This window comes from Hippoglossus stenolepis, chromosome 5 (genome assembly GCF_022539355.2).
Source record: "Hippoglossus stenolepis isolate QCI-W04-F060 chromosome 5, HSTE1.2, whole genome shotgun sequence".
Classification (NCBI taxonomy): domain Eukaryota; kingdom Metazoa; phylum Chordata; class Actinopteri; order Pleuronectiformes; family Pleuronectidae; genus Hippoglossus; species Hippoglossus stenolepis.
In genome coordinates, this window is record NC_061487.1 from 22,968,532 (window position 1) to 23,040,620 (window position 72,089).

At 42.2% G+C, this 72,089-nt stretch overlaps 2 protein-coding genes across 3 annotated transcripts; one reads left to right on the plus strand and one right to left on the minus strand.

Annotated features, from left to right (window-relative positions):
• The first annotated feature begins 12,871 nt into the window (after nt 1-12,871).
• LOC118110045 (protein arginine N-methyltransferase 8-B) lies at nt 12,872-37,234 on the plus strand. Of its 2 annotated transcripts, none has more exons than XM_035157596.2 (10): nt 12,872-13,239; nt 17,078-17,323; nt 19,310-19,465; nt 24,829-24,892; nt 25,527-25,669; nt 26,597-26,684; nt 28,495-28,610; nt 31,741-31,891; nt 36,228-36,349; nt 37,079-37,234. In XM_035157596.2, exons 1-10 carry the CDS (start codon nt 13,060-13,062, stop codon nt 37,160-37,162), a joined length of 1,350 nt encoding a protein of 449 aa, XP_035013487.1. In that variant the 5' UTR covers nt 12,872-13,059; the 3' UTR covers nt 37,163-37,234. The 2 variants fall into 2 exon arrangements, with proteins under 2 accessions (XP_035013487.1, XP_035013488.1); XM_035157597.2 differs by having other exon boundaries at nt 17,081-17,323.
• A 2,230-nt stretch (nt 37,235-39,464) lies between these two features.
• Nucleotides 39,465-55,518, minus strand: cracr2aa (calcium release activated channel regulator 2Aa). Its single transcript, XM_035157593.2, has 18 exons — nt 55,405-55,518; nt 51,955-52,330; nt 49,190-49,301; nt 48,885-49,074; nt 47,042-47,188; nt 46,727-46,817; nt 46,496-46,591; nt 45,061-45,248; nt 44,499-44,570; nt 43,866-43,911; nt 43,621-43,709; nt 43,125-43,482; nt 42,788-42,920; nt 42,133-42,214; nt 41,814-41,928; nt 41,395-41,496; nt 41,001-41,077; nt 39,465-40,554 (listed from the first exon to the last, which is right to left on the minus strand). Exons 2-18 carry the CDS (start codon nt 52,150-52,152, stop codon nt 40,467-40,469), a joined length of 2,184 nt encoding a protein of 727 aa, XP_035013484.1. The 5' UTR covers nt 52,153-52,330; nt 55,405-55,518; the 3' UTR covers nt 39,465-40,466.
• Nucleotides 55,519-72,089: the final 16,571 nt, after the last annotated feature.

Consider the following 72,089-nt stretch of genomic DNA (forward strand, 5'->3'; position numbering starts at 1 on the left):
TCGTCCACGCCCTCTGAGGCCCGACATCTGTGCTTCTGATCCCGCTGATCTGAATGTCAAATCCATAATAAGGTTTTGCTGTCCATCATCCTCCGTCAGCCGCAGTTATCAAAGTCAGGAAGAAAGCCAGGTAGCTCTTATCTGGCTGAGCCACAGCTGGGCCCAGACAAACAGACAGCTCCCACCTTCACTTCCTCCACAGGCTGAGTCCCATCAATACACACATCAGGGCTCGTGTCATCCAACCCTGATTCATATCCTCCACGGCCAAAGCACGGATTCAGAGTTTCAGCCACATCATAAATTATTGCAACAAATAATAAAGATAAAAATGTATTAATACTATAAAACCCTTTTTAATGACTTTTAGAGGATACATTATGTAGAGTAGAAAGTGTGATAGATCTATTAACCTTCAGATGCACTTTAATAGCAAATACATAGTGTTTAGTTTTCCTTTGGACAGTTATGCAATGCAAGTAATTAGTATTGAGGGTCACAGGGTTCAGAGCTGGAGCCAATCGCATGCTGACATTGGCCGAGACAATAATACCCCCCCGAAAGTGAAGCCAAATCATCTTGATAACCACCTGGTAGTAGCGCTGATCCCCACCTCCTCCATGATAGTGGATGGGACATGGACCAAACTAAACTGTTTTTCAAAGATGGTTTCTGAAATGTTCTGTTCAAACCCAGAATCTCAAAGCGACCGGGCGAAACCAGGTTTTCAGAATATTTTAACCACCTTTAAATAAAAAAGGATATGCTAAATAAGTAGTTTATTCAGGTACGCAGATGGTGGTTAAACCCTCCTCGATGAAGAGGGTGCAACATGGTTTAAAAAGCTGCAGTAAAATCACAATGTGGGAACCATGTTGAAATGTGTTAGTTTAATGTTTCAGTTTCAGGAATGTCTCCACAGAGCTCTTCACAGATCTGATGTTTTCATCTCCCACTTATTTCAGTCTCTTCAGTGAACATTCAAGTCTCTTGACAAGCCTCATCTACGTTATGATTAATTCAATGAGTCTTTTTCCCTGTGGTCTTTCAACATCATTTTTCCTTTTCTTGATCCACCAACTTCTCCACCTCAGCCAAGCGTCAGAACTTTTTCGCAGGCTTTCAAGTTTCAAGTCATTTTTTAAATATCCACCCCCCCTCCCTGATCTACACCCTCACCTCCTCCATCCCGTCGTCACCTTGGACCTCTCCAGTTTGGCGCCCTGCTCCATAGACACTGGCGATAATTAATCAAGTCACACAGGAATGCAGTCGCCCACCGGTGGAAAGGTGGTTAACGGAGAAACAGTTTGTCTCCGCATTTTCAGGCCGTCCCAATCAATCTGTCACGCTCTGCAGACGTGAGAGAGTAATGAGTAGGAATCAGCGCTCCAGAATGAATGAGTTCTCTGCCGTTTTATTGGCAGAATGCCCTCCGGACGATGTCACCTGCAATGAGCCGTTTTATTGCGCCCCTTGCTCCTGCATACCAAGCAGGGCCAACTGGCTGTTAGAGCCTGATGGATGTCCACATGCATTGTTGGAAGTTTTACTCCCCAGTCAAAGGGTGATGACCACAATCTGAATTAAAGGATTTCGATTGTGACATGGCTCTTTCACACCAGCTAAAGAAACCGAATGTTAAAACTCCACAGTGTGGAATTAGCTTGGACAGTTGTGGCTTTTTCTGACGGAATGATAGGTGGTTGAAATGACCTCTGCCTTTCTACAGGTTGCTGCGTTTAATCTCAAAGGGAACATGTTCGGCCCAGGGAGACGCAACACCGAGTAAATCACCTGAGCCTAATGCTAAATGACTCCACTGGGAGCTACAACAAACATGGGCTGCAGCTCGGTCGAGCTCTGATGAACACATGAAATGAGTTTCATAACCTGGCTTTGGAGCCTGGGAAGGATTTATGCACAGTTGCACGCAGGTATCCATGCACCTACACACACACCACACACACACACACACACAAAATGTTGAGACTGTATTTAAAGATGGACGACGTGTCTCCATCTGGGGGAGGGGGCTCATACCTGTGCTCTACCAATCGCGAGTCAGTCTCAGCTGTCAATCATGATATTTTGTGCCTAAATTAAATACCTAAATCTGAATTTACCTAAAAAAAAAACACTTGGACAAACATCAGTGTGATTAGAACTATCTAAAATGATAGGGACATATTTGATGTGAATTTTGGCCTTGTAGTTTGGCCCGTGTCCCAGTCACTAACATGGAGGAGGCAGGATTTATGGTTTATCTTCATATACGGAAAGCTTCTGACGACACGTGGCCTTAAAATCACTGTCAAAAAAAATAAATTTTTTAATAATATGATTTACTATATTATAACGTGACAATAATTAACAGTTGAGGTCCTCCAGCGATTAATAGATTATTAGTTATTTAAGGGAAACAACAGTCTTATCTTTAAATCTGCACCATTGATTTTTAGGTTTGAACGTTTGGTATGCATACACATAACTGTTTAGTGTCTCATCTTTTGTAGTCATTTGATGATTAATATTCTGTGAACTGTCTGCCGGGCAGCGTGATCACAGCCACCACACTTCGGCTTCAGTAGAAGAGCTTAAAAGACACAGTGTACATCAATCTGGGCTTCTGTCTCCTTTTAATGAGATGGAGATTAGTGACGATAAGGAAATAACAAAACACCCAGCTGTGAGTGAGCCACACACACACACACACACACACACACACACACACACACACACACACACACACACACACACGGGACAGCTCTGATTGAAAAGTAGTGAGTGATAAGAGCTTCATTATAAAGACTCAAGAGCTTCATTATAAAGACAGCATGGAGAGGCTTTCTGTTCCATTTCTACCACATTTCAGATGGAAAAGAGATGAACAGTCGGCTCTTGTATCACCTGTGTCCTCCGCTCAAGGAGTTGGTGATTCTCATGGCTATACCCCACAGTCGAGTTTTTGTCTTTTATGAATTGCTGCTACAATGAAGTAGTTCGACATCCGTTTATCTCCTCAGCATTTGCATCACATCATGTTGGGGTCTCACCTGTAGGACTGACTCCCAGTTAGTAGAGCACAGGATGAGCAGCCCATAGAGACAGGTTATAGCTGAAAGATAAATGTAGTGTAATTCCACCTGTGAGTGTTGGAGCAGCAGCAGAGTAGTAGAGTAGTGCAGCTGGATAGAAGATCTGTGCTGCCATGTCAGGGGGGTGGAGTTCTTTGCTGGGAAAAAGCTGGATTGGTCGTTGACCTGAACATCTCAAAATATATTGATATATCGAAGAGTTTAAACTCTTCATTTGCTGGTTTCTACTTTTACGTGGGACGTCCAGGGACAGGGTGCAGAGAGTCAGGCTGAATTAGTCAAAGTCATCTTTATTATCAATTCTGCACAGGACATAGACGGGATTGAAATGAAAATTCTCTCTCACTGTCCCCATCCTCATCTCGACAAACTTTGAAGATGTTCTCCTCTCTCTCGCTGTCAACTGTCATTTCAGCGATTTGCTGTGACCCTGCTCCTCCCCAGTCACGTCTATGTGAGTCCATTCATCTCATTCATATCCTCAATGTTCTCTCCATCCCATCAACCACGGCCAGTCTCTCAACCATAGACTGAATATAAAGAGTTCTGGACCCAGGTGGGGTTTTCTAGTCACCGCCTCACCTCCTTGCAAGGGGAATAAGTCAAATGGACTCTCATTTACATCACATGACTTTCATTTGGTGCATTGGCAATACACTTAGTTAATTTGTAAATTCAAATCTATCCTGATTGTTTTAAAGTTAAACTCCAATATTCTGCTGCCTTGATTTGGGTACTTAAAAAAAACAGAGTTGGACAAAGTTACAGGAGTGAAATGTAAAAACCTGGGAGAGCCAGTGGTAGTTTGAGGAATCTGTCAAGAAGAAAGAATTCATATTTAATATCGTACTTTGTCACAGCAGGAGTGTCAGACTGAACGGAGGCCACAGGGCAGAACTGGCAGCTCCAAATAGAATTAGCTTGGAGACACCTCAGGATACAATTAAGAGAGGCTGAAAAAATTGTACCTGAGCAGGCTGCAAAAAAGTGAAGGCACTGTGTCATGATAAATTAAGCCACATGTTGAGGGTCCAGATGTTTGTACTTGATGTCACTTCTAAGATGCTACTTATATTAAAGGATAATGCTGAAAGCCTCCCACCTTGTGCTCTCCTCCACTATTCAGCATTCTCTGCTCATGACTCCTCGGAAAGTTGAGCTTGCACCCTTGCCATGGTCGTCCCACTGGGCAATGGATGTCTTTTCATTAACATTAATAAAGTTAACTGGCTAAAAATATCTGTGCGGGCATTAGAAAGGAGCCGGTCTGCCTGCTGCTGGGTTCTGTGGCCCATTTCCATGCAGTTGGAGCTGGGTCATTAAATATAGATCTTCTCCCTGGAGGATGTCACAACTGCAGGAACTTGAGGGAGAGGAGAAGACGGGGAGGGAGGAGGAACGAGTGCAAGAGAAACCACAACAAAGCATTTAACTTTTCAGCTCCCTGGGAAGATTTGATACCAACACTACACTGCAGTGCTCTTAATGATTTGCATTCACCATGACCTTCTCTCACAGGCACAGATTCTTAAAGAAGCCAGAGAAACTCAGTTGAGCTCTGTGTAGCTCGGAGCTCTGCCTACGTTTATAACAACAACACTGTTCCCAGCACACAGTGTTTTATGTTTAGATTCGGCTCTTGGTTTTTATCATCCTTCACTCAGTTGTGTCAAATATCCAGAGACTGTCATTAAATAGAACTTAAACAATACAAGACACTAAAGTATTTACCACTTTCTGTGTTGTATCACAAAATATCATCTCAGATCTGTATATTTTATCATCACAGACCACAAGAAGATGTTCTCACCTTAAGTCCTTGAAGTTGTTGGATGCTGGGCCGAAGCATGTGGGACATGCCCCCGATGCCTCATCACCCCATCGCTCAGCGTGACCTCAATTTCCCACAGAGTGGATCTGTGGGAAAGACTGAAGCAATGAGTGCTGCAGTTTTTGTCTCAGAGTGACTCAGCTTTTTAAACATCTATTTCTGGAGGAATTTGTCTTTGTTTTCTAGTTGGCGACTTTATTTAAAACAGTACAGTTTGACATTGTCATGCTATTTCGAACCATTTCAGATGTTTCTACTGGATCTCTTATGTCACTGCCACTTACCCGACCACCCAATGCTTTAGAACTCCCATTGTGAAAGTGGCACGACCCCATGAAAGTTAGTTGAAGAAGTTTAACGAGAGTTAGCACAATAAACTAAATTGAGCATTGAGTTATTCCATTCATCATCTTCCACTTATCCGTGCTCGGGTCACGGAGGTAGTCACCCAAGCAGGGGGGTATTTTAGACATCTCTCTCCCTGTAGCTAAGCTTTCCGGCTCTTCCTTTGGGATCCCGAAGTGTCCCCAGCCCAGATGGGATATGTAATCTCTCCAGTGACTTCTGGCTCTACCCCGGGGTCTCCTCCCGGTTGGGCGTGAAGGAGCAGTGATTGTATTTGCAGTCTTGTTCTGTTAGCAGAGCTTGTGCACATAGAAATGACTGAAGTGAATCAATTATCTTTTTTTATTTTTGATTGATTACATGTTTTGCTTACTCTGCACAATATCTTAATCTTAATTTTCAGGTTAATAACCTCCATTCAGTTCAAGCATCAACCGAATAATACTGTATTTCAGAAAACAGTATTCGTGCACAATATTCCTTCTAACTTTTGTCTCCTCCTGTAAGTCAGATGGATGTGACAGCAGCAGGTTTGATGGTTTTCTCTTCAGAGCCACATGGAACAGCGGAGGAGGAAAGAAACCTCACTGGAATCACTAAAGTATGTGTTTGTATGTGTATGAGCACGTGTGTGTGTGTGTGTGTGTGTGTGTGTGTGTGTGTGTGTGTGTGTGTGTGTGTGTGTGTGTGTGTGTGTGTGTGTGTGTGTGTGTGTGTGTGTGTGTGTCAGAGATATAGGGAATGAGGAGTAGAACTAGCATGCAAACGTGGGTTGTGCACGTACTTTCCTGTTTTGGCATTCGAATCAGTTCCTGCCACCTCACCTCATCAAAGTCAAAACACAAGCGACAGTCATTTGATTCCGCCGGCTGCATTTGATCCATTTTCCAATGCAGAGGCCGGTTCCCACAGAGCGCTGCGTGGAGCGGATGATAATGAGCTGGAAAAACAAGGTGTTGTCTTTGAAAAAAAACAACACTTCTAATGTGATCTGAAGTCGGTGAAACTACGGTGCATATCGTTTGTCAGCTTTTCTGTCTCAGGAATATAAAAAAGCATCAGCATGCAGCTCGTATGTGCAGTGGCTCCAGGAAGGATCAGTGAGCTCTGTGTGGAATGATGTGGTTTCATGCGGTTTCTCCTGTTGATTTGAGCTCTGTCTTGTTGCGTATGTCACATGTGAGTTGGAATAAATCACGAGGCTGCACTGTCATGACAAATATATGGTGCATGGCCCTGAGAGCGAGGTTCATGCCAACTTAAGAAAACACATGAACATGCATGTGTGTTTTGTCTATTTGTCTAATTGTGTTTTCATACCCTGTAGTGCGTGTGTATCCATACATGCCTGGATTATTTACAGCTTCCAACTTAGGGATTCTGGCTTCACACCGACAAAAACCCTTCTTTTAGGACAATGCAATGCAGGCAAATGGCTTCATCAACTGCCGCAAGGCACAAACATCACCATGACTCATTCCAGTGCCTGTGTAAACACACGTTTATCATCAGAAGCCAATCACTGCCGCTGCCACCAGTCCATGGCTGCTGGGTATCAAACAAACCACCTCAAATCAGCCTCATACAATCAAGCAGCATTTAACAACAACACACAGCAACAGCATAATAAGGTTCCCAGGCAACCTTTGAGCTGTCAATCAAGTCATCACACACTGCGTCGCAAATAGGCATGAATGACGGCTGCGAGCGTTCTTATTCACAGAGTTCTAATCAACACGGAACAAAATAAAGAGCCAAACAACACAGATATCGATGTAAGGAAAACAGCACCAGCCTTTAATTGTGGTCTGGACGAGCTTTTCTATCCTGTAATCCGATGAGAAATTATTCAGTTTTTGTTCTGACACTGAAATAACTGACAGCGAAGATTGCAGACGATCGCTCTGCCGGTCTTCAAGGGAACCATATTTTAATAAGAAGCTATCAGGTCTGCTGCTGCTCCCCGTCTTATCAGTGTTGTTTTTGTTGGGGAAGCGAGGGGGAATAAATAAGGCTGGAAACTGTCAGGGAGATTGATGAATTGTGGGAAGAAAGCTATCAGCAAGAGGGCCCATCTGTTTTGGGGCCTCGTGGTGGAAAAACAACACAGCAATGACGAGCAGTGAGGAGGTCCCACTGCTCACCTGCCTCACTTAGGCCAGTGAGCCACCTGGGAACCTGTCGGACTGTGAGTCCGCTCTGTGTGAGGCTCACTTTGACTGGACTAAGGGACATGTAGGTAGCGTATGATTGTTATTTGTGTTTGTGTGAGCAAAGTTGAGTTAAGTCCGTTTTCAAAGTCACTTCAAAGCCCCTAATTATCAGTTTGGACCCTCTGCCATCGGCCCGATACGTGTGGTGAGGAAAGTTAATGGTTTGATTAACAAGCAATTTAAGTTGGGCTGCTTTAATGCATTTAAAAAGAAGTTTACTCCACAGGTTTTGATGGTGATTATTACCTCAACAAAGGAGGCTGTGTTTTCATCTTTCATCAGTCATTATTTGTTAGCTAGCAGGATTACGCAAAAAATACTGGACAGATTAACAAGAAAGATCCAAGGATTTTAAGGTAACATTTAGATGTAATTTGGAAATGATGTTGAGCCACAGTATAGAGGAAAAGTTTTCAGGCCGTTTTTATTGTATTGAAATTAAAATTAAAATCACACTAACCATCTAAAATTACAGAAATCATCTTTGGGACAAGATTGACGTGTAATTTTACTTTTTATTTTGATACTTGTCCCATAGACTTACACGGAGGAGGAGGCTGTCTGCAGCATGCCAGAGGCTCCTCCACCATCCAGAGGGTGTTGAAGAATTATCTTAGCCTTGTATCAGACATACCTGACATTGTAGAGATAGTCATCAATGAACGGCAGTGAACTTTACAAAGGCAGAATAACATTTGCTGCTTTTCTTTTCTTTGCTCCACCATCAAAACCAGACCTCTCCGCCCGACGCTTCATAATGAAATCAAGTAGATCCTAAACTCAAGCCTCAGGTTTCCCATAAAGTCATACTTCCAGGAAATTACAGTTACAGCATAATTCAAACCAGCAGCGAACAATCAGACTCACGTTTCCCCTAAAGTAAACTGTAAGAAGCGGCAGCGGTTACAGAAGTTTGATTGCCGAGATTTTCATTATCTCGGAGGCGGGATAGATTGACCCAGAATTGAAATGAGGGAGATCATGAGCACTGCGTCCCCAAATTATCCCACAGATAAGACATCGCTGCACTCGTGTCAAATAGAGTGGATGATTAGAGGGATGATTTGTATGATTGCGGTTTGTAAGCGTTCACATCACAAAACTCAAGACGGGTGTATGATTAGAGAGCGACAGGTTACGTGGCTGTCGTGCCGCTTTGATGTTTCCAAACTGATATTTCTGAGTGTCTGAGTTCATTTACATTTAGTTGGAAACTGGTAAACACAAAAACTGAGATATGACATAAACACAGAATTACACCAGGATTTATTCATTCTTTATTCCTCTGTCTTGTTGATAAGCTCCCTCTTTTTCCCCTCTATCTCATTACTTTTTCCTATAATCATTACACAATATACTATTCAACCATGCACGGCTCTGTGTTTCAGTTATGATATTCTAAAGAAAACATTTTAAATCTACATATCTGCACCACAAAGCTGGAAGACTCAGTGTCTTTGTAAAAAAAAATCCTGCTTTTCTTGCACATTTTGTTCCCATGGGTGAAAACCACAGACCGTATATATAAAGATGGACGACATGACTGCGTCTTGAATGCGCCCTGGTTGCTGATTGCATTAAAGGTCAAAAATCCCACCTAGTGTATGGGACAGGGGCCAAAATAAATCAAAATACAAGCCAAACTAAATTTCCCAAAATATTTTTTCTGTAATATAAAGTAGCTCGCATCACTCTGGTGTTTGTTCAGGTTTTAATTTTGGTTTTGGTTAATGATGCTTTGATATCATCCGACATATCAAGGATATTATGGCTTCATTTCTGGATAGTGGGAGGGAATGTAGACAATAATCCTCTTTATATACAATCAATAATGAATTCCTCTGATCCAAGCTGAACTCTGCTTGCCTGTACATGTATTTGGAAGACACACAGGTTTTTTCTTTAAATTGAAATCCGAGAAGTTGGACTTTATTCAGGAAAGATGTGAAACCCTCCTTTAGACAATTTAACAGGCACCAACCAAGCCAGACTCTTAACTGCATTATGAAAGTTTCTGCAAAAGAAAGCCAGAGCCAGCAGCACTCTCCCTATCACAGCTCTGTGGTTACACTACACATGTAAACCTGCACAGAGCATCTGTTCCACATTGTATTAACACCGCAAATTATGTAAGAAAATTTGTGCTCGCTCCGTGCCAAGATAATGTTTAAAAAAAACAGTTGGAAAATCCCTTCGCTTAGCTGCACATGAACCCGCAATGAACTCTGGGAGAAGAAATGCTGAACAGCAATCAAACAGGATTGCAGGAGACAAGGTGGGTGGGTAAATAGAAAACAGTAAATCTGAACTTCCTGTCAGTTGAGTGAACAAGTAACAGCGGCGAGTACGAATGCCCTGATCTTTTTTACAGCTGCCGGGGCAGAATCATAAACTGTAAGCGTGTGTAATTAAACAACGTGTGACATTTGTTCCTCTGGCTTCGCATCGTACATGGAAGTTAATGAAGTCCAAGTCAGTCGCTGCTTCTGTTATATCCGCTGGTTTGTAAGAGTGTGACTACAATGCAGCAGGTTCAGCGGTGGCACAATCAGCTAATTAGGCTTCGCAACGCTGCAGTGCCCTCGCTAAGATAATGGCCAGCGCCTTCTGCACACACACACACACACACACACACACACACACACACACACACACACACACACACACACACACACACACACACACACACACACATACATAATTGGAGAGTCCAAACACATCACCTCTCTACATTACAGCAGGAAGCAATTATTGTAACTGCACAATGTATTACTACCATTGATCTGAGCATTTCTGTTCTACCAGAAATAAAAGTGGGTATTTGCTAGCAGCAGTCAGAGACGATGAAAGACCAGAGGATCAAAGCGATTTCGGTGCATCTCAGATTCCGATCGTCTGGAAGTGAGGAGATGACACAACACATTATAGGAGAGAAATCACAATGAGATCAAACAACATCTTAGTGGGAATCTGTTCGACTGCATCGACCGTCTGTGTGGTGAAATACTGATCATCAGACTCATCAGAATTTGGGGGCTTGTCAGGTGTGTTTTGGTCGTGCCGGCGCTGCAGGATTGGTCATAAAAACCGAGCCTCCTCCATGTTAGTGGATGGGACATGCACCATACGAAAAAAAATCCAAGTACAAGTTTAACAAATTTTACCCAAAGATGGGTTTTGTCCTTTTATGTAGCTCTAGTTTGATCCAGATGGCTTAATTTTTGTGCAGTGGGAGGAAGAGGAGATGGTTCATCAACTTTATATTCAGTCTATAGGGTCTTAAATATCTCAACAACTATACAGATGGTTTGCTATGAAGATTTCATAGTGATATTCAGGACCCCACTAGGATGCAAAAATCTAGCATCTTAGAGGCTATATAAAGATGGATGACATGACAGCTAGGAATCCGGGATATTTAACTTTTTCCTTCTTCTTGCTATTTTTTTGCACAGTGGGAGGAAGCAGAGAGGTGTTGTCCATCTTTAAATACAGTCCCAGTATACGGGATATATAACCAGTATACATGTTTCTAAGTGCGGCTTACATGTGATCGACCTGACGCTGTCCTGCATGCCTGTCATATTGGTTTTCCGCGGTTAACATGAAGTGAGTGTCCACATAACGAATGCATGCATATTTGAATGCACTATACGCATTATACACGTGTTTCTAAAATGTTTTATGCCTCAAGGTGTGGGCAACCAAAACAGCATCAGAGCAGGTTTCTCTCCTGGCGCCTGCCTTGGTGCCTGGCGCGTGCCTGCTCACCCTCTCTGTTGAATAATGTAACAAGTGGTGAGTGGTGTGGGTGGTGGAGGGATGGCCTCTCCTCAAAATAGACTCCAGTGCAAAAGCAGAAGACTTCAGGGACTAGATACAATCGCACATGTTTTAGTTATGAAACAGTCCCGACAGCGATGCCTCTCTGCTGCAATTTGCAAAAAATCAAAAGCACTGCAGCGTGAGCAGGATCGTGGGTGTCCTAATTATTAGAACAAGAGATCTCCAGAGTCCATCTTGGTTTAGTAAAAGGTCAAACTAAAGATTCAATGCAGAATAACGCAGTGGCAAGACTTTACAGTGGAGACTTTCATTACAGAGGAGAGAGGCATCAAGGAAGAATTGTGTTTACGTGCACGTGGACGGGAGACACAATTTGTCCTTGGAGTGAACAAAGCAGGTGAGCCACATAACTGCAGGCAGCCCTGGTATGAAACCAGAGCCACGTTATAATTTCTGAAATTCTGGTTATGGTTTGGGATAAAATGTGAATTGTCGTTAGATTAACTTGGGGGGTTGGGCATGAATTGGTCATGGTTGAGTTAAGGATTTAGTTTTGGTAAGGCTGTCCACAATGAATGGAAGCTGAATGTTTGTGTGTGTGTGTGTGTGTGTGTGTGTGTGTGTGTGTGTGTGTGTGTGTGTGTGTGTATGTGTGTGTGTGTGTATGTGTGTGTGTTCCAGGTATTACTCATGTTGTGGGGACCTAAGTCTGTTTTCAAAGTCACATGATGGGGACTTGTCTTCCTTATGGGGACAAAAAGCATAAATATAAAATTTTAGGGCAAAGACATGTTTTTTAAGGTTAGGTTAAGTTTGAGGTTTATGTTGGGTTTAGGATAAGGGTTTAACAAGGGCTTACTAGTCTCCAGGTAATCAATGTAAGTCAATATGATGTCCTCTAAAGTCATGGAGACATACTGTATATATTTCTGAGGACCATTTTTAGCATAGACCCAACAGACTGAGGACATTTTGACCAGTCCTCGGTTTTTCAAAGGGTTGTCTGAGGGTTAAGACATGGTTTTAGGGTTAGGATTAGGATTAGGTTAGACATTTAGTTGTGATGGTTAAGGTTAGAGTGAGGGGCTGGCAAAGCGTGTGTGTGTGTGTGTGTGTGTGTGTGTGTGTGTGTGTGTGTGTGTGTGTGTGTGTGTGTGCAGCAAAGTGAACTTTCTCGGGCGTTCAGCACTTTGTGGAGATGGAGGGTGAATAAACGCAGCACACAGCAGCAGTGGCTGTAATGAGCACGTGTGGGGGGACCTACTCGCTGCCGTGTGATAATAAGAGATTCCTGGACACGTTTTCCAGATTCATCAGTTTTCTGCACATGCACTCGGGGCACGGAGTCGTTTCCTCTGCGCGCGGCGGCGGCTGCGTTACTATTTTTAGAAACAACGTTGTGTCGGCGGAGGAATCAATCAAACTGGAGCCACAACCGTGTTTTCATGACACGCTGCTGCTTCTCCTGCTGCAGAGCTTCTGAGATTCCTATCTGCGCTCACCGGGTCATGGGAGAGGAGGCTGCGTTCAGATCCCTCTCTCTCTCTCTCTCTCTCTCTCTCTCTCTCTCTCTCTCTCTCTTTTCGTTTTCATCTCAACTCAGCTGATGCGTAATGATGCCTTTTCCCCTCCTGCTCTCCAGGAACCGGCGGACTGCAAACTTTTGCGCCATGGCACACGCTCCGCTCTCTAGGAACACTTGCTGCGATGCCTCTGGGACCTGGTGTAGTTTTGCGTCTTTCCACATTCTTAGGATTTCTAAAGAGAACTGCAGGCTGGGATGTGAATGAGAACTGTTGAGGAAGAGCCTGGGAAAAGGATCGAGGAGGCGCATTTTTTTGTTTCCTCTTTCACTTCTATCAAGTGTGTACACATTGTTCTCCCTCTCCTGGCTCTTATGGGAATTAGACACTCGTCCCGCTGCATGCTCCTCAGGAGAAAAATGGCGGAGTCTGAGAGCAGTGAGGTAAGTGTGAGAGACACCTTTATGGTTTAGGCTGAAATGCGAGCGGTCACTTAGCGTGGACTCCGATGCGTCCTGCACCAGCGCGTCCTGCAGCAAGCAGCCTGCAAGTTGCATCCCGGACACGATGCTGACAGGATGCTGGGTGTCAGTGAGACAGCAATCTCAGTAATAGTCTCTCTCTCTCTCTCTCTCTCTCTATCTATCTGCAAGGATGTGCACACCGCCTCTCCACCACCAACCCTGACACAACAGGCATTTTACGCATAACAGACGAGTGAGCGTTTCCAGCGAGAATCGAGTGCACTTGAGAATTTCCATGCATAGTCTTACTGGTGTCTCTTGTTTTAAACCGTGTAGCCCCCAAGGTTATGAAGCTGTGCAGGTGTTTTCAGTGTGATGAGGAGGATTATTCTCACTTTTATGTTTTACTATAGCAGACAGGACAGTGAGAGGAAGGAACCAAAAAGTACGTGTTCTTCCTCCAGCCAGTTCTATACGCATCCGTCGGATCTAACTGTATTCTCGTGAAGTTAAATGTAAAGAACCAGTTTTAAAAGGATGAGGAGGAATAGATGTTTTATCTGCTGCTGCTGCTGCTGCTCTGAGATCAGCGCTGCGCTGTCCAAGGTGCTGCAGCACGTTGCAGGCGAACCGGGGAAAGCGGGGAGTTGGTGCGCATGAGGAGAGCGAGTGTGAGGAAGTGGGTGAGCTGAGGAATGATGTATCACCGGCACAGGGGAGTGGTCTCTAGATCCCCACCTCTCTCAGCCCCCTCCAAGAATCTTAGATTGCAGATTCTTCCACTTGCACCCCCCCCCATCCACATCCTGACACATTGCAGTGGAGAATCCATCCACATCTACACCACGACCCCCCCTGTGTTATTGGGTCCATGTGCCACATTTGTATTCACAAAAGGGGTTGAATGCTGCAGGAGCGATGCACGTTTCTTCTTTTTTGGAATCCTTAAAAGATTCAAGCTCCCTGTGAAGTTGCCGACAGCTGCATGTAGCTTCATTATACATTATTCATCACAAAACGTTTCCTCAAAGCGAGGTTCATTCATGGGAGAAGCTCTTGTCGAGGCTCTCAGGATTTTATCAATATGCTTCTGTCTGAGGGCAAGAAGGCAGCTGGTCAATTACAATAAAAAGGCCTGAGGCAGGATGGATGGAGCTTTGCCCTTCTCTTCTCTACTGTCTTGGAAAATTTGGGTTATCAAAGGCAGCTGAGTGCTGTGATGGCAGAAAACCAAAGTGATCCTCCTTCCTAAAAGTTATAAGTTATTTTCCATGGTATGAAAAATTCAAGATGCTGATTTCCTTTTACTGTTTGAAAGTTAAAAGCTCTTAAACTTTTTTTTTAGGATCTGAAGTTCAACATCAAACTTTGTCCTGTTTTGACATCAAGTTTACAAACCAACCCAACTTCTGACCCCACCACTGACTTCAGGAGTCAAACAGGGGTCGACAGTCAAACAGGAACAAAGTGACTCTGTAACCTATGCATCAAGTGAATGTCCTTCTCAGATAACAGGTCTCACCCGGAGGTGCAGTGATGAGGATCAGAACCTCAGATGTGTTTATCTGCAGGGACGTGTGCCACCCTCTCTCTCCTGTGTCAGGGCGTCTCAGTTACACTCAGTGCAGCCGCTCTCATCTGTGAAGTCAGCTCTAATCTATCCCTTAACGTCGCCCTGCAGTGATTGTGTGTCTCTGCACTGCACCTTTTGATTCTTGAATTAAACCTGGCATCCTTAATCACCTCCTCTGCGGCCCTATCCTGCAATTATCGAGTCGTAGGATTGGCTTGTAGCCATTTATCTATCCAACGAGGATTTCTTTAGAAAGACGCCTAAATGTAATCTGCAGTCTTTGAACCTGGGAGCGTGCACATCCTATTTCTGACCTCACTGTTATTTGAGGGGAGTCGCTGCATGATTCAATGAAAAGCATCGATTACAGCACAGACTCAGACAAAGTGCATTTGATGACCCTAATGATTAACATGCTGTGATGATATCTCCATCCCAGTTAGTAGGTTAATGCTGTGGTGGCTGTGGTGCACTGTGCCTCTGCAGATCAGAAACACAGATTAAAGGATTAAGAGACATTCAATAGCAGGTCTTTGCTTTTAAATCAAAAGTCAAACATTCATTAAATGTGTGATCTTTTATTAATCCATCCCTGAGGTTGTTTGTACCAAGTATATACTTCAAATCTGTGAAAACTAGAGAAAGGCAGCACTTACAGTTTACGATTACTATGGTTGTCGAGTTTAAAAGCAGAGCAGTTTTTGCACAACTGTATTAATTATTGATTTATTCAATCATGAATTAATCATTCAGTTGTCTATCTTTTGATGTTACACGTGTACAGCATGTACAACTCTCAGGTTTGCACTCACAGTGGTGATTTAAAGTTCAACCATGTTCACCATTAAAGTGCATCCGAGGTTAACGTCTTTCCTTTGGCAGACATCTGGTCATCATCCAAGGAAATGGAAAACTTTGAATTGATGATGATGCTAAATGAAAAGTCAGGGGATCCCCAACAGGACGACAAAAATTAAGTAGATGAATGACTCTATCATATTTAATCGTATTCTCTCCAGAGTTGAGTTTCAGTGTCGTTGTGACAAATACAAAACCTGTATCTCAATTTAAAGGAATAAATAAAAGAGAGAAGGAAAGGAGGTGAAATAAGAGGCAATTAGCTCACACAAGGAAAATTAATGTCACTGACAGAAATCAGACTTTAAGTGCATTAGATCCATGTGTCACACTGTGCTGTCGCTGTAATTCACAGCAGTACGACTTCATCTATTTATGAGGTTGTCCATCTTATTGACTCTGTTGCGTGTCAGTCCTGCTGCATTATATTGAAGTGATCATTCAATACAGTCGTAGTTTATTTTAAAAGAGACTCACAGTAACTGAAATAGGAGATAAATCCGACTCACTACAGGAGATTATAGTTTCTATATCAGAGCTGATGATACGTCTGGTATATTAAGCTGTGAATGATACTGTAGCCAAATTAAAACATGCAGAGGAATGGTTTGAATTCTGTCAACAGCATGTTGCATTAAATCAACTGCACTTGTATAACACTTTTCTATTTTAATTGACCACTCAAATCTTTCAAACATTTATGGGAAAACCAGCAGGGACAGTGACAAACAGGCTGGAGGAGATCAACCTCCAACCTCAAGTCATCGGGCGACTCACTGCCGACAATAACATCAATCCTGCTTTACCATTATAACCTAAAACGTTTCTTCTTCCACGTGAAATATCAAATACACTGTTGTCATGAAAAATCCCTGTCAGCTGTCGAAAGCACATATTTCTGTCCACCGTGCCAAGTGTTAATCATGTATTTTTAGAAGCCCGAACATTGTAATGAGAATTAACAGCAGAACAGCTCCCCTCGCTCAGTACTGAGAGGCTGGGCGTCTGTTTCTCCACCCCCCCTCTCTCTCTGTCAGACTCCCACACCAACACACACTCCAATAGCCAGATCTTCCCAGCAGGCGTTAGAGGTGAGAATCAGGCCATTATGGATGTCCCCTCTGTGCAGAGCAGAGTCTTTCTGCCTGCTGACAGACTTCATGTCAGTGATCAGAGGACGATCCAGATTCATGGGCTCTGCTTCTGACAGCAGATGGAGATATTAAGGGGAGTGGATGATGAATCTGAGCCAATTACTGTCCTCCAATGCAAACCACAACATCTGATTTGCTGTCACATCCTTGTTTTGTTTCTTGCTTTAAAAAGGTGTTAACCTGCAGAAAGTTGGGTCAAGTGTTTCTTCATCTTTATCTCTCCCCTCTCCAGCAGCCGCAGACGCAGCCACAGCCAATCCGCATAATTCCATCCCAGTCGGCGCAGCCCGTCCCGTTGCCCAAACCTGTGCCTTCCATCCAGCACGGGACGAGGCCTCCGTTCCCGCCACACACGCCGCACGTCGCCAGCCTCCCGAGCTGCACGGGGCGGGGCAAGATGTCCAAGTTCCTCAGTCCCGAGGATATGACCTCACGAGACTACTACTTCGACTCCTACGCCCATTTCGGTATCCACGAGGTACTGTTCCATTACAGTGAGACTTACATACAAGTTCCTTCTTCTTCTCCTGATTTGATGATTAGAGGAATGTGAATCATGCGACAGTTTTTGAAGTTAAGCGATAAGAGATTTCAACAACAAAAAAATCCTGTTTGCACATTCTGTTTTTTCCACCACATCTTTTATAAAAGCTCCAGGACAAACATAAGCTCTTGCATCACATGGTTAATAGTCCACCCTATGGATTAAGCATCTTCCACTAATTGTATGAATTCCCAGAATCAAATAGAAACACACACAGATGTTTACAGCAGAGGTCTAACTATAACTGTCACAATCCTGACAACAGTTTTTTTCCTCATCGTATAATCCTGGGTTTAGAGCTGAGTCAACAGAAGTGAATGCATCTGGTAATTAGATTGTAAAACTGTGCTCGGGAATCCAAGATTCAAACCGAACCCGTAAACATTCCTTAAAGACCCAGTTGACATTTACATGGGCAGTAATGTTTGCTTTTGACGTTTCCATAAATGGCTTCGATAAAACCGTTAAACCTGCGACTTCCTGTTTCATAAACAGTGCGGCTTACGAGTCAGTCGAGTCGAGCTATTTCACTGTCACCATATCAAACAGAAGAAAATCTGCAGAGCTTCACATCTTGTCGAGGCAAAAAGGTCCATAAAAGTTGACTTTATTGGCAGATGATGGTTTACAAATCTTTTTTTTTACTCTTTTTAGACAATAGTTTAAAAGCTCCCTCCCTATATCTTCCTAAAGTACCTCATGAGGATTATGCATGATAATCTTACATCTTATCCTCCTGATCTCTACCTCCCTCATCAACCTCTAAAAATCTAAGGCATCATATCACAGACTGTGGTTGAGGCTTCAGTCGGCCAATGTCAACAAAGAACCTGAGATCTGATCCTTATTTGAGAGAAACGTCCGGCTGCATGGGAGGCTGCACTTAGGCCGGCTGCCATGTTTAGGAACTACTCAGACAGGACTGTGAACAGATTATCTTGACCACAAACCGACCCTCAAGAGGAAAAGGTACTTACAACCACATATTTTAAATGTTTCTATGATTATTTTTACACGCCACGTAAATATGTCTTTAGAAATGTATATAAATGTACATAAAATGTGGTACAGGACCACAAAGCTGCAGTGAAAAATATTCTAAACAAAGCATCGGCTTCCTTCTGGCCATCTTTAGAGAAAAGTCCTTCATCACGTCGTCAAAGTCCAACTATTGGATGAGTTAATCCTGGATATTATGACACATTAAAACATGATTTAATGTCGTAATTTACAATCACAAAAAACAAAAACACCTGAACCACAAAATGAACACTACGTCTAACAATAAATCATGAGGCCAAGGTCCCCCATTGGCTGCAGGACCCCGGACATGTGACCGCTTGGGCCATGAGTTAATCCATCATTCCTCGCGAATGATGAAACTTTTAAACTCCTCAAACTTAGTCCTTATCAAGAATGAGACACGATTTAAGACATAAAATTATCTGTCTCTCTTTATAGCCGCCACCATTCGAGATAATGTGTCTCTCCGGTTATCTCCTCCCTCAGAGTTCAGCTGCATTCTCAAGAGAGCAGACAAAGCATTAGCGTCTGTATAAAAAGAACGTTGTTCCCTGTTTGACCTGTGAGAACAGTTTCATTTTATATTTTGGGAATGTAGGCCAGGCTTATTTTTGTCATTTCTTAACAGTCTTCACACTCGTAGAGAGAGAGACAGAGAGCAGACAGGGCTTATTCAGAAACACAGACGGTGGATTTAACTGTAGAACCATTCGTCGGAGATAGAACAGTGATGATAGATTAGGTGAAGCTTGTGGGTTATTTGTCGCTGCTCCGCAAATCCACACATCTCAATGTCTAGCCAGTTATTTTAATTCAACAATCATCCCTCTCCCTGGGTGGGGGGGTTCTAGCTGTGTAGCCATTTTCCTGATATCATTCATCATATGTTTAAACCAGGAGATGCTGAAGGACGAGGTGAGGACGCTCACCTACAGGAACTCCATGTACCACAACAAGCACGTGTTCAAGGACAAAATTGTGCTGGATGTCGGAAGCGGGACCGGGATCCTGTCCATGTTCGCGGCCAAGGCCGGGGCGAAGCACGTGTATGGGGTAAGACATGTGTCCTTTCAGTGGAGCGTCATAATGCCCAACCATCAGGAGGGCCGATCGCCGCGGCGCCCAGTCTGACAAGCTGCACATGTACGACACGTGTATGGCTGGTACATACATTTGGATCGTTTTTGTCAGCTTCCCTGTAATCGTCCAGGAACATCCTGTCTGACAGGCAGGTGATAAAAGCGTGCGGCCTCTCAGGCAGCTTGACAGAATGAGCCGTGGCGATTTGAGCGCTGTTATCGTGTACTGGAGCAGAGGTAGTTGCTAGTCAGGGCATGTCTGAGAGTAGACGTGCTGGATGCACATCACTAGCTTGACTACGTGGAACTTATTTTTGCATTGGAGGCTCCAGACGGCGTATATTTGCTTCAGGGAAGGAATGATAAACTTGGAATTTCCAACTTGTTCCGAGTTAAACTGGTTGACCTTGTGTGACTTTGCCTCATGTTGTACGATTCTCCTGCTTCTTCTCTCCCCCCTTCTTTCTATCTCCCTGTTTTTCTACTTTAAAGTTAAATATCTCTTCACCTTTGAGTTACTGCTGTCCATCTGGAAGGTTTTAGCCTCATAAATGGGGCCAAGATTTCAGGGATTTACTTCACTTTTGACTTAGATCCTCTCAGTTTTAGCTACGCCCCAAAACCTCACACCTTTCTCATACCTGAGGCTTTAAAGCTCGGCCTGAAAGCCGGGTCTGGTGGAAGGTGGAAGAACTGGTTTCTGGGCCAAGAACAACATCATTCTATCACATAGACCTCATTAAAGTGATAACTTAAACCCTGGATCGACTGAGTGCCCGTAAAAGACTCTCTGGTGCGAAATTCCATATGTCAGGGCCACATACCCTGATACAATAAAATGAATTTTGTTTAGTTCACGTCCCATCTGATAACATGGAGAAGGCAGGGTTCATGGCCTATACTGCAGACAGCTCCCAGCAGGTAATCGAGAAACTTGTCATGTCGTCCATTCTGATATACTGTACAGTCTGTGCTGGGAAGCAAACGTGGTGATTTAATGTGTTGACTCAGGCTCAGATGTTTGTTTGCAGTGCACATTGACAGGAACTGATCCCACCTGGGACCACAGTAAATCATTTAATGTTTTTATTGGGTGGCACGGTGGTACAGTGGTTAGCGCTGCGGCCGCACACCAGGGAGGTTGTGGGTTAATCGGAAACAGCTGGCCGGGGCTTCTCCGCGTGTTCTGCATGTTCTCCCTGTTATTTTTGTGTGGAGGCTCCAGACAGTGTATATTTGCTTCAGGGAAGGAATAATGAACTTGGAATTTCCAAGAGACTCATTCTGAGCTTTACTGTTTGACCTTATGTGTTTGTGTATGTTTATGTGCATGTGTTGCCTCGTGTGTTTGTTTGCCTTCATGCCTTCTGCTGTCTCACTCAGTCCCCCCCCCACCCCCCTTTCTCTATCATACTTCTTTTTCTGCTTTGCTCCACATTTGTGGTACAACTGTCCAGCTGGTCGGGTTTTAGCCTCATAAAAGGGGCTAAAGATTACAGGGATTCAGTTCACTTTTGAATGAGATTCGCTCAGGTTTTTGCGTTTTTCTCCAGATGCTCCAGTCAGGTACATGTCCAGTGTGTAACTCTGGGATTGGCTCCAGCCCCAGCGTGACCCACAAATGAGGAGAAATATGGCGAATGAATGAACTCAATCATGAGTTGCGAGGGGTTTTGTAGTTGAGATGCTGCACTCTGCTTTACACAAAAGTGACAAAAGTGACAAAGTAAAGGAGATGTTGATGCATGAAGTTTATGTACCATGTTAAGGCCGCTGTGGTCAGAACACAACTCTTCTCTCTTGAAGAAAGTCACCAGCGTTTCTCAGTTTATCTGCTGTCAAGTGAAAGTTCACTAAAAATAGTTGGCATCCAAATGTTTTTCTAAGAATATGATGTAAAATACCAATAAACAAAACTCCTGATATTCCTAAATCCAAGGAGATCCCCGTGATGCTTTCTTTCACCTGCAGGTTTGTTGATAAGTTTAACAAAAGGTAGCTCACGTGAGGTTGTTGAACAATTCCAGCAATAAAAAAAACTTTAAAATAGGCTAAACTAATTATTTCCAACATGCTGTGTAACTCACGGGTTGTCCGCCCGGACAGAAAAATGCCACAACACCTGGGAGGAGTCAGAAGCTTGAGAGAAGATCTAGTCCACAAGGATGAGCACAGTCACAGCGACTCTTCCCGACACTAGTGGGGTAATAGGCAGCTTGCGTGTGTGTCTGTGTGTGTGTGTGAGTGTGTGAGTGTTGACTATGTAAACACGCCTTGAGGCTTCAGTTCTCCCACTGAGGCGTGACTTTGACGGACACATGGCTAATGGCTGTCTCTTCTCACAGCGCTTCAAGCAAGAGATGAAGTATTATTGCCAATTAGAGGGGCCGGCGTTGGCAGCACACAAACAGAATACCCACACATACATGTACACAAGTATTCCTGAAGGTGCACGTGCCTTCCTCACACCAGCTGCAACACTTGGGCATCGCTGTATGTTTGCACAGTTGATACTGACAGTTTTTTAATGGGCAGATGGATCAGCGCGGTGCCAGAAGGGCTGTGGGCGCCACCAGCAGCCTCCTGACGGGTCCTCGACTAATAGGGAGCAGCGCATAGGGGCTGCTGCAGGGAGGCAGAGTCCCAACGTCCTGTATCCAGGCTCAGTGAGACCTCAGCTAGAAACCAAACGCTAATTCCCAGCATCTATGTTGTATTGTGTTGCAATTTCCAAAAAGTGGACGTAGGTTTTTGATCAGCCCCCATCTCCAACTGACAGGGATGTAAAGAGACGTGATGGGCTCTATGTCCGAGTGAGTTGTTGGTTATCATGTAGAGAAAAATCAAACTCTACGTCACTGAAACACAAACGAATGGTGGATATTTCCCATGATCCCCGGTTTCCTGAACCAGAAGAGCTGCCACTCCTCTAAATACAACAAGCTCTGTTCAGGACTTTTGCTATTTTAAAGGTTTTCTGGCTGAATATTGGAGACGAATGCTGTTTTTTAACGACTCCTTTGTCGTCTAAACCAATCTAAAGTTTGTGTATTGTCAGTCAGTGGACCCTCAAACTATTTTCAAGCTGCAATTATAATGTAACACGGCTGCATAATTGAATTTGTGTTCCTCACAGTTGGTGTGCTGCCCGTTAAGCCCTAATCAGTTCCTTCCCCCAAAATAAAACACCTCATTCTTCCTAATGCTTTACAATATTGTGGCTCACCTCATTTTTTTCTCAAAACTGGCAAAGATCCAGCTGATTATTTTTTCTACTACGCCATCTTATTTGGTTTAAAGAAATAGAAGTAGTCACAAGAGCATCATCATTAAAACACAGGTTTTCTAACAAGGTGAAAGTCGAGAGTCACCTCGAGGAAGCAAGTTCGCCGAGAAAGTAGTTGAGACTTCATTTGTGCACCTGACAGTTGTTGTGGTGCCCATGTAGGCCTAATCAGTTCCTGCCTCCAAAATAAAAGACTGCCTAGACCTCATCAGTCCTCCACGAGAGTCCGAGGCTCAGCTTCAATTCATCACTTCTCCACAATGGTGCCGGCCTCGCTTTGTCTTTTTATTATCCGGAGCACCTCGAGTTCATTCAAGAGTCCTCTGTTTGATTGGGACCAGATGGATTTCTGCAGCGGTGAGAATACGTCTGCACACCTCTGACAAACAGAGTCTCCCACTGGGTACAACACAGCGTACACACTCGAGTGGAAATCTATACCCCCGGACTACCTGGTGCTGGGAAAAAAACCGTATTGACGAATGCCTCCTGCTGAATTGTGTCCCTGCTTTATTTGAAAACTGTTCACTAGAAATGTCCACAGTTTAATGATGAATGATGGAGCTTTATTAAATTATAACTCTCTTATAGCTGACGGCCCCATAAATCAGGCCTGAGATGTGGATTGGTGGGCAGGACGGGAATTATAAAATAAAAGGGAAAGAGCTCAGGATTGAGGACAGGAAACGAGTAAAGGAGAAAAAGGTGGAGATACTTCAGGGAGGAGACAAATAGGACAAGAGCAGGGATGTGAGAGCAATTTAAAAATGTCAAAAGAATAATGAAACGATGGCTGAGGGTTACATTAGGGATAAATGGCTGCTTGCTGTTGAGCAGCGACTAATCGTCACCTTAATTACTTACAGCGAGATGCTCTGACAGCACTTCAGCCTCTGTGATAACATAAAATCCATCCTTTCATATTCTTTTACCTTCCTCTATTTTCAGCTTGACTCCAGGACTCCTGTCACAATGCTTCATTAACCTCGGTGCAGGAAGTCAAATGATAAACTCACTTGCTCGTACTCGCCGCCTTCGGGCTCACACGTCACGAATGTGCCATAAGTGATAAAACCTACTTCTTGCAATCACACAGGAAAATCCCTCGATGATGAGCTTTCACAAACTAAAGTTTCCTTTAAACTGGCAAAGCTTTGTCATGTTTTTTAACCAGGTGAAGGCCTCGAGTGTTTCATTCAGACGCTCGCTAAACACATGTGACCTTGTTTTCTGCACCACAGATCACCTTATGGGTGGCTGCGGTGTTGGACAGACAGATTCTTGCTCGGAGCAATGATCCAAAAATAAAGCCGCAACTCTGAGGTTGGACCTTATTCAAAATCACACACAGATTCGGAGGGTATTGTGGATGCTGTTTTTGATGTTGTCTCTGTTTTTTTTTTATCTTTGCACTCTCTTGATGCACAACAAATTTCCCCTTGTGGGACAATAAAGAACCTAACCCAATCTAGACCCTTTAACTTACATTGGATGTTCTCCCTCTTGTCCTATGTTCTAAAATAAAATTAAATGCAACTTGTAAATTGACTGTGTTTAAAAAAGCAATTTTAAAACGACCACTCTAAACCTACAACGTCACATTCACATCGTAAAGCAGCTCTTTGTCTATCAGACACCATCAACACACTGTTAGTGCGGCAATCAAAAGCGATTCAGGGTTGAGTTTCTTTCCCAACGACACCTCAGCATGGGGACAGCTGGAGATCGACCCACTGATCTTCTACAGTGGATCACCCACTCTACCTCCTCAACCACAACATTAAGATTGAACATAAATAAAAATCTAATGAGAATATCATCAGCTTATGCAGCACACCACATTGAGATGAACCCTTTTATGTGGTGACGCCGTGAGCTGAATAAATTCAAATTGAAGACACCTTCTCTTTGAGTTCACCAGTGAGTTCTGCATCATAGGGAAACTGAGGACATGTGCATTGGATGTTCCGTTAAGTATATTCTTCCAGGAAGCATCACAGTCCTTCATGTACGCTCAGTTAATTCATTTTTTTTCCTTTCTATTCTGCCAGATTGAATGTTCCAGTATATCAGAGTACTCCGAGAGAATCATCAAGTCCAACCACCTCCACAGCGGTAAGAGCTGCTGCTCTTCCTTATCTCTCCGTTTTGACGACGCTGCACTTCAGTCTGCGAAGGGCTGCAAATAGGTTACAGCCGTGACCAACAGGTAGAGGAAGGAGGGAGCGCAGGCAGAGGAGATGCAGAAGAAGGAGAAGAAGAGGGGTTGACGACTGTTAAACCGAGAGGATGATCAAACTGCTCATTTGTATTCCCATGTATAAACACGCTTTCAGCTTGTGTTAAAACATGACTCCTCTGCAAACGTGAAATCAAGTTTCAGGCCGAGCCCCTGACTGTGCATCTTCCAAATAAGAGCACCATAAACCTTCCCTGTCAGTAAATGCCCCGGCTGTAAACCTATGAATATCAAGTGTGCACAAGTAATTGAAAGACGAGCTGACAATAGTTGGAGTAACAGGGTTCACGTGACATTGTATCAGCAGGGAAACTCTTCTGCAGCTCTTTGTCAAGGCCGAATAAACAAATATGAACTCAGCTCATCACAGGCACCTCCACCGATTCCAATACAATCAGCCAAGATGTGGTTGTGTAGACGTGTCTCGTTCATGTGTTCCTAAAATTTTAATTATAATATGTTTATGCCTGATCGGTCGGGATGGTTTTAAAATACATGCGTGTGTTTCAGTGATCACCATCTTCAAGGGCAAGGTGGAGGAGGTGGAGCTTCCCGTCGAGAAGGTCGACATCATCATATCCGAGTGGATGGGCTACTGCCTCTTCTACGAATCCATGCTCAACACCGTCATCTTTGCCAGGGACAAGTGGCTGGTAGGACGTATGGAGTCTGTGGGAAAGACACATAATGATATGAAAGATTAGTGGAACAAAACAGACCAGAAATGTAATTTTCAGTTAATAAAAGCCTCCAACAAAAGACCTAATACCAGCATCTACACTGAATGTATTGAAGTGAAGTAGAAATTTCTATCTAATAAAAAAAGTAATCATTGAAAGTTTCCAACCTTTTCAGCTGGTGAGCTCAGAAATAGTTTGTCTCTAGTTGAATATGAATAATTTCAGAGGGCAGACATTTTTTAATTATCCAACACAGAAATAAGTTTTTGGATTACTTTGCGTTGGAGTTGATTTTGGAGTTACATTACTGAACCTTGAAAAAAAGATTACTAGTTTTTTTATTTATTTATTTATTTATATGTTGACAGATTTGACACTGTCTCACTTAATGAAATAAGTCCTTCCGTAGGTTTACCCATGGACATCATAGATTGTACATGCAGATGGACAATAGGTCTCCAAGTCCAGGCTGAAAAATACCAGCATTCACCTTTAATAACCAATAACCCATCTCATGAAACTCAACATAATCTCACAAACCACAGCTTTAAAACAATTGTTCACTTCATTGCTAATTGCTAAACCCAATAATAAACCTGAACACGACATGCAGGTTGTATAACCTACCATTTAATTAATAAGTCTATAAAATAAGAAATACTTCTTTATGAATAACGACTTCTTATTTATGTTTGTTAATTATTGTTGTTGTAAAATAATGTTTGTGTTATAAATCAGAGCGTCTACTCGTTCCAGTCTGAGCGCAGCAGGAACAGCTCAATAATTGAAACCTGTTCTTGGCTGAGAAATGAAATGTCACCGACGCTGAAATCTACACCTTTTTTTTTATGTGTTCAGGATTAATTGCTGAGTCGTTTCTTCGCCTCATTTGTCAAACAGAAACCCGGTGGATTAATGTTTCCTGACCGAGCCTCGCTGTATGTGGTGGCCATCGAAGACAGGCAGTACAAGGACTTCAAAATACATTGTAAGTTCAGTGTGTGTGACTGTCGGTGGTGGGAAGTAACTAAGTACATTTATTCAAGTAGTGTGCTTTACTATTTTACTTTTTACTCCACTTCATTCATTCAGCAGCTTTAGTTAATAGTTCTGGCTGCCGACATCTTAAGAAAAAATAGCGTTTTGAATTTTAGACATCTGTGTTGTTCATCACCAAATAGTGATTTTGTCCTTCAAACTTCTCACATGGTTAAATTTCATTAAATGATCCAATATTTCACCAAAAATCGAATATGAGCCGAAACTCAGAAAACGATTTATTTTTGTGTTTCGCATTAATAATCTCACGACCCCTCAGATTTACCTGATGTAATATGACATATGTTAGTTGTCACTTTTTATTCTCAATTCTATCGTTCATTTGAATGTGGGGGAAAAGTTCCTATTTGATATAAAAATATGGAATAATAGTTGGAACAAACCAGTACTTTTACTTTAGTACTCCATTTTGCAGCCCTTACTGAACCTTTACTTATGAAGGCCGATTCATGCAGGACTTTTACTTGTAAATTAGTATTTTTCAGAGTCATCATCCATCATCTATCATATTTTACATTGATCTGAATACAGTGTTCCTTCCACCACAGTGCTGAGCGCTCCTATTACCTGGAGCTGTACTGTGAAACTGTCGTCCTGTACTGAGCTGTTCCTTGTTCTGTCCCTGCTGTACACCGTGCAGCTCTCAGGTGTCTATAACCAGGATTATGTCTCTACATTATAAATGAGTCATCCCTGTACAACATAATCTACACATCCACATTGCAGTCACACAGATGTGGGAGCACTCACACAGCACACAACCTCTCCGGCTCTGCAAATGACTTTTCCTCGGGCGTAAAAAACCAGGGGCGATAATTGAAATTGTTATAAGTCAACAATCTTTCCATCCGTGTTTCATCGCACTCCAAACCTGCCAGGAGGACTGTGGGTGATGGTTTTACTGCCGGACACGAAGCATAAGCACTGCACTAAAGCCGCTGCACGACCTAGATCACAACAGGCAAAGTGCACAATGGCCCATAGGCCTCCTACTCACGCTCCCCATGCAGCCGGGGAAATTATACAACCACAGTACACCAGATAATATCCGGGGAAAGTAATATTGCTCTATCTCACTGCAGCGCCAGCCTTCCCATCATACTCCAATTTAGTCTGCCATTATTCTGTATTTCAGGAGCATACACGAGGCCAGACTGGAGTGAGTGGAGTGCGGATATTGACCACAAGCTTCTCTCTCTCCAGGCAGACGGCCAAAAATGACCTTTAGACCGAGTGAGAAGCGGCCCCAGTGAAATACTCCAGTATTCTGAGAGCATTCTGTCATTAGTGCTGCTCTGCCTTATATAAGTTGGCAGCATGCAATGCAAATACAGTATTACAAAAAGCCCCCGGAGGTTTGTGACCTGTTCATTATCACCAGCTCTTCTGCTCGCTCAAGTAGTTCTCTCCTTTTGGGTCACGGCAGCTATTTCAAAGGAGCTGAATGAATAATGTATGAGTGGATTTACCCTAAGCAGCAAGGAAACCCGAGGTAAGAGCGTTCAACGAGCATCATGTTTTCAAATCAATATCTGAAATGAACATTGTTCCAAAACATCAGGAGGTCGAACTCAAGCTCTTTAAGAAAAACCACAACTAGTGTTGTTTTACATCTGCAGTTTGCACCTCATGTGACCAGGGAAACTCCATCAAACCATGGAAAGACTAAAGACTTCTCGTTTATTTGTGATATAAAAATATAATTTTTTAAAGTAATGAAATGCTGATGTACTTTACAGGGTGGGAGAACGTGTATGGCTTTGACATGACCTGTATCCGTAACGTGGCGATGAGGGAGCCGCTGGTGGACGTCGTGGACCAAAAACAGGTGGTGACCAACTCCTGCCTGGTCAAGGTCAGTAAAATACATATTCATATTCTAGCTGAAAAGTGTAAAGCCTGGCTGCATGTCAGCTGTAGACCGAGCACAGTGCAGATGAGGGTTTCCAATGTGTTCAGTATTTTGTCATAACCCTATAGAACTGTTGCTGTTTTCAGATATGAAAAGTTCAGAAACTTGGGTCTGCAACAGGAGACACAACAGGAACATTTACGGGACATTAAGACAAGAAGTGGTGCCTGTGTATGGATGAGACATGACGTATAAATACTGAGATCGTCTTTGCCTGCGTCTTCTACATGTGTGGCACCCATGTTTTTAATCCAGAGATATGTCCCTGCTGTTTTCCACATAGGCTCCCTCGTTTCTGGGGATTTTACCAGGGGGATGGCAGGAGACGTTCTGGAAAATATCCAGAGCAACTGACTTGGACATTTGCATTATCACATACAGCCCCAACTAAGTAAACACATATTTATAGGCACATGGTTCAGGCCTCTATCAGAGTAATCTCACAATCTCAATACAAATATAAAGCTGAACCTCACTTTTAACAGGCATTTCAACCTTTTAGTCAAACTGAGCTGAAGGAAAAATACTTTAACACTTAAGTTTAGAAGTCCTAAAGTTATATAAGTAATTTAGAGCTAGCTAGCTGACGCTAAGCAAGCTAGCTGAAACTAGCCTGCATCATGATGGACGAATGTAAAGTAACACAACAGCAGAGGAGCCACACAACACAGTGAAACACACAGAACTACTGTGGGAGCTCGAAACAGACCAGTGGTAAATCTCTGGTTTCCTGTTTCACACTCAGGTGGATCCATCCATGTTTCCTTCTTCTCTTCTTCTCTCAGTTTACTGGCAGATCACAACTTAACGTGCACACCGCCACCTCCTGTACAAAAGTGTGTTACATCATGTCAATTAACACATTTCCTGGAAATCAGCCCTGTAACAGTGTCTTTTAAAAAGATGATCCCGATGTCTCCTATTCCGTCTCCTTCTGTCCCACAAACCCCCGGTAGTCAACACATACATATTTTTCTTTTAAATTAAATTTCCTTGTCACTAAAACTGATTCTGAAGTAAAATTTCAGACTTTCAACATCAAGTTGACTCTAAACATTTCAACTTAATTCTCGAAATGCAAAATAAAAACAATCCTCTGACTTAGTCTAACTTTATTCCCGAATATGAATCTTCCTCTTCTCACTTTTACGCATGGACCCAGTTCTCTTCCATCATTTATTAACTGTCGATCATATCACGATCTTCATTGGGACATGTGGTGTTACGCTGAAGCTCAATTTAATACGACCCAATCTCAAACCTCATGAACTTCATAAGCACCATCGTCAGCTGTGGACAAAAACTATATGATTGATAACTAATAAGGATGATTTTATTGTGTAGTGAATCATCTTCAGTGATTGGTAACCATTGTGTGTGACGTGCTGCAGCTGGTAGAGTTCAACCTTGATGTGTGGCCCCGTCTGCTCCTCTCTCTGTGGATTAGACTGATCAGGTTGAGCTGTGCCATGCATGTCAATAGCCGCCTGTCTCCTCCTGCTGATTGTGCTCCTGGTCACGGTGACCTTCTTATCGCTGGCATTGATTCGACAGCTCGGACCCGTCTCACCTCTCTCCTGGAGGAACACCGCTCTGCGATCATACCTCGACTTCAGCCTCTTTTCTACCTTGGACGGTCCAACGTTTGTTTTCCTTTCATTATAACAATGCAGTGAGACAGCAGAGATATTATCGGACATGAGAGTTTAATGAAAATCTCTATGAAGCTGCTGGGGGATGCTGCTCCTCTTTGGAGAAAGAAGCCGTACATCAATGTTTACCCCGCTGACGAGCTTTATTGTCTTTAAATGGATTACTGACTGACCTCATTAAGGTTGTTGGGTGGAGGAGTGGTACACACAGGACCTCATGTTATTAAACTGCTGTGTGAAACCTCGGTAACAATACTCAGAGAGCGTCATTACCAGGTATCACCCTGCAGAAGATAAACACATTAAACATTAACAACCTGCATAATAATTCTCTGCAAAGATGTATCTTGCTTTCCAATGGTAAACATTTCAGTGCAACACTAATGCTGCCGTCTTTAACTTGGAAATATGGCTTTGAGAAGTGCACGACCACAGTAAACATCTAGTAAATGTGCCAGCGGAGGGAATCTGACATTAATATCTCAGTGTTTTTTTTTTTTATTGCCAGCAAACAGAAGGCTCATTCCTCCGCAGCGAACGTGGCATCTGGCAGCGAAGCCGATGAGCATCTATTAGCGTCGATGGTACATGAAACTAGATTATCACACCTCTGCCTACATGTTTACCCTGCGGCGGGGGTTTCAGGTGAGCCGCACTCCGCCTCTGTTACTCGGCTCATCAGTTACTGTTGGTACTCGCGACAGCAAATCGAGATGTGGGACAACATGTTCCTCGCTGAAAATGGCCAAGTCCTAGCGGGATGATGAGATATCAGATACCCTGTTAGACTGATTGGAACCAGGGGACATTCACAGATTGGGATTGATAGCACCGTTATGCATGAATTACACGAGGAATCCAGTAACGTGCGTGACTCAGGCCCCTTCTCCTCGTTATACTGGCCTCATTCTGGGCATTTAGTAGGATCTGGCCTCGTAGGGTTTGGTGGTGACACTATCTCCTGCAGGAAGAGGGCGAAATGTACTTCCTGAGGCTGTTTCTTTTCTTTGTGCATTAAACGTGACATTACATCTGGGTTTATTCCATTAGCAGGAGCTCTGTGGTAGCTTCATAACATTAAGATGAACTATATACCCGTGGCAAAAAAGCAAATAAGAATACTGTCAGAATACAAATTCTTTTAAAAATGGTTAAGGGGGAAAACTTTTGACTAACAACTTGCACTTTCAGGGTTGTGTTCGGTGGCCGAGAAACATATTGCAACGAAAATGTTTCCAGGGGACCCAAAAAAGTGATGGACCTGGCTGCAGTTCAATGCTTTGAGAAGTTCCATCACCACTGACGAGAAGCAGACTTCAACAAAGTGTTTTCTTAATTTGCAGTGCGTTGAGCTCTCTCGACCCCCGTACTTGTGTCTGTGTGGTCCAGATAAACGTGAGACGAGTTCTTGACTCTTTCAGGAGGTGGACATCTACACGGTGAAGCCGGAGGACCTCTCGTTCACCTCGGCGTTCTGCCTGCAGATCCAGAGGAACGACTACATCCACGCTCTGGTCACCTACTTCAACATCGAGTTCACCAAGTGTCACAAGAAGACTGGTTTCAGTACCGGTAAGAGGCCGCACGCTTTCCCCTACATTACACCTGCATCTCCAAAGCATTCAAGCTGCACTAACTAAATTCAAAACTTTATTCACCTGCATTCACTGAGATGCATTAGTAAAACATCAGCAATGAAACAGCACCCTCCAGTGGTCAGACTCTGTATCTTGACAAAGGCCATGACAGAGTTGTTTCTTTACCGAAGCTGTTTGTTTCTTTTGGTTCCACATTGGTATTTCCTGTTTGTTACAAGAACTTCATACGATTGCAAGGGAGGAATTATTACTTTATTCATTTAGTTTATAACTTTATTTATCAGGGGCCATTATCAACACAACCCAGTGAGCCAGAGTTTGGTATAAAGCTAATTTACATCTGCTGTCGCACGGTGGGAAAATATAAAAGCCCAAATAGTGCAACACAACAATATCATAATTAACAACAAATAACTGACAAAATTCAGGACTTCACATATAAAGTATTATACAAACTATAAATAGTGTGCATAATTCAACCAAGGCTGAAGAGGACTCTTAAATGTGCCAGGTTATTTTTTTTGGGATGAATTATTCCTTTGGGAGTTAAAGAGGAAAGTGATAGAATCCTGGATCCGGACCATGATCCAGATCTGCACCAAAGTTGAATGGGTTCTTTCCTGACTCAACCCGCTTCCTTCCACCAAGTTCCATCCTGTTTTTGTGAAATCTTGCTTACAAACTAACAAACAAACAAACGGATAGGGGTGAAAACATAACCTCCCTCTCGGAGATAAATATAAACGTCTCTGTTGGTAAACGGTTCCAAAGGTCAACGATCACATGATTTATCTTAAGTGTTTTGTTTTAAAAATACTGGTTTGCATTACCGTTGACATTTAATGTTGGAAATTAAACCCCCAGGGGTCGGAAATTCAGTCCCTCAGTATCATAACAACCTCACCAGTCACTTGTCGTATTAATATAGCTGTAAAGTAAAACCAGGCTCAAAGCATCACAGCGGCCCAACGTACAATAAATCTGACGTTCAGCGTGTTTCCTCCCGGAGCTGTGCAGCTTCTAAACTAATAAATAACCTGGTTATTTCTCCCAAACAGGAAATGTAATACGTCTGTTTTGTGGTTTGAGTGAATTGACTCTGTCATCTTTCCTCGTGATGAATTGAAATTCCTCTGATCGTACATACATACTCTTAATGTGGAGCTTATAGAGGCTTTAAAGACGTGGATCACATTGTGTTAGAAGCAGTTCAAATCAGACTAACTGATTAAAATGCTGCTGCAGTGGTGTGTGTGTGTGTGTGTGTGTGTGTGTGTGTGTGTGTGTGTGTGTGTGTGTGTGTGTGTGTGTGTGTGTGTGTGTGTGTGTGTGTGTGTGTGTGTGGCCTGGGTAAAAATCAGTGTGTGATTGACCTCTAGTGGTGCTGGAGTGAAGCACATCTCTTAACAAATACTGTATAATGACATTGATGATTGTACGTTAGCACTAATTAATCAATCAATCAATCAATCAAATTTTATTTGTATAGCCCATATTCACAAATCACAATTTGTCTCATAGGGCTTTGACATGGTGTGACATCCTCTGCCCTTAACCCTCAACAAGAGTAAGGAAAAACTACTTAAAAACCCTTTTAACAGGGAAAAAAGAACGTAGAAACCTCAGAGAGAGCCACATGTGAGGGATCCCTCTCCCAGGACGGACAGAAGTGCAATGGATGTCAAGTGTAAAGGAGAACATCAAGATAAAGGTTTTAGCAGCATTGATAAGGGTAAACATTTTGAAGTATAACTGAAGGTCAGTGAATTGGTGGATTAATGTCATTAATGGTCAAGTGTCTGAGGAGAAATACTATGTATCGAGCAGTCCTGCTGCAATCATAGTCTATGGTCAGCAGCCAGCAAGATCATGATCCACCATCAAGATCGGATGCCACTATAGTCCACAGTCATTGTTCACTGCCGCCATGAGGATCCATCATCAGCTGCCACCTCGGTCGTGGTCCACCACCAGTATCTGATGCCAACACGATAAAGGATCTGCCTTTGTTATCACGATCAGCCAGCACGATGCAGAATCCGCCATACTGGATCCACCATTACGACCTCTGATACGTGATCCACAGATCCTAATCCATGATGTGGCCACAGCCGCGGCCCTGGATCTGCGGACGATAAGGCAAAGGGACTCCGGGGAAGAAGTCAAGTCAGTAACATGTATTGATGGGATATGAATTACTTTGATGTGATAACGATTGAGAAGAGGAAGGAGAAGCTGGAAAGAAAAGCCCGTGTGTCATGTGTCCGACCTTCTAGACCTATAGCAGCATAACTAAGAGCAGGTCTAGGACAAGCCTGGACCAGCTCTAACTATAAGCTTTATCAAAAAGGAAGGTTTTAAGCCTACTCTTAAACGTACAGATGGTGTCTGCCTCCCGAACTGAAAGTGGGAGATGATTCCACAGGAGAGGAGCTTGATAGCTGAAAGCTCTGGCTCCTACTCTACTTTTAGAGACTTTAGGGACGACAAGTAAGCCTGAATTCTGGGAGCGCAGTGCTCTAGTGGGTTGATAAGGTACTAACAGCTCTTTAAGATATAATGGTGCCATATTGTTAAGGGCCTTGAAGGTGAGGAGGAGAATTTTAAATTCTATTCTAGATTTAACCGGAAGCCAGTGTAGCGAAGCTAATACTGGAGAAATGTGCTCTCTTTTCTTGGTTCTTGTCAGGACACGTGCTGCGGCATTTTGGACAAGCTGCAGAGTCTTTAACGACTTACTGCTGGAGCCTGATAATAAGGAATTAGCAGAGAGAAAATCAGACTGGCTCCTTATCCTCTATTAAATCGCTCCTAAAACAAATTAATAAACATGCTTTTACTGGAATTGTGGTCTGAATGTGCTCTTATTTTTTTAAGTAATCTTACGACCCTGATTTTTATACAATGAAATCTTTGTGTCCCTTATTTTATTAGATTATTTTCATTATCTTATATTGTTCTGTTTTATTTCTTTATTTCCTTTCTTCATTTTGCTTCTTATGATACATTATTGCTTGACATTGCTTTTATCAGTTTGTTCTGTAAAGCCCTATATTATTAATAATAACAACAACAATAAGAAGAAGAAGAATTTTTTTAACCTATTTTCTGCCCTCAATTCCCTTTTATAGATTTTTGTACGTGCGGTTTTTTGTCTGTCAAGAAAGTTTTCTATTGTCAGTCTTGAAAACAGCTTCTCATCTAAAACTTTAAGATACAGCTCTAACGCTCACTTTGTCCAAAGTGTGTGATTGATTCCCCGCACACAGTCTCGAAAAGATGTTTCCATCAGACGCACACGGACTCAGGTAGCAGTCAGAGTTTCATGCCGGTCGGTGGAGTTGGAATCTCATTTGCTGAATTAGCATAGGAAACGCAGCTCTACCTTTTTCTGTGTGAACTCCTTACTGAGCCGTGCCCACAGACCGAGAGCCAGCTCTGTGCACCAGTCATACTGATGGGCAGAGCCCCCTTTAATGTGTGGACCCACAAAGAGCTCGTCTCTGAAGGCAACGTTACCCGTCGGCCCCAGGACGGACGGCAGATATTCGATTTAAGCGCTGCTGACCTTTTGAATCTCAGCCAAGCGATCAGTGATGGTCCGGCCCCTGGGGAATACACTCACATTCGCTTTTTTGGGTTCTTGGGTTTCAGGTTGTACTTGTGTGTGTTTCCATCACTCACAGAACAACGCACACATAAAGTAGCACAAAAGACACAGAGTGAAATGGTAATGAAGGCAGAGCAGCAGTGCAGAGGTCAGGAATGCAGTTGTGCATTTTCTAGCTTTTACTTCAGTGTCTTCGTCTCTAGAGGAGAAACCTGCTCCTCATGACAAGGACACGGACTCAACTCCCTGCATCTGTTCCTCCTCTTCCTCTGTTTGTGTTTATGCTTTGTGTCACACAGAGAATTTAAATGTCATCAGATCCTTGGTAGCTGTGAAAATGATTAACTGGGTGTAAAAAATTGGCATCGTGGATAATTTACTGTTTCTTTTCCCCCTGACACAGTTTGTTCATAACAACTTCCTTATACACTTTCTTATAAAAAGGCCTAAATTGTACATAACAGCTTTCCTCATAGTTAATGAGTCATTTATTAATTATTCATTTTAAACCAATGACAAAAGCTACTTTTATGACGTCATTATTAATAATTTATTTTGTAATAATCTGTTATATCAGAAGTTACAGATTTCATTTGTGCATGGTTTTTAAGTCTTTACCAAGAAGTTATCACATACAATTTCTAAAACCGTGTGTGTGTGCGTGTGTGCGTGTGTGTGTGTGTGTGTGTGTGTGTTGCAGCTCCAGATGCATCTTACACCCACTGGAAGCAGACCGTGTTTTACCTGGAGGAGTATTTGACGGTGCGTAGAGGAGAGGAGATCGTGGGCAGCATCGCCATGAAGCCCAATGAGAAGAACATTGTGAGTATAACAACGCTCACACTGTGATAACCGTGTGTTGAACTCTAACACCGATAATGGCAGCGGCTAAGAAATGACTCATTTCCTGAGTTGTCTCCCCCTCCCCCCCACACAGGTGGTTTTCCCCTCAGTGTTGGACTGTGGTCAAACAGGAAGAAGCACCGCAGCCGCTCTCTGACAAACAGCAGCAGATTCTCATGTGTCCTCTCCTGCCCCCGAGGGAGAGGACATGTTGCTTTCTGCTGTTGTCTGACTCAAACAGTTTGTGTTTATGTAAAACCTCCTTCTGCCAGCAGGTGAAAATCCAAAACAGAATTGCACATCTTAATATACGTTTCGTCACTTATTGCCAGGAGGGTTTTAAGGTATTTTTTAAAGGCACCAGGCAAAAGGGACCTGGAGGACCCCACATCAAACTATAGCCCTCCCCCCCCCGCCCCAAGAAGCACATGAAACCAAAGCACATCATTATTAATTAACATAATTAAGGGTCAGGTAATAAAGTTTAAGTGCAACCCCCCCCACCATCCCAGGCACATCACACACACATTTAGACATTATACTTCAACCAAACCTCTAAAACCATGAAGCTTTTGGCTTCCATCGGGGTCCCCCTCTCAACTCAGGGCCCCCCCCTCCCAGCTGAGGGCCCCTCATTCTCCTTCGTTGCCCACCCTGCTCATTACTTGACACTTTCTCTTCTCTCCCTCTCTCTCTGTCGACCTGCAGCGCGACTTGGACTTCACCTTCGAGCTGGATTTTAAGGGGCAGCTGTGTGAAGCGGCCATTTCTCACGACTACAAGATGCGTTAACTTTGACACTGAGGGGGACGCCAGTGCCCCGTCGAGTTCCACCCCTTGATCACCAGAGGGAGACGGAGACACTCCCCCGACCGTAGACCAGGAAAGACCAGGCCGAGGAGCGGGCTAAGAGGGCCCCGCTGACATCACTATTGTCACTTGGATGAAGGCAGGAAGTCACTAACTGACGGTGAACAGCTCTGAATGTAACACTGACAAAAAAAAAGAGGTCAGGGATATTTTTTATTCTCGATGAATGTCAAAGATTAATCGATGTACGTGTGGTGTCAGATGGAGTGATGTACCTCTGTGTTCTCTTTTTTACGATTACTTGAACCTTACGGAGCGACGCGTGACGAATTACTGTACTGTTCACATTCTGTTACAAATAGAGAAACAATTTGAAGGCATAGTTCTTATGTCGTACTATGTACTGTAGGGAATGATTGTCAGATTATAGTTGTGTAAATTTAGCAATGTGGGGAAAACCTAGCAGCAATCGAACGCCAAAGCCAAGGACCAACCTGCGTACGTGCCGTGTATGTGAAAGGTGACGTGTTTGCATCGTCAGTGTACAAGTAGCTTTTCTGTGAGTGTGTAATAGGTGTCGACGCTCGAACTGGTGCACGGCTTGGACTCCAGACGTGCCCCCCCCGTGTCGTCAGTTTGAGCTGTGAGGTTGACAAGCCAATAACATACCTGCCCATCCCAACTGCCTGGACCAGGTGCCGGAGTGCTCCTAGTTCTTTTTCCCGCACTGATGCATTTAGCCGTTCTCTGTAGTTTCGTGAGTAAAGACTGACCACGCTCCTTTACGGGAGAATTTAAGGCCCGGGCATAAGAAATCAAATAAAAGATAAGGAGATTTTGACAATAAACACTGTCGCCTCGTATCAAGAATGTTCTTGGTTCGAATGGAGACTCTTGATTGGTCGTATTTTGTATCAATCTGTGCAGCGTGTACCCCACCTCTTTAGGCTCTAGCTTTTCCACGATCTTCAAAGATTAACGCTAAGGTGATGGATGGATTTAGATAAAGAAGATAGAATTTCGAGAATAAGATCCAAATGTTGAGGATAAAGTCAAACTAAGTCAGAGGAAGATCATTTTTTGCCACTTCTACTATAAAAATACTCTGGTTCATCTACTCTTAGTTGGAGAAGTAAGTGACAGAGAATAACAACTTCAGAATGTTTGGTTTAATCATTGACAAACTTGTATTTATCCATTACACCTTATTTCAGTTTACAGGAATACAACCACCGCCTACAACACAAAACTTTCTACTTACTACTGATCTTTATGTACTTAAATCTTTCAATTTCAAGTGAATTATTGATATTTTGACTTCAATCTCAAAGTGCAAAAACCTTCCTCTTCTCCTCTTCTTTCTTGAGCCTGACCCTAATACTCTCCCGCACTCTTTACTGGTTTGAGATAAGACATCACTCAAAACACAGACGGGAGCCGTTCATCCTTCAGTCTACATCTGGACATAATTGATACTAACTAGTCCAACCTGAAATACATTCATGAATCCCTTTGTACCAGGAAGCTGTTGAGAACAGATGTTTCTCATCTTTTCCTGCCGGTAACGAGCTCCGACCTTCAAAGAGCAGCGAGTGTAATAATGATGAAAACTGGAGACACACCGTTCCTGTGCCGGGTTCCATGGTGTGGAGTTTACAGACAGCACGAAGAAGAAGAAGAAGAAAGTCTTTCCACTTCACCTATGCTCTTACTGAACTAACGTCATCGCCAAGGTAACCACGGAGGGGATTTTATTCAAATCGAGACAGAGGCAAAAGATTATCACTTTAACGTTTACCTCAGATATAAAACACAATGGGTTTTTTTTCTTTCTTTTAAAAGTTTGAATCTTTCCCAGTCGGTAATTTGTGTGTTTCTATGATATCGTCGTGTTCAGAAACAGCCAAGAACCAGCCTCTGTCACCAAAGTGTAGTGTGAACACAAAGAGGGGGGGAAATACAGTCGATCAGTTCTAAACAAGCATGGAAGTGATGCTGTTAACAAATCACCTGAAAGTGCAGCGTCGAGCCGAGAGCTGCCAGGACGCCGCATAACAACAAGCAATACAGTGTTAACATGATATCGAGGTATTTATGCTTATTAATGAAACACAAACATTCAGATTCTCATATAATTAAATAAATCACACAGATTCTAATAAATTGGCATGTTGATTCCACGTGTATTTCCTCTATTGAATATGTTGTTTCACATATTGTCATGTCAAATAAAATACTGAATAAACAGCAATGTTCAAACTCAAGTCACTGTATCAAGAACAAATGATTTGTAAACAACATTTATTTATTTTTTTACATATAATATGGACACATTTGTTTATTTTTTGTTTTGTGCTATTTACATTTTTTGTATATACATGAAAGTGATACTGGCAGTAGTGGAGCACTATTAGTGAATATTTTAAAGAGTCAAACCCAAACCCTGTGCAGCTGTGACACACTGACAACGTCCCCTGATTCAACACTGAGGCAGATCATCCAGATACAGAATAAATATTTTGTGCAATCAAACTGTACAAATATGAACACATGTCAAATATAATGATATTATATATAACAGCAAAGAAAGAAATACTACATTTGATCCTGGGACTTCTCATTTAAACTTGGCAATAATCTGTCTTCGGTACATTACTTCTGTTCTGAGCTGTATGATAATTTCGTAATTTGTCAGAAACTGAGACACATTATCCTGAAGCATCACAAACATTAAGTAAGATAAGTCACATGTCTGTTTTCATGTCATGTTCTGCATGTGAACACAAAGTGACGAAGCAAAACAGCAAAAAATTTACACATAACACTGGATGATACAATATTACACACAGTCAAATGCCAGAATGCTCAGATAGAGGGACTTTCATAAATATGTGAGAGTTTCAGTCAGAGTGACGGATCATTTATGTTGAATTTTAAAAACTGATAAAGTGTGTGGAAAGAATTTGTTCAGTTATTTTTATATCAAACCCTCACAGGGAACATTTGACCATTTCTAACATTGGTATAATATTATAACTTTACTACATCGTCATGAAAAATACAAGTTATTTTTAACTAAATTACTTTGATAAATCATGTGTAGAAGAATATTGTACCAGTACAATAACATCTGTGACAGATAGTTTGGTGTTTCTGCTATGAGGCTGAGGAGCAGGTGAAAAACACTTGACATTAGACATAAAGCTTCCTCACTGACGTGTGTTAGTAAAGGGTAGTGCTGCTGTGTGTGTGTGTGTGTTTGTGTGTGTGTTTGTGTGTTTAACTGTTAGCAGCAGGATTTGCTCTTCGCTGATTGGCTGCCGAGCAGCTCCACCGTCTTCACCTTCTCTCTGTCTTCTTGCTCCTTCAGAATTCTGAGAAAAACAGGGAGATATAAACTTGTGGAGCAGCAACAGCAGGAAACACAATAATATCCTGTGAAAGCGGATGTGTGTTTTGTGGCTACTGCTGCATCAGGTCTGCATAAACCCTGCAGGGTTCTTATCTCCCACTTTAAAACAAATGCTAGTTGCAGCGCCCCCTGCTGATTTTTTGTCATGTTGTAAATATAGCAGAGCAATCATATCCAGTCTAAATGGAATCCACATAGTTATTTGAGGCAGAATCAGTGACAGTGGATAACTGAGAGTTTTGGCAATAATGTAGAATTAATGGCACTGATTCAGTTTTCTACAGCAAAAACATGAAGCTCATTGCAAAACATTGCCAGTGCCATGTATCACACACAGAGGGGAGGACGTGAACTTTGGATTTCTTAGTTTTTCTTGTTGTGTAAAGTCGTGCACAGCCACATGCTCACCTGGCTAAATGAACCATGGACTCCAACACATTGTGTCCTGAGCAGGCGCTGCACTCATAGAAAGCCATTTGGCAGTCCTGCAAAAATGATGATGATGATGAAGATGATGGTCATTACTACAGAAGAGTTCTGTGACTGACATGAAATGTTTGAGTAAATGTTTGAGTGGAGGCCTTTGAAAAAACAGAATCCTGTACTAATAGAACATCTGGGCTCACAAAGTACTTTCCAATCTCCATAGAAACTAATTAGCACAACAGAGACCAGAGGAATCAAGAACTATCAAGAGATTCAATTCTCCAGATTCATGTCAACATAAAATTGACATTATCACAAGTTAAATAAACAGCAATTCTGGACTCTGGTTTGTAATTGGTAGTAAACAGACACAGACCTTGGCCAGTCTTTCACCCAGACCTTTCTGAACTTGTCTCTCAATCTCCTTGTCTGTTTTGTTTCCCAGAAGCAGGATGGGAATGTCCTCCCCAGCTCCTTCCTATAAAGGGAAGAGGAAAGAACACAGACCAAAAGAAAATCCTCTTAAGAGAGTCCACTGTGGTTAAAGAGCCACTGAGGGTCCCCTGCTTCCCTCCTGCTCTCTGCTCCCATATGGAAAACCAATCAGAAGGGAACAGACAGTGATCTTTATATGATTTTATAATTTCTACATTATTATACTGTGAAAACATTCAACTCTTAACCACAACATTTCTTAGAAAGCTGATTTTCAGTCAAAAAACTAAAATAGTTTTTCTACTTGGGGTATGAAATGTTAAACATGTGTGTCCCACGGGTTAAATTTCATCAAGTGACCTTTACGCTCGTCAGCCACTGTCTGACAGCAGTGAAGCTCTGCTGTGCTGTGATGTCGTACATCACAACCACGCCGTCAGCCTTTCGAAAGAACTGTTTGGTGATGCTTCGAAACCTGCAGGAGGAGGAGGAAGAAGAAGAAGGTAGAAGAGGAAGTGGTGTTTGTTTTCGTTGTTACATCAACAATCCCTGAAAACCTCCTCTGTCCTGCAGGAGATATATTTTTTATTTGCTAACTGAGACGCACTAAAACTGTGTAATATTAAGGTTTGATGTTTTTAAGTTTTCCCAGAAACAAGGAAACTTGCCGAGTCCTCACCTCTCCTGTCCTGCTGTATCCCACATCTGCAGCGCCACCCGGCTGCTGTCCACTGCTATTGTCTTTACACTGTAGTCTATACCTGCACATACAGACAAGAAAAACTATTATTATACATACATATATTATATAAATACCAATGCCACACATGACTGTAGAAACATATACAACTATACAAAATGACTTGAATGAGGCAACTTGAATGATCAAATGTGAAAACTTTCATATTTGAATAAAACATGAATGGATGAGTGGAAGAAACTGAAAAAGTAAAAGTGGTAAAAGTTTTATTTTACTGCAATGAAAGCTGCAGGATCAAAACGCGAGGCTCTTTATTTTTTCATTAATTTTTCAAAAGTCCTTGAGAGAATCTCACTTCTTTTTATCAGCTTCTAAGGCTGCAATTTATTTGAAGTTAAGTAGTTAAATACTGTTTATACAATATATTCATATATACTATAAAAAGCATTGATGAGAAAAAATATTCATCTTGTTTTCTCAGGGTTAAAACCAGTGGGTACACAGTATCAAAGTGCTTCGTCGGCAAACACATGCAGAGTCAGAGGTTGACCACAGGACCCACAGGTTTTCATGCCTTCGCTCACAGGAACTAACAGATGACGTTCTCGGTCTGTTTGCACTGTGAGATACGCACCCACAGTGGCACAGTTTCCCGGGTTGAAGCAGTTGTCACAAAACCGCTGAAGGAGGGAGGTCTTTCCCACACTCGAGTTCCCCACCAGGACGATCTTGAAGAGGCGGTCCGGAGGCGAGAGGCCACCTTCCTCCTGAGGAGAGCGAGGCATGATGGGAACAGATAGTGGAAGGAGGCTACAGGAACTTTCTTGCACGTCTTACAACAGACTAACAATAAGCTCTCACTGAGAAATCAAGTCATGATCACAGAATAAAAACAATTACTGTATATAAAACATTATTCTACGTTAAGTGACACTTCCCTGCAGTTTCTCAATCACTGTCCACATTCTTACATTTACACTGGTCTCCTTGCCAACAGGCTGACCCCTTGGAGAAGTGGGAGTATCTCTTTCATCCATATTTCCCGGCTGCTGCTGCTGCTGCTGCTGGGCAGGAGACGCACATGGATCAATATCACTCATCACCAAGTCAATATTCTCCTCGTTGTCGAAAGCCTCCTCTCCTTCATTACACTCATGAAGAGGAGTTTGTGCTTGACAGTCATTCAGGAGCAAGTGTGGGAGGTGGTCCTCCTCAATGGAGATGATCCTCCGGAGGTGACCTCTCCTCTCCGCTGGGCAGGACGGCTGATAGGACCCATTGGTTAGATTCGGCCTCACAGAGCTGGACGTCAGCTCCTCCTCATCCCCACTGCTCATACAAAGTTAAATACAACCCACAGGAGTAAGAGAAACAAAGCAGATCGAACATGTCAAGTGATGATGTTCCATTTTAAACCGTCTAAACAAGAGAGTAATTCAATTATTAAATGATCCCTCGATGTTTTACCTATTGAAGACGTTTGTGTTCATTTGTTTGACAACACCGATTAGTGGCCTCTGCTTATAACCTGCTGGCGTGTTGTGATGCTTTGGATTCTGCAGAAATAGAACATGAAGTTTTGAATCATGCAGTTGAACCAGATTCAGGGTTCAGTCTCATCATGTTTAAAAGAGGGCAAAAAGAAGAGGAAATACAAAAAGAGGGTGAATATAAGAAAGAGAATGAATTATGCTTTAATAAACAACACATACCTGATAGCAAATGTCCCTTTCATCTCGTAAATGTTTGTTCATTTCCCTGGATTCAATAAAGAGAAAGAACCTTCAGTCTTACTGAACACGTTTCAGTGTTGTGTAACTGACCTAAGTCTTTAAACATTTGAATACCTGGCCTTGTTAGAGATGATGTTTACTGATGAATCATTCACAAGCTATAATGACTATGATACAAACAGCTCTGCACCAACATCTTTACGTGGCTGATCATGACAAGTCAGTGGAGCAGCCGCCTGAAGAACGAGCTGTTCCACAGGCAGGAAGTATTATAGAAATAGTTTTTAAGCAGAACATTTATGAGAAGGAGCTGAAAATGCTCGACGAGGCTTCTCTCTTAATAAAAATGTAAACTTAGTAACCGATCAGTTCTTATATGAAACCATTTTGTCTGACCTATAGTATAACAAATGTACAAGTTATATGTCAAAAAGGCAAATAGACAGATACAAAATAATATTACTCAAATCAACTCAGTTTTTTCACTAATCACTTTTTAAAATGATGGAGTGTGCTTGAAATTATTCACAGCATAAAGCATTTACACTAAAATACAGCTGTTATCTCTCTGGAGTCTGTACAGCTGTACAGCTCCTCTGTTTCCTCTCATACCTCAGCAGGTCCAGTTGTTTGAGGAGACTCGCTCTGTCTCTCTGCAGTCCCTCAGTCAGTCTGTAGATTTCCCTGTGTTCAAATACAAAGAATATTTTAACATAAAGGCTGTATAAATGAAAAAGAACTATATTTAAAATATGACCTGCACCAAATAATTAAAATATGACAGATCTCAAAAATCTGTTAATACGACACATACACACAAGCCCTTCTCATCTACTCTCTAAAGATCACAGCATTGGAGGCGTGAGATTTATAAACCTGAAAGGAATCAGAAGAATGAGGTAAATAATTTTGGGTTACAAAAAACTAAACTCAGTTACCATTATTTCTACGTCCGTCATGTTCCCAGAAGTTTTACAGCGCGATGACAAAAGAAACATCCAAATATGTGAATGTCGGTCAATACTATAATTACAGGCCACACATCATATTGACGTGTTTCGCCCCTAATTTGTTCCCAGCAACAACTTGTGGTTGCGTCCTGACCAGTAAACATGAAATAACTGAGATGCAGAATAACACGTGCGTTGTTAAGATCAGCTTCAGGACAACTCACATCTCCTTCTCCTCGTGGAGCCGTGTGGACTGCTCCTGCAGGAAACCCAGCTGCTCCTGGGCCAGGCTCAGCTCCTGGGTGGTGTGACCCAGCTCCCGCGCCAACTCGTCGTTTGTCTGCTTCAGCTTCACGTTCTCCACTTTGGTCACGTGTTGTTCGCTGTGGAGGTCTTTGCACTGACGCTCCAGCTGGAGTCACGACAAGGAACAAGAAAAGTGAGGAGATCTCAGCTAAGATTCCTAAATATTTCTATATAAACAGAGTTATTGCCTTTCTGATCAAACTCAGGCCACTAGGAAAAGACCAAGTTTGTTAAGTACACAAGTAAACAAAATATATGACATAGGTTGAGTCGTTTTTAGATATTTTAATGATGATTTGTCACATATTATACGGTATATTTAAAGTCCCTGTGTGTGGAAAGATAAAAGTGCTCCTCTGACCTCAAATGCATGACTGTTAAATGTGCAGCGACCTCTTCAGCCTTTAGTCAGAGGACGAACAAGCAAAATCAACATGATGTGAAGATACAATATCTGAGTGTTTCTCAACAAACTGCTGTTGTAACAATGAATTCCACTGAAGGGACAATGATGTTCCCCACAAACAGGAAACTCAGTTAACAGCTGACATGTTATTCAGTGGAGCTCAGGAAAAGTCCTCGTCGGTGTGACCAGAATTAATCCCAGTTCACTAATGAGCCTGGAAAGCCTGCAAGTCTGTGAATGGAGGTGTGAGCCAGAAACTATTAACGTCTCTCAGTACTTGTCAACACAGGCTGTGGTTACTGCAGAGGAAACTCACTGAGGAAGATTATACTGGATTTACACCAATGACATATAACCGAGTGTTAAATGTGAAAGCTGCTTTTATAGAAGTCTTTCACAGCAGATGGACAGAAATATTCAATTATCATGTATATTAAATTAGGAAGTTTTCACCTATAAAAGGAAGTTGGCTGCTGCAGTAAAAACAACCTTCAGTATCACAAAATACTTCCAATTATCATGATATTTTTGTTTTGGACTTATTAAAGTGCTTTAACATGTTAGAAATTGTATCTGTATCTTTATTTATCTTATATTTATCTGTGTAGCTATTGGTGTACATATTAATCACTGTGGTTGGGGTGATGACATATTGCTCGTTATGCAGACGGTAGAAGATGAGCAGATTTGTATCGTGAATATCTTTTTAGCATTGCTTCGATAGCTAGCATTGCATGTTAGCATGAAAGCAGAATAAGTTGCGAGTCCTGAGCATTTAACTGTGATGTACATGTAAGTCCAGCTTCTATATCGTCTTGTTTCTCGTGTGTTCAGCTGCTCTGACAGTTGAACTTCCTCACGTGAAACCTCGAGTAAAGTCTTTCTCATCCTCTGTGAAGACTGCAGTGCACTCTGGGGAGAATCACTTTTTGATGGATCTCACTCACCCCTCCCTGTTTCTGGAAGAGATGCTCCAACTCTTTCTCTTTACCGGACAGCTGCAGCTCCAGGTCTTGACTCAGAGACAGAAACCGCTCGTAGTCCTTCAGACCAAAGATAACAGAGGGGGGGGGGAGACATGAATTTAGCAAAAGGGTGAGAAGGAAGGAGATCGACCGTATTTGACAGAGTTAACACCATAGAGAAAGACTTGTTTGACGTTACTGATCGGTGTGTACCTGCAGCACGATCCTGTCTTTTTCATTTTTGATTTGCTGCTCCATTTCCTCGTACAGGCGTCTTATCTCATCGTCATGTGTTGCTGCTTTTCTGTGTGGATGAAATACATGTATGTAAACTAGCTGGCGGTTGAAAGCCAAAATAACAACAGCCCCCATTCAAGAGCAAATCACAATTACAGCTTCTTTAAATGATGTCGAACGAAGCCAATTAACACTTATTCCAGACAGAAAAATACAACCTATTAGATAAACCTCGATTTAAAACCTCCACATCTTCAGATAATCAAATCTACAAAGATGTCCTGGTCCGACCTTTCAAGAGCGCTCTCCATCTCCCTCTTGTCCTGGTTGGCGTCTTTTATCTGGGACGTCACTCTGGATAAGAAGTCCTCAAAATTGGATAAAAGATGTGGTTCATCCCGACGCAGCTGAGCCCACAGACCACGCACCTCAGCAGGACTGCACGGGACAGAAGGAAGGAGCAAATGTAATGAAGAGCAGCATGTTGATTTCTTAAAATAACATTTGAAGTCTTTTGCCACATGATTTCACGAGGAACTCATTATCCCTTTTGGAATTGGAATAGAAATTCAAGCAGAGCAACAAACATAGAAGCAGCTCAGCGACCAGATTATTGTGGTTTTTATGAGGACATTATGTTTTTTGCCTTCAGAAATCCATTCATTATTATTACAGCAAAATATCTGGCACTGGCACGCTATCGAGAAATGAAGTAAACTATTCCCGATACGAACGCTGCCATGCCGCAAATGCAAGTTTCGACCAATCGTGAGTCAAATCACTAAATAAAACCAAACTTATCAGAAACTTGAACGAACATCTGTGTGATAAGAAGTACCTAAAATGACAGAAACCATGATTGAGAAAAATGTACTTGACTTGTACTTTTTAGTTTGTTCCATGTCCCATCCACTAACATGGAGGAGTCAGGATTTATGACCTATACTGCGCTTAGCCACTAGGGGGCGATCGAGACACTAAGGTTCACTTTTGGGGAGCAGTCATCTTCAGTGGTGGGATGTAACAAAGTACATTTACTTTTATTTTCATGTACTTTACTTAAGTAGATTTATCTTTAGGTAGTTTCCACTTTTACTCCAATACATAAATCACTTCTTTCTCCACCTACATTTTTAGAAAGCATTGCGTTACATGTTCACAATGTTTTTTATATCTTTAAACTAATCAATAAGGCAAAAGTAATTTGTTCAATGATCCAATCAATGAAGAGCTTTATTAACTCTTTATTCTTTATTAATATGAGAGTCAGTTCTATTCTTGTATTGAACAAAACAAACAGTATTTATAATAGTTAATGATGTAGTTTAGACTGTTGCTCTGGACAAAAACTGTGCGATGCCAGGAACAAAATAATGATTTAATCATGTTGACACATTAAACAATGTGATGTGGCTGTGAACTATGATTAGTGAAGGAAAGTCAAACAAACAAAGTCTTGAAGTCGGGTCACAGTCACTCTCAGTCAACGCTGCACAATGTGATCTGATCTAAGATGTCATCTCATGCTCAGACCAGGTAGGCGGAAGCCAATAGGATGTTTAAATCTGGCATCCACCTCCACTGCTGTTTACTTTTATTGAGTTGTTTGTTAAAGGTGAGTCTAGTCATGTGTTTCATAAGATCCTGTCAGTGCATCTCTCCCACTGCCTCAACAGACCTCAACTCCACATACTGATGGCTTTTTAATGTATGAAATACCAATACAGAGATTTAGACACGTTTTTTATCAGCGATTTTTTTCTGGAGGTAATTCTACTTCAGATTTAAAATTAATTCAGTTTCAAATGGTGTGAAAAAGGTTATGGAGATCTAAGCACTTGGCTCCCAGTGGCAGCACAGGAGCTTTGTTTGAGAGTGGAAAACTTTCAACTCCTGTAGAGTTTGCACAGCTGATTACGGTCTCAGGCTGAGTCGCCTAAATATATAGTGTGGGCTCAAAGGAAATGTTGACAAAGTGTGCAAAGATATGACACACACACACACGCACGCACGCACGCACGCACTTGCACACGCCACGCACGCCAACGCCGCCCGCACGCCTACGCCGCCACACGCGCACGCATGCGCAGCGCACGCACGCACGCACGCACGCACACGCACACGCAGTACTCACTCTTCAAAAACACTGTTGGCTCCGAGGTTCTCCATTAGCATGCAGAAGTGTTTCTCCTCCTCATCGTCGTCTCCTCTCGTCAGGCTCTCCTCCCACTGCGTCTGGTACAGGACCTCTGGTGAACTCTTACCGGGGTTATGCTCCCCCATGTCTTCCTCTACAGAAACCCTCTGGCCAAATAAAAACTCGCCTGTAAAAGAAAAGAAAAAAAGAATAAAAGCCCAGGAGTACAATGAAAACACCAGACTAGCCTCGCAGTTGACCCCAGAGGGATTGTTAGGAGAAGAAACAGACTATAAACGTACTAAAGCCCGAGGAGAACTCGTCGTGGGTAAGGTATCCGTTGCCGTCGGAATCGAGGGTATCGAACACGTTCTCCAGCTCCTCTGCGCTGAGAGGGTGCTCGCCGTTCAGCCTCTGTTCAGCAAGACACAAAACACAGCTGCTGTTGGCAATGACTCAAGAACATTAACTGTACTGTAGCTATAACAACTGATACTTGACCCCGGAGAGGACAGTCATTTGTGCAACGTGGTCATGTGGTGTGGTGATGGTCTCCTATAGTTTCAAGCCTTCACAGTCTCAATGAGAGTAAATTAACTCTAATAACACAGGATGTGAGATTTATTCCAACACCCTAAAACGCTGGGTGTAACACAAACCCAGTCCGGGTAGTTTACAGAAATATGTGCTCGCATCAACTTAAACGATAAATAGGTTATAATAATGTTCATGTATTGTGTTAGTGACCTAAATGCTAAACCAGCAGCTAGGTTCCACAAAAACTATCCAACTCCCACTAAATAACCCAGAAAATGTGTTTGAGTACAGATGAAGTAACCCAACGTTCTTCTGTGTGAAATAAGCTTTTTCTAATTCTTATTTTGAACAGAAAATGTTAAATGCACAAACATTCAGACAGTTTAAAGTATTAGCACCTTCCTGGGATCACCCCAGTGTACATAGTCTTTAATTACTAACAGATCCACAGTAAGTTGGAAGTTGGTTTAGCGAGTGACAGCTGTTTCTTTAGTAAGCAGTTAATCCAATGTGTGACCCTCCCAAAGAAAAAAAAACCTTCTGACTCCGACAGTAATGGATGGACGATTTACAAGAAAAGCCAACAGTGCCACACCTCTGTAACCAGCTCGGTTTTTCACACTGTGTTGACACTGCTGCGAATGTTGACCGATGCCTCCCGTGCAACCCAGGGAAAGAATAGCATCAGTGCAAGACCTTCGGCTGGTTCTTGTAAAAATGTGTTATCAGGGCGGAACATATCCCTCATGTCAGCAAACAGCTGTAAAGCTCGTCCGTTAGTGGTCACAGTGTGAAACGAACTTTACGCTGTGAAAATCCCACCAAAATATTGTCACTGAAAATACTGTGTCGAAAAGAGTAAGCAGTGTGTAGCTCATCTGTGGAAGGTGTAAAATAAATAACTATCGAGTGCCTGTTTGCTTTGGAAATGTGTGCAGAGGAGGAGAGATGATTGAACAAGGTGAAGTGTCAAATCACTGAAGGTGGTGAACGAGGCCAGACTACAAAAAGAAAGGCCTGATGGTTTTAAAGGACCCGTCCAACCCAGCTAACTACCTTTTTAATGTTAGTGTTGTAAAAACCAGACTCCAGAATAAAACTCCTCCCAAAGCCGTCCACCTCCTGAACCCTTTAGCAGTGCAGGTTTAAATAAATGGAAAGCAGATGTCTTTTTTTAATGCACTTTATCTTGTAGGTACCTGCTGATTGTTGCCTGACAGACACTAATGTCTTATCTATACAGTTTATTAGCGCTGCACTAAAACGTCTGGAGGCATTACCATGAAAGTTGGTGCAGGTCGAAGAGGCTCTGTGGCATAGTGGACAGCGCATTGGACTTCTAGCATCAGCATTAAAGAAGTGGTTAAAAGTTTGTCGGTTTGAGTCCCACCCGACCCGACTGTCGAACATCAGTAAGCGTGAAAATTAAAGTTCAGAACAGGTCACAGAAGAACCTTCTTATGTTCTGGGGGTGCATCAAGGATTTTTTGCTTTCTTCAATATTGTTTTTTTGACATTTCGAGGAGAATGATTCCTGGATCTTGATAAAAAGAAAAAACAGGCATATTTAGAGAACTCTACCAGTGTGTACAATCTGTTGTGACTTGATTGAATTTAAGGGGGCTGTTGGCCTTAGTGGAGCTATGCTCTCTTCTGAGTCCTGTTCTAGGGTTAGTACCCTATCCCCTATCCCCTAACACTACAAATTTCAATCAACGTTGTTAATATGGTGATCAAGTATTAAACCTTTTAAATACAGTGTGTACTCTTCAGTACAAATGGCTGAACGGGCCGCTGTCCTGCTCGCCATCTAATTTCCAAATCCATTATCATAAACACCAGATCAAAGCCTCTCCTCTATGTATTTACGCTCCTGCAGCGAGAGCCCACAAGTGCTTCATCAAAGGATTATCCACGTCAGGGATGAATATCAGGAGCACAAGTGAATCTGCACAATGATGTGAGTGGAGGAGCGGCATGACAACGCTTACGCTTCCCTCTCCCTGTGTCTCAGTGTCTTTTATGCCGCTTTGAATAAAGGTACAAATGTCCTATTCATGTCTTGTTCAGAATCAGAATGAGCGTGTCTGCTCTTTATGCCCCTTCTGGACAAATTAGATCATATCTCTGTAAATTTGAAAAAATGTGGATAGAATCCTCTGCTACTACAGATGATAAAATCCACACTGATATTAACTAGAATAAAACTCTCCTCCCGACAAGTGCTCATAAATTCAATCAGGCTGCGTAAAATTTCACAAACTCAAATGTCAGTTCCCTTAATATACCAGATTTATTTTCACCAAGGTCCATGAATTATGTCCAACCAACAGAAAAAGGGGTAAAACATAACTTGACTAAGGAAATTAGGTGTCTCCAAAAGTTATTAAAGTTATTTATTGTGTATCTTTTAGTGTGTTTTTATGACTCTCCATTGGAGTATACCTTTATATGTACTTTATACAAACATAAAAACAAAAACTTCTCCTTTTTAAGACGACCTCTCTCATCCTTGTGTCAGCAGCCTCACCTGCATGTCGCGCCGGGTGATGAAGCCCTTGTTCTCGACGTCACACATCTGGAAAAACTCATGGGTCTTCTCCAGAAAGGTGTTTTGTCCCATGTCTTTACTCTCCCCGCTGCCTCCTTGCCTTTGCCTGCTTGCTGTCCTGGCTGCAGCGGTGGTCTTGGTGCTGGCGGTGGTACTGGGAACAGTAAAAGCCGCCATGGTGCTCGCGTTGATGCAAAAGCGTTTGTCGTGTCACTTCACATGAGTCAGGTGCAGACAGGGGTGCGGGGAGTGATCCCGGAGAAGTGGCGCTTCAGGCTGCTGTACATCAGAGGCTTTCAACAATGTCCCAGATCATCATCTCTTAGCAACCACCTCTGTAATTAGTCGATGAAACCTAGGAGATAGATGGGAGCAGACTCTTCAGTATAAAATAAGTGCAGCCTCTTGTCTGTTTAATGTATTCTCTGTACATATAGCTCAATGTCAAGGTTTACATTTACTGTCTGCTGTCTACTTATTAGAACTGCACATGGAGCTGGAACAGAAATGCAATTTTGTCCTGCTGTGCTTTCTGGTCTGGATGACTATTAAAGGTCCAGTGTGTAGAATTTAGTGACGTCTAGTGGTGAAGTTGCATGTTGCAGCTGAACACCCCACCTTCCCCTTCCAAACATGTGAGAGAACCTGTGGTAGCTTCAGTCGTCATAAAAACTCAAAAGGTGTTTAGTTTGTCCAGTCTGGGCTACTGTAAAAAACATGGCAGCCTCCGTAGAGAGGACCTGCTCCTGATGTAAATATAAAGTATTTAAATATAAAGGAACCATTTTAGGGTAAAGAAAACAACAATTCGGACAATTTAGATGAAACAAACTGGTGAAAACATCACTAGGATTATTTTATATTCAATTTCTGCCTTTCACCGTAATCTCACACACTGGACCTTTAAGTTCACCTTGACTTGGAAATTAATGTAGTGCATCAAAAACACGTTATTGTAAAAGTTAAAAAAGGATCCATAGAAATAAAATTAAAAAAATAAAGCACCAGAACATTAAGAATTCAAAAACACAAACACCTTAACAGAAAATAAGAAAATGTGATCATTAACTTCCAAAAGTAACGTTTTAAATATTGATGTATAAATATTAAACATGGTCTTGTTTATGCTGTTCACCTAAAACAGCCGCTGCTCTTCCCCTTCACTACACGTGACCGCCCCTTGCTGAGACTGATGTCATCTGACAAGTAAAAAGTTAAACTTAATTTGGAAAGAAAGTTGTGGTGAGACGAGGGTCCTCTCTGCTCGGAAATATTGACTGATGTCACTCACTGGGGGGGTTTCATGGGGGCTACAGTTGTCTTGTGCACTGGTTTGGAAGACTTGCCTTCCAGAAGCTGAGCTCAGTCGATTCATGAACAAGAGCATCTGACAGTGTTCATGTTTACCCACGCAAATGTAGATATGTGGGACAGGACGGGGGGACAAGTGACAATCGTGTACTATGCAGGTAAAAAGGCAGAGACCTAATACACACAGACTCAGACTATCAGCCCGTCCAATCCGTCTCAAAGTTGAATCTATATTTCTTTCTTGCTCTTAGAGCTCAGTGAAGTAATTCAGTTTTACTTCCTCCCATCCTATAAAGCTCTATCTCTATAATAAGGTAAACAATTACAATATGAATTCCTGTGTTTGTTTTAATGTGTTGTGTTTTATGTTTTTGCTTGTATTTATATATGAAACTCTTTTATTAAAATTACAATATTTCTATTTAAGAATTGGGATGTCAACATCACATATTTCCTTTAACAAAGCCATGCGACCTTTATGTGATATTGACTATTTATGAGTATGTCATGTTTGGACGTTTGAGCCTGAACATTGTGCAACGTCTTTCAAGCATGACAGACCTCACGAGGAAAAGTCTGCAACGGACAAAACTTAAGTAAAGGCGAGGAGGAAATAAAAGAAGGAACTATTATTATATTGACACAGAGTCATGTTTTTATCCTCAGACACACACAAGTCATATTATTGTCTCGTCTTGACAGATTCTTTCACTGGCCCAAAGCCACAGAAAGGTTTATGGCTCCTTTGATAAAACTTGGGTGTGAGACATGGTGCTCAGCGTCTTCAGATTAGAGCACAAAGATATCAGACAAGAAAAAACACTTGTTTAACAGAACAGTAGCTTCTATACAGATCTGTGCATCTATGGATACAACACTGTCTGTGCTTATAGATTCATTCCCACACTTGGTCTAACTTTACTAAACTGTGAGTCAAAGACAAAAATATATTTTCCATCGCTCTAAGGTCTGTGGTTAAATGCTGGATCTTTCTGTCTCACCTCATCTGTTTATCAGGGTTTAACCACAGACAACTACTGCAGCCACAGTTGTTACTGAGTACAAAGATAAATTCTGTTTAAAGCCATGTAGATTAATGGCAGACAGACAGTAAACGTATTGTTCTTAATGGTCACTTCATTCTAAGGGCAAAACACAAATGATGTACAATATGTTCAACAGATACGAGTTTACCACCTGAATACACAGCATCAGATGTGATGACACACCAGCTTTAAAAAGTTTGCTCTTGCCTAAAAAGGAGCAACAACAACAATTTCAACTTTCTATAGACATAATGTGCTTTATATTAAATATCTGTAAGAGACACCGGCTTGCTGTCTGTGCCGTCTGCAGTTAAACACAAGTACGGCAAAGCACCGAGGAACATCAAGCTGTAAAAACTCACTCATATCATATCGCACTCATCGTTTACAAACAAAACTCTAAAAGTATGACCAGATTAAAATTGGTTTCCATGATGACAAAGGACAGGTTTTGTGTCAATGCTGTTGCTCATCCTCGTGTCCTCTCATTGTCTAACTGATATTTAAAAACACAACACAATCTATACAAAAGCCTGATATGACACACATATCTGACACGAAACTGAAGGAGTCCCGGGCTGTCAAATTAAAATCTGCCCCATTTCCTGACGAGTGCTCACGGGCACGTTGTTCACATTTAACAACAACCCTCAGTGATCTGCAGTGACAGGAGGAGGAAGAGCTTCACACACCAAGTTACACCTGACACGTTACACCAGACATGTGAGTAACACAATGCAACATGTAAACAACATGTCAGGAAGGGAAACCATTAAGTAAACACTGGTCAGATAAGACTCCAGTTTGCCACGGCACGTGCAACAAGGTAGAAACTTCCACTTCCTCGACAATAGACGCACTTTCTTTTACTGTGAAACTTCCTGTGACAGATGAATTCTTGACGTTAGCAGCAGAGCACTTCCCCAAAACTCACATCGGGCCAACAGCAACAACAACAGCAGTAACACAAAGTAACACAAAGTAACACACAGTAACACACAGTAACACACAGTCAGGTGAAAGAGGCTGACAGAATGATGGCTGCAGGTGGAGAGTAAAGTTAGTGACGTACCAGAGAGTGAACAGAGAGGATTCATGGACTCTTCTTCTTCTTCTTCTTCGTCTTCTTCGTCTTCTGCTGCAGATTCTTCTTCTTCTTCTTCTTCTTCTTCACGTGAACTTTACATGTGTGAAGAGTCAGTGCGGGAGGGGCGGGGCTTCCAGCGAGTCATCGTCCGTAACCACAGCAACAGCAACAGCAACACGGAAGTGCCCCAAGTCAGGGTTCTAATATTTATCATTCATTTTCTTTTCTACTTTCTTTCCCGGTTTCTCTCTCTCATTCCTTCTCTCTTTCTTTATTTCTTTCTCTCTGTCTCTTTCCTTCTTTCTTTATTTCATTCTTTATTTCTCTCTTTCTTTATTTCATTCTTTCTTTCTCGTTTCATTGTCTGGTGATTTTGTGAAAGATTAAATAAGTTAATAAAGGAATGGATTTAAATTAAATTCAGTTAACGGAGTGGTGAAGTCATGTGACACCCCCCAAAAAAATTACAAAATCAAACTATAACAACTATATTTTGTATTATTACAACGCAAAATTAGGAGTTAAATGGCAAAAAACAATTTTCTAAAGTGTCAATGTTGACATTAACGTGTTTTGTAGTTGTAGTACCAATTATCCTCAGACGAGGGCAGTATAGCTCCTCCTATGAATTCAAGTGAAATTGGATGAATAACATTTCAGCACAAGTTGTTCCATCATAAAACAGTAAACTCGTATTTAATCAGCTGCTGTTATAGATGATATTATTATACCTCTTGACCTCTCAGCGTCCTGTAGCAGATTTCCCTCTCATGTCCCATCTGGACACATATAGTGTAATAAACGGCACAGATGAGCGTGGACTCTGTTTTACAGCAAGTGGGTGTGATCTACAGGGGAAACAGTCTCATACTGCACCATAAAAATGTGTCTGCTCCACCGCAGCAGTGCAGCAGGTGTGAAAACACTCTCCCAGGCCCCACCACTGTCATACATCCCCAATGCATGGACTGAAACCACATGTATGTTCCACATGTGTGGTGGAGATGATGAGGGCCCCTGAGCTTTAACGGTCTCATCTTCAGGTTGTGTGTGAACAGATGCATGCAAGTCCACGCTCCAGCTGAGATCTCAGAGCCAGATGGAGGACGGTCAGTGATGATCATTTGAATAGTGCTTGTTTTCTGCCTGAGTAGCAGTAAGAAATCACGAATATCTTTTATTTGGTTTTAAAATCTGCAGAATGGTTGAAAAACTGCTGTTTAAAAATGAAATGAGCAGCTTTTCAGATCTATATCGAGATCTTTATCCTCAGGTTTGTCTTATGAGAGCTGCAGCTGTTCCAACACTATCAATAGAAAAACTGCAGCCAGCCTGTGAAGATGAGCAAAGATCCACTTCTGAAGAACCTCCGGGAGCCATTTCCACCCGAGGAGAGACGAACCAGAGCAGACTGGGAAGAAAGAGAGGAGAGGATACGCAGCCAGTGTCGCCACATCGCTCTGGTTTAAGGCCTCGGAAGGACTGACCTCACACTGGAAGACTCTCGTTCCACTCTGCGTCTCGGGGTGTGTTGGGGAGTCATCTGTGCCACTGCGTTAGTGGTCTTCCAGGGCCTCAGGGATCACGCTATGGGTTCAGGGATGTGCCAGTGGCTGCTGATGAGGCTATATGTGGACAGTTCTTCCATTCAGAGCCACAGGTTTTTCACTGTATCATTGTGCATCTATGTGGTCACGGTTTCCAGCTTCCCCATCCATAGACGTGCTCTGTCGTCCTTTCAGTCTCATAACGATTAAGGGGTTTTGTGCTGAGGAAAACTGATGAACTCATTCGCATGCGGCATTTGCGCTGCAGCAGAGAGAGTGTAGAACTTCATGAGTAGTTCTTGATCTTTTGTCAGAGTCTGGGTAAACAATCCAAAACTCATATGTAGGGCAGACCTACTTTAAAGACCTTTCATCACCTACAACGCCTCCAGATTTAGAGCCTCTCTGACACATATGATTCAATGTGAATGCTCTTACCTTCACATCCAGGTCCTTCATCTATTTCACGGCCTCTCTGCTCAAGATTCAGTGGATATTGATATGTCGCTAGCTTTAACCTAGTTGTTTTCAAGTTCAGTATAAAAACAACTTTTGGTTCATTTATATATGTGCACAAGAAGTAATTTTAATTCCATTTAAACAACTCAAAGTTGATGAAATATGTTTTTTTTTATTTATAACTGGGTTTTACCATCTCACTTTCATCTGTATTGGATTTGTGCCTCCCCTGGGGCTTCACTTTCTCACTACAACCTCTAGGTGGCACACTAGAGTGGGGTAATGTGTCAAAATAATCCAGTTCAGCATGTGTGGACTCATTTTGCAGCCAATACACTCACACTAATGAGGTGTGGACACGCAGATAGAGTGTGTCATGCTTAATTTATTGCTGCCGTGTCATACAAATGATTTTATGAATGGATAATCCAAGTAATGCGAGAGAAGGATGCGACTCCAGTGTGGAACTCGTGCAGCATCTTGTGTGAAAAGCAATTTTCTACCTGCAGTGAATTGGGTGAGTGAGCAGGAGATGTTGATTTGTTTTTAATCTGGTGCTGTCCGAGAGGCAGGTATAATATTACGAGTGTGTGTTTCTGTCACAAACGGCTCCATCCTCCATGCTCCCCCTGTGTTTTCTGCCATGACACTGGTGAAAGATTTATTTTCCAAGGATGATGGTGATGATGTGGCGGGAGCTCATGTGGCACCCTGGCCCCTGACTGCTGCCGGGTTGGAAGGCAGGTTAGTACATGCAGCTGCCATTGCCTCTTATCACACAAGGTCTTATTGTGCAAGACAAGCTATTACACGCTCCATTTACAAGGTGGCTGCTGATATACCGAGGGCCTGACTTAGCCTGATGTGTGACATAATGAAAAGCCTCCAATGCTGCCATAGTTGACTCACCAATCCAATCCATTTGCCCTCTGTGGGTTCCATTATAATGAGCATATTAACTCTAATTGATTAGTGAAGCTCTTATGTCGACCAGTGCTGGAAGTCTGCAGTCGACCGTACTGTAGATTTGCATGAGGGATCTCATTCCCTCACACAGCCAGATTTATGCCATTAGACAGGATTGCATGTAAGTACCACTTGCTGTAGGCCTCTCCCCCGGGGGAATATGGAAACATGTGTTTCCAGTTGTTTCATGGGTTTCTTCATATGTTCACACTGACCACACTGACTTTTTCCATTATCTCACTGCACGCCATCTGAGCAGTTTGCCCTCAGATTAAATCACCTGAAGGAACTGCACTGGTTAAACCAAACTGGTAAATGTGACCTTGTAGCAGTTTGGCACGTGCTTGCTTGTTTTATTTTTCGTAAGGTAAATAAGATAAATATCAGACTATCTGCATCGCATGAAGAGTGGAAGCTAAAACATACACAAGATAAACAACACTTCTCCACCTTTTCTCATCGTGCAAAAAAAGTGGAGCCGAAATATCCTGGATATATGGGTGCAGCCATCTTGCTTCTTTCTCATGTCGTCAGTCTCAGCTGTCAATCATGATGTTCAAAACCGAACTTACAAGACACATGAATATATATGAAATGTGATAACAACTAACTGAAATGACAGAAACATATTTTTTTATGTTCTGCAAAAATAATAGAGTTGTTATGTTGTTTGTAACAAAAGCTGGTTCCCAAACTTAAATTGAATGCATCGCTAGATAAAGTGAAAAGATCGGGACTGCCAAGCAGCTTTTCTTCACTCCACTCGCACCTGACATACTCCGACCTTCTGTCTCATATTTATTCATTTATTACAGTCGATTCTGTCTTTGACTGGTTCCGACCCCAGCGCAGCCGGCAGAGTGACTCAAGATGTTGGCTGTGGTTCCTCAGAGTAGAAACAAGGAGGGATGGGATGCTGCAGATTTTTTTCTTCACAGTTTCTCTTCAAATCAGCGCTGATGTGTTCGGTAGTAGAAGCTGCTCATGTTTCCTATAAAAAACCTGGTGCACCACAGGGAGTGCTGCTCGGGCTTTTACCATGAAAACTGATCAAACGGCGGAGCTTGAGTGCACCGCTGCAGATCCAGGAGGTGTTGGTGGAGCGTGACATCCTCTTACTTTGATTCTAATTCTGGCTAATGATATGAACCCTCAAAGATAATTTCACTCATTACATCAGTTGGTGTGGTGTTTAAAGCAATCAAAGGCGCTGCAGGGTTTTAAAGCTCCTGAGGGATGTGGATGTGAGGAGCAATGATCACATATTTGTCTTCCATAGGAGGCACTGTAATGCAGAAACCTCTGTGCAGTAGTTGACTTCAACATCTCACACATATAATACAGTGAATTGATCGTGGCCTCAGTCATGGTTCTATTAATATGGGCATACATACAAGTTAGTGTATTGTCTAACATAGCAATGAACTGAATTACCAAGACCCAACAGTCTCCTTCAAGAAAAACAAGCCTTAAGGCCACATTATGTTTCTCAGCTGCACATTTGTATATTCCTATTTGTTACCACAAAAAGCCTACACCACTATGAAACCACATTTAGATCCAATAGATCCAGATTTTTATTTGGATTCAAACCAAATTTCAAACAGTCACACAAAAGCCCTGAATATATGAATTTTTTTTCAGCATAATTATCAGAGAAATCAGTGAAAAGATTGAAAAAAGCAAAGTAAAAGAATGAAGTGAAAAACCCTTCCTGGATGCGCTCCCTGATCCAGACCAGCACCATCTATTATGCTCTGTTTACTGATGATATGAAACATGCTCTGGCAGAACTTTTATGACTTAATCTGAATGTGATGTACTCATAAAGAAATCAAACACATTTTTACAAGCACAGCAGTGACACTTGAAGATGTGCAAAACTGGCAGTAAAGCTGAATTGTGCGTACTATTGTCTGCACTGTAGTAAACACACTTTTCTATTCGGTATGGCATATCCCCCAATCCAGCGGAGTATCAAATACAACAATACAAATATCACATACGTACAAGACTGTAAGAGGTCTCAATGAGTATAACGTCACCCTGAAGATTTGTAGAATTAGACTGTGGTGAGAACCATCTTCCTCAAGGGATCATGGAGCTTCAGCTTCAAGCTACATGGCTCCTTTTCCACATCCAGGCGACTGATACTTTCCATCCTGGCTCTTCATCAGCATTTCTAGAGAACACACTGCAGCCTCATGTCCACAGAGGGTGGAACAGATCTGATGTCTTCAGGTGGATGGTTGGTTTTTGGGTTGAGTGATCGGGTGCACAGGTTGTGTATTATGGTTACACCAGGCCGGAAAAGATTACCAGAGTCAATGCCATTATTTAATCCTGAACAGTTTATCATGTAGTGAGGAATTCATCTGTAGACGTGGAGTCAGGTTTGGTTTGTAATGAGAAAGATGAAGAGGGAGCAACCGGGCCTCCCACTGATGATCACTGTGCTTAATGGGCACTGGCTTCTCACTGGGTGGCAAATCCTGTAAATGCCTCCTCAGACCAGGAGGCAAATACCACGGCAGCACCGGCCACGTGTTGGGTCGGGCGGAGGGGGGGAGGCCAGAGACACGAAAGGCTTTGTAACCTCAGCCAAGGCCAAGCACAGGAGCTGGTGTACAGCAGGTTGTGATTAAAACCGTCCAGTGGGAGAGAGGAGAACTTGGATGTCTGGAGGCGGGATGACTTTCCTTCTTGTGTCCGACGTTAAATGTCGCTTTAAAGTTGATGAAAAAGAAGTTATTCCAACTAGAGCTGAATTGTGTTGACGTGATCAATTAGGCTCCATTAGATTTAATAGATCTCCCAACTCATATATCTATCTTTTACCACGCAAGGCATTCTCTGAACTCAAGACAATTTTCCAGCGAGCTCCTTTACACCAGAAGCTTTCTGTTATTCACTCAAGGCATGATTTAGGATCCTGCCCTTTGGTCCAACTGAGAACCTAAAAGATAATTTAAACCAATTGGATATGTTAACGTTTGGCCTTGGATCATAACTGGAAAAATCATCCAACGAGCCATAACTCTCAGATGTTTTCTGGATGAGCTTAGCAGTATTGGTATGTACAGTATTTTATATGCTATAAATCCGGGTTAATATTTTTATATTTTTTGCTATCAGCAGCCATGAAGACATCTTGTTCCCTGTCCTGTTGAATCTCGTTAGCCAGTCTCCAGGAACTGGGACCATGAAGTTCAGAGTTGATGGATGGTGATGTACATCTTTACCCAAGAGGAACACTGATGTGTCCTGGATTGGGATCAGAGGATGGATGTTTCTCAGACTCATAATCTGAACATTAAAGTAACGAGAAATCTAATTGCTAATTTGTGATTTGTCATTTTCACTTGTCATTTTAATCAGTTGGTTATATTACTAGTTAGAACATAATAAATACAAAGTAGGGGTAACTCTTACCCATCAAAATCTACCAACCCCTCTTCATGCTGTTAGAAATCATCTGCAAATCATATAAGGGGCAGTAGAGGGAGGGCGATTTATATCATGCTAACATAATAATCAGCTGATTGATTTATCACTGCGATAGGACACCTCTCCTTAATTGATCCATGGTTGCCTTATGATTAACTATATTCCACGCTCACACAAAAAAAGGCTCTGGTGTTATCAAAATGACAAATGCAGAAACTTTCTTTCTGGTTCGTAATGCTACGAATAAACAGACATTACGATTGGAATAGTGCAATGAAAACACATCTTTTGTATCTAACCCTTATATCGAAAACATAAAGAAACTTGGCAGCAAAATGTTTCACCACATAAAAATCATGTTTTGGAGCTAGCGCCATGCAACTGGCTAACATTAGCAAGCTAGAATGCACAACGTGTAATTAAGGCAATTTTGGAATTACTGGAGTTGCATCTCTTACATTTTGCTGGAGGCTTCCCACACCTCAAGCTGCTACGCCAAGCTAATACCTCCTCTACTGTCCACTGCTGAAACCAAACTTATACCGACCATCCAGCTAATAGCAAGTTAGCCAACAAGCTAACCTCCAGATCTTTATTGGGTAACTGTAATTCTTTATCTGAGCCATTACTAATTAATGATACAAAAAATAAACGCCATTCATCTACTCCTATAAGTAAATGAGCCTCAAGGATCCTTTGTGGAGACGTGGACTCGTTACTTCAGAGGCTCGTGGTTGGAAGCACAAAGTATTCTGGGAATAAATATGTCTACATCTATATCATGAGACTCATCTTTGGCTCCTGAGGGATTCAGTGCCCCATGAGCGTCTTGTTTACTTCAGTAAAAGCAATTATATTATATGGTTTGACCTTTCAGCCGTCGGGGTCTGGGACTGTCTCGATCTATTATGTCCAAAGCAAAAAGGAATAAGTTGTTAACAATACACTTACTGTATATTGTTGTTGGTATTATACGGTAAATTCAGAGCGTCACAGAGTGTTCGATGTGTTTGAGTGTGAAGTGAAACGGGGGCTGTCACATCCCTGCATCTGAAACCCAAGCCACTTAGCTGCAATTGCAGTCTGCCCTGAAATAAATCTAACTATAGTGTGTTTCTCTCGCCCACATCCTGGAGCTGTTGCAGATGTTCTCATGACTAGACTGCATGTGGACTGCACGGCTTCTTGTTATGGATTATTTAAATAGATACGTACCGAGCAGCGAGTTGCACGTTGCCCTTTTCCGCTCGCTTCTTACAGCGTCGCTCGTGGGAATGTCACTTTAAAATGGTGTTGTGTGAAATATGAACGTGAACTCATTTGTTCTACAAGGAAACGTCAGATAAAGAGGGTTTCAGTGCACATTTACAGAGCTACTTTCCAGCACAATAACAAAAACGAGGCAATAACAAGACAAAGCTGCCCGCTTGAATAATGGGTCTTTCAGAGACTACAGCTGGAGACGTATAGAGGTTATTTTTCTTACATTACAGAGTGTAATGTGAAGGAAATACTGCAGTGTAGCCTGCAGCCAGAAGAAAAAGCACAGGTTTGTTTGATGTAATAGGTTTGTAGATATATTCCAGGATGCCGTGTAGAGTTATGTGCAGACAATGTCCTTACAATTCAATGTGATTTCCTATTTCTTAAACATTTCTGGACTAGAATAAAAGCTTATTACTAAATTATTATCAATTATTACTAACAACCTTATTTAAAACCTCAATGCGTTAATTTGACATTACTTCATTTTGCAGTTTGATAGATTTGTGCTAGTCCTCGTTGCTCTGGCAAGCGTGTCCACAAATTTCAGGACTACATCAAATTAAATAAGTTGATGTATGGCTGAATAACAGAAATCACCTGCAGGTTAATTTGACTGATTTTCGAAATGCTTAAGTTTCACCCCCTGGAAGCTGCTACATTCCTCTCTCACAGGTCTGCAAATATCAAATGTCATATTCCGACCATACCGTCCCTCTGACCTCAAAATAAAACAATTGGTATGAATGTAATTAATGTCTGCGGGGGAGAAATATGTGCAGCACTGCAGAGCACATATACACAGAACCCCCCCCCCAAATAATCACCTCCAGTGAAGTCATGTTTAATCCATGATGGATGAGCTGCTCTTGATTTCAGTTTCTGCTCCTTACATTTAGTTAATGGCGGAGTTGTGCCGGTCAGTCGCAGCATATTAATCATCTCTGAGTGTTGCTAGTGCAGGGAACACTCTGGAGCTGGATTTAAACAAGCTTGAGTTCTGGCAGAGGAAGTGCAAACTGTGTGAGGAAATAAACTGCGAGGAACGATAATCCGATGGTGATGGAGGAGCTGGTTTTGGCTTCAGTCAACAGAAATCTGCTGTTTCATTGGAACGTGGCTGCAGTCGACGGCAGATCAGAGAATCCAACACGAGTCCAGATCAGCAGATTTCTCTTGAATTTAAGATCATTCGATATTTTTTTATTTAATGTAACATAACATTCATTTTGGTCGCTTTTATCGGTAGCTTTGCCCGTCTCTGCTCGAACTTTCGAGGCAAACAATGTATGACGAAGGAAAAACACACTTCTAGCCACATAGCCACTTCCGTTTCACTCGTAGTGTATGATAAATATGAACTGCTGTTTGCAGAATTAAACTTTGATATATTTCCTCATCTGTGAACATGATTTGTGCCTGAGTGGAATCAGGTAGGTGGTGAAGACGAGGTGGTGAAGACGACTACTCCCATGATCCCACGCTGCTTTATGACGTCATCACACTAGATCTTTTGTTTTTAGGTGCACTCCACTTGATGTGGCTCTGCGCAACGCGGACTTAAAGGGATAGTTCACCTGAAAATGAAAATTCACTCATTACCTACTCAGCACTGTGCCGATGGAGGTGGTGGGTGAAGTTTTTGAGACCACAGAACACTTTTGGAGTTTCAGGGGTAAACAGCGTTGCAGCCACAACTTCACAATTGAAGTGAATGGGGACCACGTCTTTGAATTAAAAAAAACAACAGAAGGAAACATAAAATGCCTCCATCCTGCTCCTGTGGTGTCGAACTATCCCTTTAACTTGATGCATGTTGGTAACAAGTCCATTTCTTTGATGGTGTGGCCAAACTTACATTTTAGGAAGTTGGTGAACTTCCTCTGTCTTTTTTATCGTATTTTATAAAGTGATTATTATATCACGATTTTACTGACTTTGTTACAAGGATGTTGGAATATAAAACAGATATTAAATCCTGATCTTAAGGCTTTTTTTTTTACATGCTGAGAGACATGTTTTTAACAAAGCACCACAGATTATGATCAATCATCGTTCCCTTGAGATCCGTCTTTGCAAAGCGAGATCCAAGAAATACTAATAGTTTATTATATTCATTATCCTTCAGGGATATGACGATTCCTCTTTGTTCCTCCCTCAGGAGCCAATTTATTCGTCATCTGCCTGGTTTTTTTTTGTCATGACACCGACCTCCCAAAACATCACAACTAAGGAAATGTGTGAAATTGATTATCGCTGCACCTTTTTGCGAGAGTGAAATAGCATTTCATCATTTTAACGCAGCGCTTCAACAGCAACTATGACACTAAATGGACTGGAAAATAAATTTCCGCTTCCTGCTTTGGCAGATAAATGCAAAACCGTGCTGACTTCTGTCAAATACTGTAATTTACTGCGTCATAATAATGCAGCTGCTGACTGCGTATGACCCCAGGGCGTCTGGCACTTTCAAATGAAAAGCAGTTTCTCAAAATTTGGCACAACTTAATCCAACCACTCAATCCAAATAAATCTGTAATTAATTCTTCTTGTGACCCTTTTCAAACAATTTCCTCCATCAATCACTTTAGAGCCACCGCTGCAGCACCACCACTGCCGGGTTGTCAGACTTAATGCCATCTGTCTTCGACTGCCCTCACCCTCGTCACCTCAATCACACACCGAAAGCTACGATTAAATAAATAAATGAAGGGGGGGGGCGTTTGAAAACAAGCGCTCCTCTGTGGCCGAAGGTGGAGAGCACAGCAGGTCATTTGGATTTCCCTCCATCGCGCCATGTGTTTCCAGTTTTTATTGTTTTGGTTTTGAAAAGCAAAGGCCGCTGCTAGAGAAAAAGATAAGAGCCATCAAGCCAAGAGAGACACCATGAATCAAACCCCCTCCATCCAGCGCATGAGGAGTTATTGTTTGAATGTGCACACCACATGGTCGATAAATTCTCCTGGACTGTACCTGGATGAAAAGGCTTCTGCGTGAGATCTCTGGCTGTTCCTGTTTGGACGGAGGAGGAGGAGGAGGAGGCTCAGCTGGAGGAAGAAATATACGATTTAAGATTTTAGATACAGCACAAACAACAAAACAAAATACAAAATTAGAGTTTGGTGATTTGTTCCAGGCTCTGTGATGTCCTCCGGTTCAAGACAGGATGAGCTGTGGCTCTGGCCTCCTGGAACAATAACATGTAAAATACAAAATGTGGGCTAATTATCCCCCTGAGGACGCTGCCTTGTTAAGACCTGCCAGAACTCGATTTCATTTGACATCACAATAAATAAAAAGAACAAATAATGACTGTTGCGGCCTGTTTATCTGTCCTGAAGCGGTGCCAGACTGAAAAACATTCATCACCATGGACATCGTGGCACACAGGAAGCTATGCGCGGTATTTGACAGACTGTAACCGGCTTGAGAACCATCGTATTTTTCTGTTTTGCATGCTGCAGATGTGATTTTTATTGGAGAGCCAGACATCGATCACGCTGGAGGGAGCATATGTATTTTGTTAGCGAAGATGCTTACCATGACACCGGCTCGAAAATTACAGAACATATATAGATTTTTTTTTTCCATGTCAACCATCCTTCCAGACCTATAATCAAAGGCCTAACTCTGGTTCATGGTAAGAGCTCTGGATAAAAGAAAAAGTCCCTCCGCTGCTTTAATGTGACTTTTAACTCGTATTTTGGAAACACACCCTTAAAATGTTTTGTAAAACCGAGATATCGCGTTGCAGCTATCAAACAGCTTGGAGGTCTGTCACTGAAATCAACACCTCCTTCGCTTTGAAGCCACTAAGTTTCAGATGGGGAAACTGTGAGACCATGTGGCTTTCCAATGGCGTCCCAGGAGACGGGGAATGTTTTGGCGAGCGGGCGGCGCTCGTGCGGCCTCACCCTGCATACGACAAGTGGCGGTTGTCCCACTGGAAGCTGTCATTACCATCTCAGTAGATCATCCTGAGTCTGAATGATCTGTGTTGTGACAGATTGTAAACGTGTCGGACGCCTAATGATCCGAGCTCCAGACACAGCAATCAGGAGGAGCCGGTTCCAGTGATGTTAAACCATTAGCAGACAGGGAACACACACAATACTGACTAATGGTTCTCCATGCAAATATCAATTTAACATGATGAAGCTTATGTATGCAACTGGGTTGTTCAGAATGTTGATATAAAAGATTGGATGAAAATATTTGTCTTCACATCCTAATTATCTGTCAAACAAATATTTGACTTATTGACAGACTTGATAAACCAAGATCCACGGGGTGTAGATGTGTTTATGTACTTTGTATGACCTTAAGTATTTTTAAAGAAATTGCTAATTTAGCTAAATGCAACTTTACAGCCTATTTATTGTGTGTTATTTATTGTGTGTTATTGTTTTTGTCGATATTTGTCAGTGCACGTCTGTGTGTTGCTTTCGACTTCTCTTTCTGCCCGAAACCAAATTGCATTCAGAATTCATGCAGTTGAATTGTTTTGTAATGAACTGTATTTAACATTGAGAGAACTTTGTGTAAACTTTGTGTTTGCAGTGTTCCCTCACATGAATTAAAAACTATGGTGGTTCAAGCAGCCTGCGAAGTCAGATCAAAGAGAAAAATCACATTCATGTAAGGAAACACGCATCTTAATATTGAAATCATAAACTATCATGATTTATCAGCTTTTTATGTCCTAAATTCTTATGGTAGACTTATTATGCTCTGACTACAAAATCGATGATTTTCCTTTTGAGAATGTCCTGCTGAGATGTTATCTGAAGGAAAGGAGGAAGTATGGGTTCTCTTCACGTGTCTGTTATCTGTCATGTGTTCAAAACTAATCCGGTGTAATAATGAATCTCGTGTGAGGAGTTTCTTTATTTTCTGTGGCCAAAGTTTACGATGAGGAGGAGGAGCGTTACACGATAAATGATGAAGGTGGCTGATATGCTTTGCGTGTGGGTTGTTTCTTCTGTAAAATAAAACTCCGGTCTCCAGGTGTTCATCCGCTGAACAAACACACACACGGGGGGTGAGAAGCTACATCATGTCTGCTTTTCAAATATTTTTCTAATGAACACTGTGTTCGAGTATTTGTATTTTCAAACTATGGATATGCTCCATAGAAAACAGTATAATTTGTGTGTTTGGAAGCAAAATCTAACCATTGTTCACGTCCACGCTCACAGAAGAGAGTCGGAAAATTAAATATAGAAACATATAGAAACAATATAAACCCTCAGGGCTATTACATCGGAGAGGTTTACTGTGGAATCAAATTCTCTCAAACACAGGAAATTGCGCCGTTTGAGCTCGACTGTACACACACACTCAGTTTCTACTTGTGATGTATTACACATACAGCTAATGAGAGAGAGGCGCTACTGATTATGAGTCATTGCTCTCCCGCTGCCTGTGTAATCATCTGAGCTCTGATCTGTCCGTCACACACAGAGAACCCCCGCCTCCCAACAGGTTTTTATTATTAGAGTCCGTGAGGGTAATTTCATAGAGTTTCTGCCACAGTGGGAATAAGAGATGAAGTTCTTTGGACAACACCTTTTCCAAATCAAATGTCAGCCCCCTGTCTTGTCACTGTATGTTGTCTGAGCTCCTAACTACAGCGTTGCAAGTGGTTCCATCCAAGATCTACAGATTCTGCAGGTCAATAAGCAGAATCTGTAGATTTTGGGGGCAGAAGACGTCTGGCTCCTGTTCCTAGTTTGACCAATCATGTTTGAGCAGGTTTTGGTTGCCTGCAGGTAAACAATGCATCGGCTATCGGCTTTTAAATTCATCTGCAATCACGTGCACATAGCTGTTAATTGCTTTTTTATTTATAAGTTTATTTCGTTCATCGACCAAACAAAACAATTTAAATGCAAACACAAAATCAGGAGCAGAGCAAAGGAGCAGAAAGAAGAACAATCCTATCTAATCGGCCCCTCTCTCACAAAACATTAATTTAAAAAAGCAAATAACTCAAAATGTATAGATTAGCTAAACCTAAAACACTTTCAAAAAGTATCACTGTATGTGTTTTGTGTGGAGAGACATTCGACTCCAGTGACAAAAGAAACCAGTCAGACTGGAAACAGTTGTTTGCAAACTGTCCAGTACTGTCAACACCGGAAGACCCACAATATTGGCCGTTGGCCCCAGAAGCTCATTCATCATCAAACAAAAGGCGATGAGCTCAGAGATTGGGTCCAGGCTGACACTGGTGTGGCACTTTGTTTCCTGATGTATAAGTTTTATTTTTAAACTCATTTTTCACGAGTGTTATTGTAAGGAGATTTGGTGACAGCTATAGTTTCATCTTGTCAGCGTCTTGTCTTTGTCACAGGAAAAAGGTCTCTTTGATGATTATATTTAGTCATAAAATGGATTGTCTCCTGGTGTAAAGCTGTTCCTGGGACACATGAAGCTCCCCACATTGTAAACACTTGTATTCAAACTAAGCCATATTAAACATGTGGCCTCTGTGTGGCCTCCAGGGTCTCTCTGTATCTCCCTGACACAACAAGTGATTCAAACCAGAGGTCACATCAAATAGCCCAGATAAAAGTGTCGGGGACTTAATGGCATTTCAACGCTCATCATTATTACCTTTTGATATTTGCTTTGCTCATGTCCATGTTTACCAGTTGAACCAGTTTAATATTCTTAACACATGTAGAAATCACAAACAGCATGTCCACAGGCTGCGTCCTGAAAAGCTCGCTGAAATTCAATAAATGGAAAGTATGTGAGAAAGTGCCTTCTTTGTGTGTGTGTGTCTGTGTGTGTGTCTGTGTGTGTGTGTGTGTGTGTGTTTATCAGTGCCATGCTTTTGAGCAATCTGTTTGTATAAAACCACATTAGTGTTGCGATGTACACAAACCTGAGGCGAGAGCATATCGTGCTCCCAGTATTAATTTAGTGTGTTGGCCTTGGGAGTTTGTGTTTCATTTTTCAAAACAAGACACAGACTTAACTGATTTCAGGGAAAACATCATTCAAGCTGTCCTGTGAGCGTGCGTTCGCTGCCAGGAAACCTAAATCTAATGAACAAAAAAATTCCATTTCCAACAAAAGAGACATATTCTGCACATAGTCAGGTTGATCACTCTAATTTGGGTTATTACTTAAAAGAGGTTTTCATGCAATAATCACTTTCCTCACACCGTCCATTGCTGCAGCTCCTCTTTTCAGCCTCTGTCGGAAACACTTGAGTTTAGCTCCTTCAACTTCTTCTCCTTTAGATTGTTTTTTTTTTAGCTACTTCAACATTTCCCGCCTTTTGCATACATGTACTTATACGATATCGAGTATAGTTTCCTCACTGAAATCTTTTATCAGCGTCGTCGCAGTTATTACAGTCCTTGTGGGCTGTTTCAGAGGCTTCATTGCCATTTGTGATGTCACCAGTAAGAAACATGAATGAGTACGACAGTCGACTAGTTTGTGTTTACGTGGAGAGGATCTGCTATATTCAGACACTGTTTACTTGGGCAGCGCTTCAGAATCACGTCTGGTTTACTCAAAGAGTACAAGTGAAAAATCTTTTGGCTCCGGATTAACAATAACTGTTTAGAAATCATAATAAACTGGTAATTTGTTGGCAACCTGCATCCTCCCGTTTGGCTTCGAAAGCATCTTCTCCAGTGCAAATGCTTTTAGGAGACGGTTACCACAACTGAAGTTATGGTAATTTACAGCAATATAATCTGTTTACATTTATACAAATTGGCATTACATCCTCGATATGCACCCAAAAATGCAGCTTTTCCAAGTCAGAGGTGAGGAACTGCATAAAGCAGACATTACTGGGACCATCATCCTCAAGCCCAAACATTTCTATCAATCCACACATCTCATCTGGAAAATTCCTTTCCCTTCAATTTGACAATGTCCCTCAGAGGACGTTCAGATTCAATCAAAAGACAATTTATGTCATGTCAAACATCGATATGTCACCTTGAGCCAATCCGTTCCATGGTGTCATGGAAAGTCTACAAGGCCGGAGGCGTCGGTGTACTTTTCAGATCCAGTATCGGTGGATTCGGAGCGTGAGTCCTCACAGGTCCCGCTGACAGGGGAGCTGGTGTTTGGAAAAGTGGCCACGTTCTCTGGTCGTCCCCTGTAACCTCACACCCGGTGTAGCCTGGTCGAGGAGAGCATGAGGAGCTGTGGGAGAAGGCCGTGGGAGCGCACTGTAATCCAGCTGTCAAACGAGTGAGGGATGAAGGCTGGATGTTCTGGGGGGAATATGGTGGGAGCGGATTGATATTGAGGCAAACACTGTGGGAGGATATTACACCCCAGATTGTTAATTAAAGTCATACAAAGGTCTTCTGCATGTCATAAACAGACACAACCCAAAGTAGTGATCCTCCTCTTCTCTGCTGTTGGGGATAACGTCTAATTAGAGAGCTCGGGACGATTGTCTGAGCGTCGGAGCGAATCCAATCAGAAACACATGACTTTTATAGTCTCGATGAGTTTGTGTAATTAACCTTGTTTATGTCCACGTGTTGTTTCCTTCGGTGGACCCTGTCAGAAATGTGTCTGTGTAACGGGGCATCTGTGTTGTGGTAATATTTATGTCATGAGTTTTATGTTTCCCACCGAGGACACACATCTGCACCAAAGGTTCTGCGGTTTCGTCGTCCAAGGAAAGAAATGCTTCTTGTTTTTGTTTCATGCATCTGATGGTGATTTAATTTGACTAACATCAACCTGTCATTTTTCAAATTACTTTAAGTCCAGCAGATGGGACCGATTCATCTTCGGAGTTCATTCTTTATCTGTGCATGTGTGCATTGCGATTCCTAAAGCCCCTTGAGTCTCTGAGCAGCTGTTGGGATTTTACTCCTGTTTACCCTTTCAGTGAACATCTCCACATCTACAGGGAGAATTATCAATAAGTACGGTGCAAACATTTAATTTCACTTCACAATTAAATGTTTTAATTGATGATTGATGACTTGACATTCG

What these genes read in the sequence shown, in the direction of transcription:
- LOC118110045 (XM_035157596.2), top strand. Translation starts at nt 13,060, where the DNA reads ATGAGAACTGTTGAGGAAGAGCCTGGGAAAAGGATCGAGGAGGCGCAT. An exon ending in GGGCGAAGCACGTGTATGGG is followed by an intron (nt 19,466 to 24,828) that starts GTAAGACATGTG and finishes CTATTCTGCCAG; the next exon opens with ATTGAATGTTCCAGTATATC. An exon ending in AGCCCAATGAGAAGAACATT is followed by an intron (nt 36,350 to 37,078) that starts GTGAGTATAACA and finishes GTCGACCTGCAG; the next exon opens with CGCGACTTGGACTTCACCTT.
- cracr2aa (XM_035157593.2), bottom strand. Translation starts at nt 52,152, where the DNA reads ATGGCGGCTTTTACTGTTCCCAGTACCACCGCCAGCACCAAGACCACC. An exon ending in CGAGTTCTCCTCGGGCTTTA is followed by an intron (nt 49,075 to 49,189) that starts GTACGTTTATAG and finishes TTTCTTTTACAG; the next exon opens with GCGAGTTTTTATTTGGCCAG. An exon ending in ATGGAGAGCGCTCTTGAAAG is followed by an intron (nt 46,818 to 47,041) that starts GTCGGACCAGGA and finishes TCATCCACACAG; the next exon opens with AAAAGCAGCAACACATGACG.